The 66,333-nt window shown below is 38.9% G+C and overlaps 2 protein-coding genes across 2 annotated transcripts in view; one reads left to right on the forward strand and one right to left on the reverse strand.

Moving 5' to 3' along the window:
* Positions 1 to 2,555: 2,555 nt before the first annotated feature.
* Positions 2,556 to 46,456, reverse strand: por.L (P450 (cytochrome) oxidoreductase L homeolog; the record flags this gene model as incomplete). Its single annotated transcript, NM_001085484.1, is given in 16 exon segments — positions 2,556 to 5,524; positions 6,167 to 6,252; positions 7,342 to 7,487; positions 7,639 to 7,906; positions 8,060 to 8,209; positions 10,160 to 10,341; positions 10,865 to 10,983; positions 12,173 to 12,289; positions 12,583 to 12,681; positions 14,157 to 14,246; positions 14,424 to 14,548; positions 15,159 to 15,308; positions 20,333 to 20,461; positions 20,770 to 20,818; positions 33,501 to 33,700; positions 46,427 to 46,456. Coding segments are annotated over 15 exon segments (2,043 nt in total). The 3' UTR covers positions 2,556 to 5,379.
* An 18,634-nt stretch (positions 46,457 to 65,090) lies between these two features.
* The window catches only part of LOC121400002 (zinc finger BED domain-containing protein 5-like), a 3,062-nt gene continuing 1,819 nt past the window's right edge, over positions 65,091 to 66,333 (forward strand). The window contains exon 1 of the mRNA XM_041582233.1: positions 65,091 to 66,333. This exon is cut by the window's right edge and continues 16 nt beyond it. Within this exon, the coding sequence (XP_041438167.1) occupies positions 65,927 to 66,333 (407 nt within the window). The 5' untranslated portion in view covers positions 65,091 to 65,926.

Consider the following 66,333-nt stretch of genomic DNA (forward strand, 5'->3'; position numbering starts at 1 on the left):
AATACAAGATTGAGTCCCCACTAAAAGATTCTTTATAAAAAAGATTGGTATTGGATTGACAAAATGTTGCTCCTCAAAATGGGGGTGAAACAGAAAACAACCCACTAGACAAGTCAGGCCTCTCAGACCTGTGGCTGCGGCCTCCCCTTTCCTTGTCCACTTCTTGGGGAATTTTTTCAAAACACTCCAGGTCCACCAAAAATTCCAACAGCAAAATTACTAAAAGTTGAAATGAAGTAACAAGTCCAGTCTAGTGCTCCTGACAGTACACCCTCAACCGCTAATCTACAGAATGCAGCAATACGATGTTGCCCGGAAATAGAAATCATGATCAAAGTTTCTATGATGATGGCTAGAGAAAACACCCCCTTGTCATACCACACAACCCCCTCCAGCTGTCGCCCTACAAGAAATCCACTGACAAGCAGGGCACAGTAAACAAAAAAGGGGCCTAAAGCTGGCCATACATGAAGAGATCCGCTCGTCTGGTGACATTGACAAACAAGCAGATCTTTCCCTGATATGCCCACCAATGGCAAAGCTATATCAGGGTAATCCAAACATGTGGCCCAAGGGCCGAACAATCAGATTACAACGAGGAGCAACGGGCTCCGACGGGTAGGTCGGCATAAAAATGAAACCTTCCTGATAGATATCGTGGCCAGATATCTATCGGGAAGACCCATCGGATGCCCCCATACAGGGGCAGATAAATTGCAGAATTGGTCTAAAGGACCAATACCGGCAGCTTTATCCGCGTGTATTGCCACCTTTAGGTGAATGTGAAAGTTTGGGGTCCAAAAAAATGCAGAGCATGGTGCCACTCCTGCTTTGCACTACTTTTAGTTATAATCATCAAGACATGCCAGTATTATCATTACAGAAAATGGTTAAAGAGAAAGTAAAGTCTAAAACAGAATAATGCTAGAAATGCTGTATTTTGTATACTAAACATAAACTTGCTGCACCACAAGTCTAATCAAACAAATGATTTATGCTTTCAAAGTTGGCCACAGGGGGTCACCATCTTGGAACTTTGTTAAACATCTTTGCAAGACCAAGACTGTGCACATGTTCAGTGTGGTCTGTGCGGTTTAGGGATTGTCATAGCATCAAAACAGCACAAGTCAAATAATATCTGCCAGAAGCCAATACATCAAGACTGATTAATAATCAGAATATACAGACTGCACTGGGTCCTGTGTTGTCATATTATCTAATGTGGAATTTATAGTTTTGGTATGGTTTAATACTACACTCTGGTGCGCTCAAATCCTACATCAGGGGTGCCCAAACTTTTTGCAACGAGGGCCAGATTTGGTGAGGTGAAAATGTGTGGGGGCCAACCATTCAGCCCGACATTCTTTGAACCATTAACATTAAATTACAGGAATCTAGTAATTGTAGCAGTAATATTTGGGCACAATATTGAAATGATCTGCCACTTGGTCTATACTGCTGCCTGTGTGCTGAAGGTGTTGGTAATAGACACGTACTGGCACGTAGTGAAGCGCTGCTCTCGTATACTTCTGTAGTTTACTATACTGGCACGTCAGTACGTCTATTGACACCTTCAGCCCTAAAGAAGTATGTGAAAACAGCGCGTCTCTATGTGCCAGATCATTTCACCAATGTGCCTTAATATTACTGCTATGGGATTCCTGATCGGAATGTGCTGGCAGGCCTCATTATTATTAATTTCATGATGGAGGCTGAGGGCCGGTGTAAATTTGAATGCCTTTACAAACCCTATAATGGGCATATAACCATAGACATGCCAGTATAATCACTGCAGATAATGGCAATATAAACCTCCGACATGCCAGCTAATCACTACAAAAAAATAGTTTATCAGTGCATTAACCCTCGACATACTAGTAATATCACTTCATGAATAGATAGATTGAAAACATTACCTCCCCTACACAAGTAGATTATCAAAAATGTTTATATTTTTCTCAGATCTCCTATGCTGCTTTTGGGGGCTCCCCAGAAACCAGGCCCACCAGGATTATTCCTGGTATACTGGTGGGCCAGTCCAACCATGGAGAGACATTTAGACAGCATTCAACCATAGCCCTATCCAGAGATGCTGATAAAGTGGGCTTTGAGTTCAAGAATGTGCAACATATTACAGAAAAACAGCATTACAGTGCAAAGTTGGAAGTGTCAAGCTGTTGTACATAGTCCATAATCTTCATTCAGTGAGGCACTATGGATTTAAGACCCCAGAAGTTGGTAATATAATTTTATATCCCCTTGCACTAACACAAGAGTAGGATAAACAGAAGATCTCCCTGTGGAAGGATGCACAAAAAAATGTGTAAATCCTTGCTTTTCCTCCTCTCATTCTACTTAAAATGCTAAAGAAGAAGAGTTTCCATCTTATGCACTGGAGAAAGACACCTGGCTAGACTCCTCTGGCAGTACTTAACATTGGTGTGCAGGGATCAGTTGAGATGCTAAAAGCCAGGATCATCAAATATCAAACAATGGCAGCCGCTGCCCAACAGAAATACAGAAAAGGGGAAAAAAAAAAAAAAAATACAAAATGGTTTGAAAATGTACATCATTTTATTTCAAGGGTTAATGCATATTTTAAAATTATTTACAATCACTGGATGCTAGAATGACAATGCATTTTCTTAAAATTCTAAATTCAAAATAGAAATATTAAAACCAATTTCAGTGGACTTTTGGGAAAACAGTCTTCTTACCAGTGACATCAGAATTACATATAAGCATGAGGCATTTCAGTCTGGTCTTAACCACAGATGATTCCAGCTCACATAACTAATATCTACATCCTAATAACCATTGCAGATTTCTATTCATGTCTTCAGTCGAATTACAGACTTCTTATTCCTTCTTGTAGAATGTTAGATATACCTCAAGAAAGTTGGATGATAATTTGTGCAGATACGATGACAGATCTGCATTGGTTGCTACACGCAATATAGAAATACAGTCTACAGGATTTGTTTAATAGCAAACCTATAGTAACGACATTTCTGTAAAGCCTTACAATTAAGCAGAGGCATCTAAAATCAGGTGGTGCACGGCCTCCAACCACTAAAACACTGAGAAGCATGGGGCTCAGGGGCTATATAAGTGTTCAAGACCTATGGATCAATGTCAGCGTGGGATAATAAATAAATGTGCTAGGCATTAGTATCTACATAGGTTTGCATTTTCAAATAGGAGTATTATGAGAAAACTGTGCATGTACATAGGCAATGGAAGGTATGGCTTAATAAAGGTATCAGAATAGTCCACTGATATAGCAAGCTTCACAAGTCCTTTGTGGGTGCAGGGGAACATGGGTAAAACCGTACTATAGTCATTTTTATAGAACAAATTTAATTTGCTTGCATAAAAAGACAGAGGATCAGTTGTAGATTCAGGTGAAGGCACTATTGGCAGTTCACACCATTAAAGACATGTAAAGCCTCCATTTTCTTGCCATGTATATAAATCGGGCATAACTTCCCCACCCAAGCCACATTATTTGCACTGCATATACCCCCTCCATTTGCCAGGCCATAACATTTTCCTAAAACCTAGCAGCTTTCACCTGGCGTCCATTTTCCCTCTGACACATCATCAGTAACATTGAGATCTGTAAACAGGACATGTATGCTGTAAAGTTCATGCAATGCAGATTTACACAGGCACAACATGCTTTGATAAAAAGTTCTGCTGGGGTTAAGCACTCTAATGGTTAAAGGAACAGTTCAGTATAAAAATAAAAACTGTGTTAATAGATAGGCTATGCAATATAAAAAATGGTTCTAATATAGTTAGTTAGGCAAAAAATTAATCTATAAAGGAGAGACTGGATGTCTAACAGAACAGAACACTACTTCCTGCTTTTAAGCTCTCCAACTCTTGAGTTAGTCAGCGACTTGAAGGGGGACCACATGGGACATAACTATTCAGCGACTTTGCAATTGATCCTCAGCATTCAGCTCAGATTCAAAAGCAACACGTATGGCCCATGTGGCCACCCCTTCAGTCACTGATTGGTTACTGCTTGGTCACAGGGTAACCAGTAAATGAAAACCAAGAGAGCTGTAAAAGCAGGAAGTATTGTTCTGTTCGACATCCAGTCACTCCAGCCATTATACATAACTATATTAGAATTTTTTTTTATTTTGCACAGCCTATCCCTTTACCCAGTTTTTATTTTTATACTGAACAATTCCTTTAAGCTGAGCTCAGGAGAGGTGGTTAGGAGAAAAAAATAGGATCAGACAGCTAGAGTTTCTACAGGAATCAGCAATACTATCTCTTCATTGGCTGCTAGAGTGGAGGGTGTGTTTCTGAGCTGAGGAGAACTGAGCATGCTCAAGAGCCAAAAGCCAAAGTAAATTCCTGTGGGAGGGGGCAGAGTAGGTTAGAAGGGGAGTTCTAAGTGATTAAGTGAATGCTGCAGCCTTACTGTTAACCATTTAACAACCAGAGTGGAAGGTAAAGTTTTCAAAGAGGCTGTTCATGGATTACATTTATGTGGAGGGGGTTTATATGTCCTTTAAGCACATTGTGACCATTCACAGTATGTTGAATGCATTTGCCCAGATGTAAAGGGTAACATCACATGAATCCAGAGCCTACATGGCAGAAACAGTCACAAGCATGGCCCAGGAGTATGAGAAGGCATGCCTTAGAATTCTATCTGCAGCGTGGCTAAGCACCTAGTGGAAATGATCAACGTTTCATACTTAAGGCTTCAAATTATTTGGCTTACTTTTCCAAACATGCCCAGATACATATTCCTGAAATATTGAAAACTGCCCTGAACATACCAATGGATCCCTTTGTCTACTTATCAGCACAAAGTGTAACTTAGCATTATTAAATGACATGATAGCAGTTTACAGTATACCCATTATATATGGCCTCACATTCTGGGCCATTAACCGTAATACACCACATCCTTAATCCTACCGTACAGTTAGAGGCTTTGCTCTTATTGAGTATAAAGGGACTCCTTCACTTAAATGGCAATACCAGCCTGCCCAGTATTTTGTCATCATTTTTAAATTGATCTAACAAAAGTTGCTTACAAAAAAAGTAATTGATATGACATGATATCAAAATGGATTCTGCTTGTCAGTAAAACATACAAGATGAAAGTCCATTTGCAGCGATGGTACACACACTGAGGGTACAGTTCAAAGCTACACTGACACGCAACACCCTGTGCTGTAAAATAGTAATAGCTAAACAATACAAAAAAAAAAAAAGAGCAATCTCTTCTAAGAGATCAACATTTAACAGGGATTTAGTTTTCATTAGCATTGTCATGGACTGGCTCACATGGGTCTGAAATAATGCCAACTTGGTGCAATTTGCTCTATAATGGAGAGGCAGCCTTGATTAACTCCACACATCCTGGGAATAGCGGCCTTTGGTCATTAGTTTCTTGATGTAATCCACAGCCTGAGCATGGTCAATTTTGCCATATTCTGCCACAATGTCATAGAAAGTGTTCTGCACATCCCGAGCCATGTTGCGGGCATCACTGTATGGAGGGAAAAGCAACATCACTTATCATGCATTAAAGATATATAGCAGCTCTCTGTATCCATTTAATTTGCATCAGGAACTAAAGGTAGTCTGGGAAATAGTTGGCAATTGTTTATGGGTGGATAAAATAGTGCATTCATTGCAAAGATGCGGCTGTTCTAGTAGAGATTACTGATGTCACTCTACCACAGACTAAAGTTTTGGAGATTTCAGGTGAATGATTATTGGTAGTTCTGGAATAAGAGCAGTGGTTGCTGGAACCACACTGGTTTATTTTTTCTTGCTAGATATTATACTTAGTGGTAAACAGTGGGCAAATTTGCACATGGGCAGTAACCCATAGCGACCAATCAGCGAGTAGCTTTTTTCAGGCAGCTTCAGTTTCAACAGTGAAAGCAATCTGATTGGTTGCCATGGGTTACTGCCCAGGTGCAAATTTGCCCAGTAAATGTAAAAGATGTAGGCATTACAAATCCATGCCTAGGCTAACATTTCCACACAGATTATTGCCCAAGGAAACCACTGTGTCATTAAATACAGTATTAGTCACTGCCTATTTAATCTTTAGTACCCAAGAATATATGGCATTTTACTATGTGGTCAGCAGTCAGAGGAAAGTCAGGATGTCAGCACTCACCCGCAGACATAAATGTGGGCATTATCTTCATGGATTAGTTTCCATACCATCTCTTTGTTGTCCTTGAGAAGATGCTGCACATAAACCTGCAAGAAGGCACAGACTTTTTTCAATACAAGAACAGCTGTTTTATTCTGCATCAGTGTATATATATATATACGCACGCACGCACGCACGCACGCACCTCATAAATATAAAACAATATATGGGCCGTCAAAGGCTAGACAGTCATGTTTCCTGGAGCTGGACCAGTTAATTCAATGGACAAGCTGGATTGTTTAATGCATGAATATTAAACATGAAAGTCATGAACATAGTAGGATTCTTTATCTGGTGAACGTTAACAAAGAACACTTTGGGGATTATCTATGAACACAGGCCACATTTTCAACATGGAAGAAAAGCCATAGCAACCAAACTGCGAGGAGAAGTTGAACTATATTAATAAACAGATTATTTTGTTAGTCTCTAAATAGAAGCTTATAGAGGCCTACAGGACATGACAGAATTGTAGCTTAGCCATACTGTTATTTACAGCTAAAAGTATGCAGTCATCGTTGCTTTTCATAAACCTTGTAATTTTTTTACATCTAAAAAGGGATCATATCAGCCACTAATAGGTCTGGAATAATCTAGAATGTGTGATCACCGAAGACCAAGCAGACCCAATGTATGTCAAAGGAGATGAACGGATATAAACAAGAACCAAGAGCATGGATTGAACAGAATATTAGAAAACCCAAGAACACTGGACAATAATTGGTTAAAATATTGGGCTGGGAGGTATGTTTTGGACTGAGGGTGGGGGGCATGGGTGGTTATAAAAATAAGCTGGAAATTAAGTAGTGTTTGGAAGACTTATGTACATTGTCCCATGTACATCTGTGTTCACTGCTTGGCTTCTTGCAATTTGGAGTCCTGTGGTATTTTATCTGGAGACAATTTTCTCCTCCAGTATGACAAAGCCAAGTTTTGCTTTCATGAAGCTTTTCATAACCCAAGATAAATACGCCTCATTTAGGTTTTACATATCCAGGTTGTCTACTATAGGCCTCTAAAAAGATATTCTTCAATATGGACAACTTAAGTGGTAGTATTTTGAGGTGACAATGCTCACACAGCAGTGCTAAGACAATGTAGACAGCACATGCAATACACAATCCAAGCAGCTGTACCTTTCGGTCTTGGTCTCGTGAGAAGGCAACGTTCAATTGGGTCAGAACGCCATCCTTGTGATACCGTTTTAATTCATCTTTGTAAAGGAAATCTTCATGTTCATGACGGCAGCCATAGTACAGCACAGTTTCCCCAACATCCTTGCCTATAAATCACATGAAATGCATGGTTACACATGGTAATTAAGAGGAAGATAATGAAGGATCATTTTAGATAGACACGGGTATGGCTGTCCACCCCAGTAAATGGAGACAGCATTGTCTGTATCTGTGCATAAAAACATAAATTGCATTTACCTTGCTGCTTCAGCCACTCTCTTTCTTGGATGAAACCAATGAATGGGGCAATGCCTGTCCCAGGACCAATCATGATGACTGGTGTGCTGGGCTTGAATGGAAGGCGGAACTGGGATTTGCGCACATACATGGGAACTGACGACTTGTGTCCATTGTCACTGGGCTGTTTATTTTTGAGCCAATTTGTAGCCACTCCTTTATTTTCTCTGCCTGTTTTGGTTTCATATTCAACAAGCACGGCACACACGTGGATGGAACTGGGATGAACCTGTATTAGATCAGAGGTATTTATTCTAATCAGATATATTTAAGTTTTTCCTGTTTCACCAATAAGCAAAAGTGAATGTTCTGGGAAAAGACATTGTCTTTTCAGTTATTTTGTTAGTCAGATTGCACGGAACAGAAGAGAAAGGCAACTTACTTTTGAGGATGATGCAATGGAGTAATATCGGGCTTGTAGTCGTGGCAGTAGCTCACAAAGGTGATCCAATGGAGGGCGCAGTGAAGGTACATCTTCTAGTATGGCCAGAATATTTCTTCTTGATTCAACAACCCAACTGAGATAGAGACCCTGCAATCAAGTAAAATAAAAGGGAATCATTACATAGCAGCATGGAAGGTTGATTTGGGTTCTTCCATTTCAACCCGAAACCTGAGCAAAAATATGGTTATCCATCAGGAAACGTCATATAAGGTGGTTCAGTTAGAATCTTACTCCCATTCATAAGCACGCTATTAATCCCATTTTTCCATTTACATGTTTTTAGGGGCTGGTAGGTTAGAGAAGGCCTCTCAGATTATTAAGGTAACCATTGAACCTACTATTGAGTCTAAATGTACTATCCTTACCCTGTCCTAAACTTGCTTTACAGCCACGCAAACTTGTTTCTAAAATCCTGGCAGCTACACGCTGGGTTATCATGCTACAAAGCATGGGCCTACCTTGTCATAATATAGGTGTGTATGTATATATGTGTATGTATATATATTATATATATATATATATATATATAATATATATATATATATATATATATATATATATATATATATATATATATATATATATATATATATATATATATATATATATATATATATATATATATATATATATATATATATATATATATTTATGTGTATAATTTATAGCCACATGTGCTTGCAGCACTGTAAAGGAAAACAATACTTTAATAGAACAATACAAGTTTAATACAAATTCATAAAATACAATAGTAATAATACTGAATATAACCATGTTAGACAAGAGCCACAAAACTTTGTCACATTAGTCATTGATCGGCTTAAATTTATTCAATCTATGCATTACCTTTTAGCCCTCCTAGATAATAAACTAGAATTCCATTTTGCCATTTGGTCATCATGGGAAAGTTTCCTTGTCGATAAACCGTAGCAACTGAAATGCCCATAATAAGATTGGGGTCTAGATACGCCTTTGTATTGTTACACTATTATGTCATTTTTTATTTGTTTTTTTTGTCCTTTTTCTTTAAATGTTTTACTTGAATTTGGTTTATTTTGTTTACTAATTGTATGATGTAACTTCAGTACTGCCTACACATGGAGTATTTTTTCGAATTTTCTTTCTACACTACCTCTGGAACTTACTACTCCACGATTTTCTTTTGTTTGTAATAAAAATGTCTTTAAATAAAAATTAAAAAAAAAAAGCAAATCAAGCAGCACATATTAGTGTTGTACAGTATAAAATGCATTCAAGCACACCAAGATGAAGTCTGACTAGCAAAGGCTGAAGCTTTTTAATTACCTATTCGTAAGCTTTTATTAAAAATGTGTACTCCAGTATGACTCTTCTGGCACCACTGCTGTTACTTCATCTACACAAACTCAGATACTATCTACTATTGATTAAGAATAGCTACAGAATGCTTTAGTAGCATGTCAATCTTTTATGTAATGAAGTGCCACCAGAAATCACAGCAGGTGAAAACTGGATTAAAAAAAATCCCAACATTTGGATCATATACAAAACGTGGTGTTCTATAGCTGCTTTCCCCCCACCCCCAGATATCCTGTTTTACTTCTGATGAGAAAAAGCTGCCCTATTGTTGAATACTTTCAGCTACAATGCAGTTTATAAAGGATTGAGCTCCTACTCCTCTAAAGCACACTCTTTGCTCTACAAAAAGCATAAAAAGGACCTACATACAGACAGGCATTCCTTAGGGTAAAATTACATGGCAGTAGGTCATCTTTGGTAAATGTAACAAGTAATCATTACACTTTATTGGATCCCATGGAACCCTGCCTCCTTCTGTGGTACCTGGGTACCTTTTCTACAGCACATAGCTACTGCCTTATGATGTACAGCAGATTTATTGCTGTACTTGTATAAGGGAATCATGGCTTTAAGTTTCTTTTGGGGTGGGGGTTGACTTGAATTAATTTTTGACGTTATGACCAATAGTGTACAGTTTGTTGTTTTTGCCACAGCCATATAGGATCTCCCCAAATCTTTTTATCAAGTTTTATTGCTCACCTTGCCATCTTGTGCTGAGGAGGCCATCTTGCGCAGGTTTTCTTGCTCCTTGGAGTCTGTGGCATATTGAGCTAGCTCATAAAGCACATTGGTCCTGGGTGGATTGGTAATGTCCAAGTAATAAGTGAGGGCAGTACGATATGTGGTAGGACAGGGGAAAGGATGCTTTTTGTTAGACTCCTCTGAAAAAAGGGCATAGAAATTTTTAATCAAAACATTTTTTTTTGCAGATTTAGAATACACAAACTTTGCTTCAGTCCTGAAACAGTGAACTGCTTGTGACTCCCCTGAGCCACTTATTTGTTACCCTTTCTTCTGACTACAATTTGGAATCAGATTGACTTGCTTGTTTTGTAGATGTGCCATGGAAATGTCTCCACAAGATGAAAGCTCTGAGCCATTTATATTGCAACTATATCACCACGATGCAGAGTCTTTGGCTACAGAATAATTTTCATAGTATTTGGCTGTACAATAGTTTGAAAGCAGAGTTGAAGTAGTAGAAGTAGAAACTAAAATGACTCTGCCTGGGTTTGTAAATGTAAAATGTTGCAGCTCCTCCACTATGTCATGACATTAAGATAAATGTATATTTCTACTGCAATGCCATCTTTCAAGTCAGCCTCTAGTTTAGTGTTATATGTGTCAGCTTGGGTAACACAATGCCAGTTATGCCATAATACACAAACAGTTGATAGAACTCACCATCCAAGTTGTTTAGAGAAATAACTGTGTCCAGGTCAGCGCCCAGAATCTCTCCCAACTTGTTTACGAGTGCAGTATCATTTGCTGGGTACACAGCCACATGATCTCCAGACTCGTATCTAAGGTTTAGGAAGTACACATCTTGTGTAAATTATTTTCAAGAGAGACAGTCCTTTGTCACCTTTTTCAAGTGACACGTTTATGTTTTTTAAGAGAATGTATCAAAACTTTTCTGGTACATATATAACTTATATAAGCCTTTAAAAGAACATGACACAACTGAGAGAATGTACTGTAGTCTGTACTACAAGCAGTAATTTACACTAGAATACACTAAGCAGGTGCACTTTCTGCTTGTACGCACAATACAGGGGCACTACTCTCATTCTGCCAGTATTTGCTGATATAACCTCAAGAGCCAAAGTCTTTATTAGCTGGTTGCTGCTTAACAGTGCGGGACACACATTCCAGTGAAATTGTACATATTGTTCCCCAACGGAGAAAATCTACATATTTACAATATTCAGGGAATCACAAGTCACTTTGTGTGTCAAAAAAATGCATAATAGAGCCCAAAGTGTTGTGCATTTTTGGGGAAAATTATCCAGAACACCTTCAAGGTTAGTGCCTCACAATGAGATCCAGCCACCCATCATGCTTGCTGGCACTATAATAAATATCTATAATACTAGAATAAATACATGTGCATTTCTGGCTCAAAAACTGCATGTCTGTTCTGTGCTGTTGAACACCATTAATGCAGCCTGATTTTGTAAATATGTCCCTAATATGTCCCTAATTTTTCACATGATCTATTAACTTCTAAATGAGAACTGTGAGAAAACCGTTTCCTAGCTAAATCCTAACTGTCATTAGTAAGTAAACATTTCTGGGTTATCTGAAGATACCAAGCTGTGGTACAATTCACATTTCAATGTATAACAGTACAGAACAAAACAGGCAAAGAATTTTGCAAGATAAAACAAAATACATCTTGTAAAAGCATGTTCACTCGACAGAGTGAGAATTAATGAAATAATAATGAAATTGCTTCCCTTTACAAAAGAGCTCACGAGTATGGAACACATGCATGATTTACCCCCAAAAAACACAGGTAGGAGAGTTTTAGTTTAGGTCACATTCGCACTTTGTGCCAACTTTAATTTCAATGGCAAGTGAACATAGACAGCTCCTCACTTTATGGCAAAAGAGATTTTTTGGAGAAAAAATGACATAGCCCGGGTGGATTGCTTGGTACAGATATAAACATTTGTAGAAATACAGAAACTCCTTTCAGGCCCCCATTACCTTATCTTTGAGCCAGTGACATCTAGTTCCAAATGCATCAAATGTCGGTCTCCACCCTCATTTAGTTTGCGGTTGACTGTTACGTTAGCCAAGAAAGGGTTTTTAGCATCAAATGGTCTGCAAAATGGATAAAAAAAAAGAAAGTTTAAGACAAGCTGCAGAATGCGTTTACTGCCGTTGCATAAGGTCAGATTCTAGTATCATCTCTTTTCAGAAGTATGATATGAATTAAGACATGTTCAAAAATGGATTTTAGAAACATTTTGGCTTGAAAAGATGGCACCTTGTTTGACATCAAAGCAGCAAGGCGTCTTATAATACATAGTATCTTGCAATTAAAACATTTGCTTAGGGAGTTGTAATTCATCAAGAGATGGAAGCAGCGAGTCTAGACTGATTAGACTACTTACGGTTTTTGAGTTTCATAACTCTTTAGTCGGCCCATCTCTCCTGTGTAGACCTTGTTCATGTTCTCATCTGTGTGCACCACAAGTTCATACTGACGAATGCTATAGGTCAAACAAATATTAGAGTTTAATGTTTTGCTTAAATGTATAAATGAAACAAAGCAAACACATGGCATACAGGATCATTTAACTCTGGTTAGTTTTTCTGCTGCAGTTTAATTCCATTTAGCACTATCATCATCTATTAAAACTAAGCTTATCTCTATTAGGACCATAACTATATGGTGCAGAGAGAGATAGAGAGAGAGTTTATGAGATTTCTCTACTTTTTTTTTCTTTAACTCATTCCTCACATGTATATCACAGTTGGTAACAGGGCCTCAGACATTTAAAATCACTACCAAAATTATAATTCCATCCACAGTTGTCTACAAACACTGCATGGTGAGGATTTTTCAACTACCTGTAATTGCTGTATTATGCAATTACACAAAAGCTCTTCATCCATGGCCAATGTGCTGCTGATCACATGCAACCTTGTGTATCAATCACAAAGAAACATGCTGGTGCTAAATTTACCAGAATATGCCAAACTCCTGGTATTACTTGTGACTTCCTGATGTATACACCCCAAAAACTTTAGAAGCAACCTCCTCATTGGCCAAGTCCAGAGTGTAGCAGAGATCAGGGTGGATTTCAAGTTGACCTGCAGAAATCAGGTGACTTGCTTGCCATTAACTGTTAAACACTTAGAACTGTGCGTGATTTTACACCAATTTCAGTTCAGTTCCCTTTTTATAGTACAGGTATGGGACCTGTTATCCAGAATGCTCGGGACCTGGGGTTTTCTGGATAATGGATCTTTCCGTAATATGGGTCTTCATGCCTTAAGTCTACTAGAAATTCATTTAAACATTAAATAACCCCAATAGGCTGCTTTTGCTTCCAATAAGGATTAATTATATCTTAGTTGGGATCAAGTACAAGCTTCTGTTTTATTATTAAAGAGAAAAAGGAAATCATTTTTAAAAATTTGGATTATTTGGATAAAATTAAGTCAATGGGAGGCAGCCATTCCGTAATTCGGATATCTGGTTTCTGGATAAGGGATCCTATACCTGTACAGCATAATCTATACTTTAAGCAAAGGACCCATTTACTATAGCACAATGTTTTAAGCCAAGAGCATGTTAATTATATGATCATTGTCTAGCCCATATGTTTCTACTACTGTACCGGAAATTATGTGGTTACATAAAAAGCAATCACAATAGTATTGGCTGTGCCAACACACTTGGTTTTAAAATCAATGTTTTATTGCAGTTTTAGTAATTATTTTATACTTTTCAGCTTACAGCTCTGCCTTATAAGGGGCCACTATTACTTTATTTACAAATAAGTAAGAGTGTTGCAAAATTATAAGCAGAAATTATAAGCAGCTGACACTTAGAATTTCTAATGCTTAAGATACACATTTAATTGCAGTTATAATTACTTGAGCCATGGATGTTGTGAATAAGTAATTTTCAAAACACACAGCACAACATTTCTGAAGGCTGGTACAGATAGCTGCGTACCTGGAATCTTCTCCAGTTGCCTCAACTCCAAAGTGTTCACAAACTGCAGGCCAGAACTGCTCCCTCCATGTGATAAAGTCTTCCTCCAGACTAAGTAACATTCAGAAGTAAATATTATTGTTAGTTTTAAAAAAAGAAAGCACAAATTAAGGAAAATACGCACAGTATAGTATAGCATAGTATATAATCCAGAAATTATATTTCAACAGTACTACAGAGGTTCTACGAGGTAGTAATGTTTCATGCCCCTGGTTCTGTCCTACTCACTTGCCATCGTCGTCTCCCATTCCCAGCTCAAAAATGCGCTCAGCTCCTAATTCTTCAAGTCTTTTGTCAACATATTTTCCCATGGCATTAAAGTGCTCATATGTCTTGTTGCCAAGGCCAAAAACCTACAAAACATTAAAAAAAAAAAAAACATATCCCAAAGTTTAACACCTATCTATAATTATGTGTATACCCATAAATACTGGAAATTATTGCAGAAGATGCCCTGATATAAACAAACTAAAATCACTACTAATGAAATGAACCAACACCGTTCATTAATAATTAATACATGCACTTTTTGTTGAACAGTTAAACTTTCAGGGGTCCCCAACCTTTTTGATCCGTGAGCAACATTCAGATGTAAAGAGAGTTGGGGAGCAACACAGGCATGAAACAAGTTCCTGGGTGAAGTGAAGCCAAATAAGGGCTATTATTGGCTATCTATGGCTCCTATGTGGACTGGCAATCTACAGGAGCCTCTGTTTTGCAGTACATCTGGGTTTTATGCAACCAAAACTTGCCTCCAAGCCAGGAATTTAAAAATAAGCACCTGATTTGAGGCCACTGAGAGCAACATCCAAGGAGCTGGGGAGCAACATGTTGCTTACAAGCTACTGGTTGGGGATCACGGAGTTAAAGGAACAAATGCATTGAGAGACTGCCAAATGCTAATCTACTATTGACGTTTTAAAAGAACCGCTGTGCTTGCCTGAGAGTTCTAACAGTACTTACTGCATACTTAAGCCCTGTAAGGTCAATGTCTGTTTCCTGAAGCCAGTCATAGAAATCCTGAGCATTATCTGTAGGATCACCTTCCCCATAAGTGGCCATGCAAAAAACAGCAAGAGCGTTCTCGATTTCTGTAAGACGACTGAGATCTGCCTGCAGAGAGAAAAAAAAAAGATTCTATTATACAGACCTCATGTGTAGACTCTCCCTCTCGTGTTTGAATTAGGGATGCACCGAATCCAATATTTTGGATTCAGCCGAACCCTTTGCGAAAGATTCGTCCAAATACCGAAATTAGGGGTGGGAAGGGGAGAAAATCTTTTACTTTCTTGTTTTGTGACAAAAAGTCACACGATTTCCCTCCCCGACACCTATTTTGCATATGCAAATTAGGATTTGGTTCGGCCAGAAGGATTCAGCCGAATCCTGTTGGAAAAGGCCGAATCCCGAACCGAATCCTGGATTCGGTGCACCCCTTGTTTGAATGTTATGCCTTCAATCCTCCAATATGTTTGAAATGTGGCAAACACATACATATACACCAGAGTGGATGGGCATCCATATATAAATGAATGAACAAATCAATGACTATAATGGTTGAGGACTTTGCTACATAGAATTAACAAAGAGAAAGTTGCATTTAAAGGATTACAAAATCCTAAGAATAAATATGGCTAGAAATGCCACATTTTATATATTGGACTTATTGAACCAGCCTAAATGTTGTCACAAGCCTTTTAAAGTTGTCACAGGTGTTTCCCATCTTGTAAATTTGAGCTTTGAGCAGCTGTTCTAATCTTAGGGGTCATCACAAATGATCAAGCAGAAAATGAGGTTAATTTGTAATATAGGCTGATGCTATAGGGCTGATTATTATATTCTGATGCTAATTGTGCTGGTTTCTGAGCTGCCACGTGCCATTTAAATACTAAACAGCCTCAACCTTATATTGTCACATTTACATTATATATATCCAGTATTTTGTGCTTGGTCCCTAAAATCAGTAACGGACAGCAGCACAAAGCACATGCAGTGAATCTGCAAAAAGGAACATGGGGAACTACATGGGCATCATTGGGGCACAGATCTTAACTGCCAAAAGGCAGAAGTTACCTTGGGCTGGTATAGAAGCCCTACTTCTTTAGTTAAGCATTAGCTCTCCTTTAAAGCTAGCAATGTACTGACTTCTGTACAGACATTAGAAGTTAAAAGCAGATAGTTAGGACTCCACTTTACAAATCTTTAGAGAAACCACCAGTATTATGTTCAGCTATGGAGAAAACACATCTCCAAGAGGACACCAACAATCAACGCTGAAAAGACTCTACACTCTACAGGAGGGGTGTGTGTATGGATGCTGGGTTTTCATTTGGAGGGGTTGAACTTGATGGACTTTGTCTTTTTTCAACCTATTTTAACTATGTAACTATGTAAGCTGCTGGAAGTATAAGGGAAATACGAACTAAAGTCTGCTGTGAATAAGGCATACAATGCAGATGTTCTTTTCAGCAACATATATAAACGATAGACATCTATGCTAGCCCTTTGATATAATTACAAAACAAGACTTACATTTTCCAGCATTAGTGCCTTTAGACGAGAACAATAAAATCCTTAAGAAGCTTTCATACAGCCTTCCTGGTTAGCACTGCACGCTACTGCCCATATGCCCTCAAATCAATTTGTCACAAACTCATCAGGCTTTTCACTAGTTAAATGGTTGCTATGAATGCATCTTGGGAATGCAGCTCCAGTCAATGACTGTGCATCTAAGTGACTCTTTCTCACAGCAAAGAATAGCAAAGCCTAATGACTGGCTGCAAGGGCTGTTTTCAATCAGCTCTGCACATACATAGCTCTGATGCTTTGGGTTATGAGGAATGTACTAATTGGTTTAAGATGCAGTAAGAGAGACAGCAAACAAGATCAGGCTGCTGAGACACATAAGGGCTAGTCCACACGGGGAGATAGCCCTGCGTTTGCGGTCGCGGCGACAAAGCGCCGCGCCAGTCGCCGCGACCGGCGCAGGCGACAGTTTTGTATGGGCGCCTATGTAAAAACGCCTGTGCTAACCACACGAGGCGATGCGCTTTTCAACAGTCGCCTGAAAATGCCTCGCCAGGCTTTTTTCAGCGACTGTTGAAAAAGCGCATCGCCTCGTGTGGTTAGCATAGGCGTTTTTACATAGGCGCCCATACAAAACTGTCGCCTGCGCCGTCGCGGCGCTTTGTCGCCGCGACCGCAAACGCAAGGCTATCTCCCCGTGTGGAATAGCCCTTAGTGTAACAGACTTGCAAGTACAAAGGAATGTGCCGAGACAAAATATTGTAGTCAGTAAAAATTAGAACACCAATAATAAAGATATAAGAAGGCTATGTATTCTATTTGAAAAAAGAAAAATACTGCAGTTTATATCCACAGTTAAAAAGTGAACGGAGGTCATTCTGCAGTTATTCTTATGTTAAAGGGGTGGTTCAGCTTAAAGTTAATGTTTAGTATGTTGGCCAATTCTAAGCAACTTTTCAAATGGTCCATTTTTTTCTTTTTTTTTTTATAGTTTTTTGTTTTTTAAAAAGTTATTTGCCTTCTTACTTTGACTCTTTCAAATGGGGGTCACTGACCGCATCTAAAAACAAATGCTCCGTAAGGCTACAAATTTGCAGTTATTGGTACTTTTTATTGCCCATCTTTCTATTTAGGCCTCTTCTATTCATATTCCAGACTCTTATGCAAATAAGAGCATGGTTGCTAGAGATTTGCACTCTAGCAACCAGATTGCTGAAATTGCAAACTGGAGAGCTGCTGAATAAAAAAGATAAATAACTCAAAAAACACACATAATACAAAATATAAACCAATTGCAAATTGTCTCAGAATATCACTCTCTCCGAATCATACCGAGTTAATTTAAAGGTGAAAAATCCCTTTAAGGGTAGGGTCACACTGAGCGATTTGTGGAGATTTAGTCGCCTGGCGACTAATCGCCTCGTCTTTGCGGCGACAAATCTCCCGGAACGTCTTCCCACTGTCTTGCGCCGGCCATAACGAAAAGTCACCTGCGGCATGGCACACGCGGCGCTTTGTATTCCGAAGTTGCCTCACGAGGAAACTTCAAGCGACTTCGGAATACGAAGCACTGCGTGTGCCAAGCGCAGGCGACTTTTCATTATAGCCGGCGCAAGACAGGGAAGGCGTTCGGGGAGATTGGTTGCTGCAAAGACGAGGCGATTAAATCTCCCCGAATCACCCAGTGTACCCCTACCCTAAAGCATTGCAAAAATAGCCATTTACTGTGTTTTGCTCTTTTAGAGTTGATGCAACATGTCACCAGCATTCACTCAATTACATGACATGGGCAGAAAGACAGACAGACCAACATGTGTTTCCATAACAAATGAGTGAAAATGCAAAATGATTGTAGCCTAGAAGTCCACTTCTAAACAATCTTTTGTTTAGAAGTGCTCACTTTAGTTGTCCTTACACCCTATAGCAGTGCTGTCCAACTTCTGTGGTACCGAGGGCCAAAATTTTACTGGCCTATGTGGTGGAGGGCAGATAATGGAAGTCAGTGTTGGCCACTCCCCCTTTTAAACAACACCCACTGAAACCACATTAACGGTGGTAGCACACCAAAAAACCAAATGGTTGGTGCTCACTGCAGGGAAATCCCTCATCACTCATATGTGAAAAATTGAAGTCATATTAAAATATACCATTAAATCCACATGCCTCATCCTCCCCTGTGGATAATACAACAACCCCCCCCCCCCCCAACACATGATTAAACACCTTAGGGGCCCTTAACAACAATTTCCAAATGCTAATAACCTCAAGAACAAACCCCTAACAGGCTTACATTCCACAGGTAGCATAGGGCAAGCAGAGAATGGCACACACAAGCAGCACTGGGCAACCAGAGAATGGCACACACAGGAAGGGAAGGCAGAAAAGAGCAGGAGACAGGGAAAGCTATCATTCTAATGAGTACTACATACAGTGACACAGTGCTGGTGCCCCAGGCAGGCGGCCTTCTTTCGCCGCCCCCACCCCTCCCCATGGCACTAACCTTTATAGCGCCGGAGAGGGCAGGGGCGGTCCGCGACGCTTAGTGCAGAGAGCGCAATAGCGCTCTCTGCACTAGAAGAGCCGAATTTCCGGTTTGAAAACCGGAAATTCGGCTCTTAGTTACCAGGAGCGGTATTTTTGCCGCCCCTGGCAACCAGGGGGCGCTGCCGCCTGAGGCGAGTGTCTCAACTCGCCTCATTGGTGGAGCGCCCCTGGCCCCAATAGCATTTTGAATAAGGTGTGAACAGGTTTTTGAACAAGGTGTGAACAGGTGAACAATGTGGGCAGTTTCAGTCTGGGTCTCAGGTGTGAACAGTACAGGCCTTTAGGATATAAACTAGGGAATCCACTATTTTGGATTCGGCGAAACACCAAACCGAATCCGAATTTGCATATGCAAATTAGGGCTGGGAAGGGGAAAACATTGTTTACTTCCTTGTTTTGTGACAAAAAGTTGCACAATTTCCCTTTCCACACCTAATTTGCATATGCAGATTCGGTTCGCCCGGGTAGAAGGATTCGGCCGAATCCAAATCGAATCCTGGATTCGGTGCATCCTAATATAAACAATAGAGGTGTCACAAGTGTGAACAATACAGGGGGGGTCACAGGTGTGAACAATACAGGGGATTACAGTCTGAATTTGAGGTTTAAACAATGCAGGGGCCAGTTTATCTCTGGAATGATACCTTTTAAATCTTACATATGGTAAGCAGACACAGCATGTGGGGGGCCATGCGGCCCGCAAGTTGGACAGCCCTGCCCTATAGGAAAGGTTTCTAGAAAATCTCAATAAAATCGAAGCCCCAAATCAACAGTATTAAACTTGCCACACAGGGACCTAAATTTAAATACAGACAGAGGCAGCAGCTTCTAGGCAATCATGTGTTTTGAAATAATGGCCTGCCCAACAGATATCTGGTTACAGATGAGTCAGCTCCCTATCATGCAGATTTGAAGGACTGTATGTTAGGCTTCAAGAAAAGGCAGTGTTTTCCAAACTTTTGAACATAAATAGTAAAACATACTCACGTGAAAATCATTTTGGCGTAAACAGCCAAATTTTGCTTAATGTGGCTTTTAATTACAATAGGAAAGCACTATGAACTCACCATTTCAAATTCTTCTGGGTCAGCAGCCATCCCACGCACGCCATATCGGTGAGCATCCTTGGCCAGTCGATTGGCAAATTCTTCTCCTGTTCCAGTCTGAGAACCATAGAATACTACAATGTTTTTTCCCTGGAAAGAAAAAATAAATAAATACGAATAATATAGATCACCTATCTCTCTACAAACACATCCACTTTGCTGAAGTGTTTACGAGCAACTGAATGTCTTGGTAGAGAGGACTTTACTTTCTGCAAGATAATTTAATAAACATTTCTCCCACCCTGAATTTTCATGACTAGTGTAAAAGCATCTTTATCCCATATGCACAGTTTAATATACAACAAAAACACACCAACATTTTGCTATGTGACTTGTGAATACAGTGTCTTTCATTTTATGCCTGTAAAATCAGCAATAATTTTAAGAGCAAGACTTACGGTCTTTTTCATCTTTTCGATAAAACTGCTTTCTCGAACAGAGTTATTCCTGTAAAAACATATAACAATATGACTTGGCAATTTTACCCAATGATCTACCCCCAAGTCGTACATTTACAGTTATTAAAAAAAAAAAAAAAAAAAAGAATGTGGTCAATTTTTATTTATTTTTTTTGCATTTTCGCGATCCTGATAATGAAAACCAATGTGGCAGTTTCTCCTAATCGCTGAATCCCCTGGACAACAAAGCAGTGACCAAATAATCTTGCCTGACTCAAAAGGGTCTGCTCAAAAGGTGAAAAACCCTGTACTTAACTACAGCAAACAGGAGAAATGCTTGGGGACCTGGTGTTAACCGGATTAGGGGTCTTTTCGTTTTTTGACCACCATACCTCAAGTCCTCAAAAGCACGTAAACAATTAGCTAGACCAAGTACAAGGTATGTGTTTTTATTATTACAGGTAAAAATGAAAATTTCAAAAATTTTAATAACTTGCTAAAAATAGACTCTATTGGAGATAATCTTTCCATAATTAGGAGCATTCTGGATTTCAGGTTGCATAACTCTACAGGCCTGAAAAGAATCAAAAAAATGTATTTGGGAAACATTATTATAAGGTTCATAAGGTAATGATATATGCACCTAACTGTATTATGCAACTTTTTATTTGTTTCATTACTCAGTTCAGTTCTAATTTTTGGTAATATGGGAGATATAGGAATATAGCCTTCCCACAGTGTGGGAAAATGTGCCCGTTGTCCTGGACACTGCTTTGGCCATGGACATACTTCAACTCTAAAATCACATGAAGTCACTATAGGTACAATATTTTTTTTTTTATAAAGCTCTATAGCGATGAGCGAAATTTTTCGCTAAGTTTCGCAGCAAAAATGACGTCCAGAGTCCAATGGGTAAAAAATAAAAAAAAATTGTCGCCCATACATTTTAAAGCATTTCAGCGATGCAGAACGGGTCAGATTCACCAATCACTAGAGCCTCTAACATATTACATAGCACTTAAAGGAGTGGTTCACCTTTAGGGTAACTTTTAGTATGTTATACAATAGTTAATTTGAAGTAACCTTTCAATTGGCCTTCATTTTTTTCTTTCTTATAGTTTTCAAAGTATTTGCATTTTATTTCGGACTCTTTTCAGTTTTCAAATGGGGCGACAACCCATATAAAAACAAATGCCCTGTAAGGCTACAAATAGATTGTTTTTGCTACAGGCACTCCCCGAATCATATTCCAGACTTTTATTCAAATCAATGCATGGTTGCTAGGGTAATTTGGACCCTAGCAATCAGATTGCTGAAATTGCAAACTGGAGAGCTGTTGAATAAAAAGCTAAATAACTCCACAAATAGTAAAAAATGAAAACCCATTGCAAATTGTCTCAGAATACCACTCTCTACATCATACTAAAAGTTAATATAAACATGAACAACCTTTAACAGAGAACATAAACTGCACACCCACCCTTACCTCAATGTATCTTATAATCCAAATTTCCAACAGCAGATACCCAAATGCATACACATCAGGGTGAGTTTTATTAGGAGACCAATTAAGTTTTCAATACGTTTTTGGATTGTGTAAGGAAACCAAACGTGTCTGGGGAAAACTCATAAGACAAGCAGAACACGATTCAGACAGTCTGAATCAAACCCAAGGCCTCCACCATTGCAAGTCAATAATGTTAACCACTGTGTGGTTAACAGTGTGGCTCAGTAATCTACCCTGGTTAAGTAGAGTAACCAAACAAAGTTTTAAATGCATGAAAGCATTAACGGTGAACCACAAAATTGCATAGGACAGTGATGGGCATTATGCAAAAAAAAAAAAAATAAAAACAAAAAGTGTGACACGTTTCTAACCACTCAAAACAGCCAAATAATAAAATAAACTATTTTTTAGACTAAATAACGCAATAAAGCATCCCTGTATTGAGGTATCAGAATTTGTTTTACAATACGTCTGCATACAAATACTTTTGAGCTCTAAATAAAATCCATGCAGTCACATGACAAAGGCAAGGTTCTTGGTAGGGCCTCAAGCATGAAGGGGGGGTGCTATACAGAAGCACACAGAGGGGTCTCATTGGGACCTACGGCTGCCATTTGGGGATCACTGGCACATGTAAATGTACAAGTTGAACAATGTGCACAGCAGAACTGACAAGTATTGAAATAATATGAACATATTGAACAAAACTGTGCTCTACTTTGTTCTCATCTCCTGTGCGTGGAGCCAGCTTACCCCATCAAGTTTACAGAGGACAGCAAGAGATAATATGTTCCATGTGTAGTTTGAGGGTCATGAATGCCAAACAGGAACTTTTCTCAAAGCAATTACAGATCAGAACAGCAGCATAAGTTTTACTTAAAACTTTTGTATTATGCGGGAAAGGGAAGCGGGGTTGGGGGGGACAGTTTTCGACAACTATTTCTTTTTTTAAAGGCAAAGATGAAATGGAATGCTGCTGCCTAGCTTTGTACAAAATTCAGCTGGATGTATGAAGACAAACAGAAGAATTATAAATATGCCTTATTCTTGAATTCGCTTCTGTAATCTCTTACATGCTAGGGGCAATTAGCCCAGACCACCAGCCTCACAGAGGTACTGTTGGCTCCAAAATGCCCCTGTTAAAAGGGATACCTTAGCAATAGATTATCTAATTGAAAACAACTGTGAAGTTTAACAAATGTAGTCCTTTAGCCATGTCTAAACTACAACTTTCAACCTCTACCCTGTAAGTGGAAATCTGTACAGAAATTCAAATGTGTGAGAACTACAGACTAGAGATAACTGGATTAAGTACCTCTGATCTCTTTTGCCCTGGGACCCTCTGTTCTTATTCAGCCACCAGGGATACGTTTTATTAAAAAGAAAGAAGCAAACGCAGCCTAGGGTGTATACATAAGAAGTAGCAGAAACACAAGGGAAAAATGTACATAATAATAGTGCTACAGAAAACATGTCTGAGCCAGACATCCCAAGAGAAGAAACATGAGCTTCAAGTTCTCACGAGCAAGTTCAAACAGCTTTAGACACAAAAACCAAGAAACTGCCTCCGTCCAACTTTCCTCAAAGTGTTCTTCGCCTCCCTCGCGCTGCTGCTCTTACATGTACAGATAGCTGAATGGACCAAAACTGCACAAAAATTGCCTTCTGGCCCTTTCACAGTGTTCTACTGACCTTCCCAAGCTGAGGTCTTCTTGAGGGACTGAGCCGAGACATCCCATCTTCGCCCTCTTCTTCAGAAAAAAAAAAGGAATGATCTTTACAGCTACCCTAAAAACTTTACGACACAAGTTGGCGGCAATTTCCAAAAAAAGTTTTCATCCTGTCATTTTGTCATGTTCCAGTGCTCCCGGCAGGAGAGAGTAGCAGTGTGCAACAGGCTAATAGCAGGCACTGTTACAGTCATTGAGGCAGCTACTTCCAAGTCTGCTTTCTCAATGCACCCCTCGTGGGGATTCATTGACTTCTTAATAGCAGCTCACACACAGCAAGAGAGGAACACAGGCAAAGTAAGAGGGAGAGAGAGGAAACAAATAATAAAATGTAAAATAATCCTTTGCATCTGGCAAGAAAGAATTGGAATGGAGAGTAAATGATCACAGGGTCCAGTGCTTCACAGCACCCACCCCCTTTCTCCTTTCTTCCTCTTCTTGCTCTTTATCTGTGTGGAACAAGCAAATCCACACTCCCCTTCCTTCCGCCACCATCTGGTTTCCCGGGAAACTGTTTTGTATCACAGACGGGATCCCCCTTTTGCCTCCCACACACATTGACTTTTGCTGTAATTTTTATAGCCTCTAGGAATTGTTGAGGTTGGTTGAGCCAGGGGCTGCTGGGCTCCATGTTGCAATTTAGTGTCTGACTTAAAAATTTCACTAATAAAGCACCCAGCATTTTCCATAGCACCAAGATTGTCTAAAAATTACCGACTTGTATCATCAATTAGACTCACAAGGAATCTATAGTAAAATGTCACAGACCAAATTGTGATTGTGAAACCAATAAAACTTTTAATTTTTTTGTTGGATCACTAGAACATGCTGAATTGTTTTGGAGACTTTTTTTTTGGTTCACATGATCTTGGTAGGCAACACCAACCAAATGTTATCATTAGGTGACAACTAAGGACCCTGTCGGCAGAACGGACGAGTTTCTATTATATTTCACCATTATTATGTATATTACCAACCATTTATTTTATAAGTGTGATTTAGTCACATTTGGAAATATCTGCAACCTCTTTCATGTAGTCCTTCAAGGTGGACACATTTGGTGGGAGCTGCAATCAAACACTTATACCTCGACTACAGCGCTGATCGGACTTTTTTTGCTTTTAATTCTTACATGTTGTTCCTGTAAAGCCAATTTCCCATTCACTTAATTGTTATACAATACACAAAAGCCATGAATATCCTGTAAATTATAACCTTATAAACAAAGCTTAATGATGTCATTGGTTATGATTGGAGCTTCAGGAGGTCATTTCTGTCACATGACTCACTGAATCTTGTGTATTATAATAAATAAAGTTGCAAAATATTAATATATTAGAAATCACCTCAGAGAACTGCTACAAGACCTTTCAAATCTTCCACAGACTACTAAAAACCTTCTAGAACCTTCCATAAGGGTATAAGGGCACTATTGAGGTCTAACTGCCTTATAAATGTACTTTGCTGCTCCCCAGTCAGATCAGTCAGACAGACAGGATACAGCCCACATGTGGCCTAATAAACTACCAACTACAGCATTCCTGTAAAGGAGCTACAGAGTTCAGGAGTGGAGATGGGAGAAAGAGTGTACCAGTAAACAACTCATTGAAAAAAAAAGGGTGCAAAACACAGGTAAATGCTGCAAGAGGATCTTTTTGAATTTGGTTTAAAAATAATAGTTTTCTAAACTTGCCTAAACAAACAGGCTGAATGTTCCCAAACACAAGGCCAAATAACATTGAATTGACTCAAGAACATAAAAGCTGAATGTCCTGCAATGGCCCCGTCACAGCAGTCACCTCAAACCAATTTAGAATATTTGATGCTATTATAACAATGAAGCGCACAGATTTCTACCGCAGATTGTTCAGAATAGTCATCTGGAAGAATGAGCTACAGTAGAGTCCTGCAGCGGGTCAGGTACCCGTGGGTTACCCACAAACAGAGTGGGCACCCTGTGGAATGAGGGGAGGATTTTAAGGTGCGGGTATAGATTCGGGTTTGCAGGTCTCATCTAAAATTCTTATCTTATGTATTATTGTCTATATTTTACTCCTTTTAAAGTTTTACAAAATGTTTGGCCCACTTTTGATGATGTCACTTCCTGTTTGCAGCAACATCACTTCCTGTTTGATGGTGGTCGGCAGGTTGCGGATAAGGCAGTTGCGGGTCGGACAGGGGAGCGAAGTGGGTAAATATGTAGGTTGCGGTCCGGGTCGCGGGTTTGGGTCTTACAAATTGGTTCCATGCAGGACTTTAGGCTACAGTCACCCCCCAAATGGAGTGCAAACATTTACAGTTAGGAAACCAATTATTCCAAAAGCCTGCGACCTGGGTTTCGGTCATTTGGATCACCATATTGAATTAAAGGAAAATGTTACCGTTAAATAAAACTGTTTTGCCACCAATATGGATTTATGCAGGTGAAGGCATTTTCCCTAGATTATGTGGTTCTAATGTTTGAGAACTGGAGAGTCATGCTAAATGTTATGCAAAGGTATTTTTGGACACTTTGCTGCCCTCACAGAAGACTGAGCATGTGTGACAAAATGTACAGTGTATATAATAAACACAAGCGCATACCAAGTATAATAAAATTCTCAGGTCTCCAGTTGTAAAAACTCACCAAATGTAGAAAGACGTCCAGGTGCACCACCCTGAACCTTCAGCTGAAGGAGCGGATAACCGTATTAGGAAAGAGCAGGCACTTTGAAAAAATAAAAAAACAACAATCTTCCAGACTGACTTGTAAAATGATGGGTAGTTTATTAGGATACAGCCTTATGCGTTTCGTATGTTTCAGACACAAGTGTCTAAAAGATACGAAATGAGTAAGGCTGTATTCTTATGTACCCTAATAAATGACCCATCATTTTACAAGTCAGTCTGGCAGATTGGTCTTTTGAAATGCCTGCTCTTTCTTGATACGGTAAAATGTACAGTGTGCCATTGCCCAGCATAAAAAGGCTAGAGTATTCTCTGGATATTGCTGGAAGCGAGCAGACAAGCCACCAGTGCACCACCGAGACCTATAAATGCATTGGTCTGCATGTGAACTAATGAGAGTCAACCTGCTTCAAACACTTATCTAGTAGAATGGTTTTAATATTTTGGTTTTTAAACAGTATAATTAAATACTAAAATGTAAACTGCAATGACAGAATTCTGAAAACCATTTCGGTTTGGCTTTACAGATGTGGTGTTTTAAAATCCTGACTGAAGTTGGAGAAAATAAGTATATACTAAAGGAGATTGTTAATTGTACATAAAGGGAGGGCCGATTACATTCAGAAATGCAAATAAATTCCCGAGGGCCTAGTTTATAGTTTTCCAACATCCTGTAACGTGAGCTTTGCATTGTAAGACAGCTCTGTCCCTTTCCACTTAGGAGTTAATATCAGAGCCCTGCTCACGGGGCCTCTTACTCAGAAGGAATCCCATATAAAAACATCTTACGTTTAGTTGTTGCATCCTGTCGCTTATAAAACAGTTCTGTGGACATCTGTCAACAGCAACAGTCCTCTAACAAGGAGAGGCCATACAGGTTACTAAATGGGTCACCTTTCAAGTTAACTTTTTTAATGTGTTTTAGAATGGCTAATTCTAAGCAACTTTCAATTGTTTGTTTTTGTTTTTTTTCATAGTTTTTGAATTATTTGCTTTCTTCTTCTAACTCTTTCCAGCTTTCAAAAGGGAGTCACTGCCCCTTCTAAAAACAAATGCTCTCTGCAAGCTACAAATGTATTCTTATTGCCACTTTTAAATTACTCTAAGTCTATTAGTCTTTTTTATGCAGATTCATTTTTTAGTCTCTTAGTCAAATCAATGCATGTATGTTAGGGTAATTTGAACCCAGCAACAAGGCTGGTGCAAACTGGGGAGCTGCTGAATAAAAAGGTAAATCAACCAAAAAATACAAATGATAAAAAATGAAAACAAATGGCAAATTGTCTCACAACATCATACTAAAAGTTAATTTAAAGGTGAACGACCCTTTAAATCCTTGTGGTTGGTACACCATAAGAAACATCATGAGCATATTAAATCAGCATATTGCCAGATAAGTTATGAACATGTGTTGGGTAACTGGTCAAGCCAAACTGTAGTGTGCAACACTTTTACTAACTAAGCTGAAAAAACTGTACTGGGTAATTCAGAGCATGTCCCAGAACACCCTTTAGGGTAAGGGCACATGGGAAATTTAGTTGCCTGAGGCGAACTCGCAAACCGAAAAGCGCGATTTAGATTCTAGCCGGCAGGAAGGCTTTTCAAGGGAGATTAGTTGCCAGAAGAGGCGAATAGTCGCTGGGTAACGAAATCTCACTGAATCTTTCCTTGTGTCTCTGCCCCTATGGACTCTTAAAGAGATACTGACAGAAATAAAACCATTTTTACATCTATCATAGTATTGGCTTTGTTTGCTACTTATAATTTTGCCATAAAGTATTTGCTCAAAGCTTTTACATTACCCATTTGACTCCCTGTGTTCCTCTATGAGGTGGCTACCATATTTGTGCATCAGAAGTCCGTTAGCATTAGAAACTTTAACTCACAGGCTGAGATGGGGCAGTCAGGTTTAGAAACTTCAACTAACAATTACTTACAAAAACAAACCTCTCAGCAAAAAACGATCAACATGACCTATAGGTAACTTTTCATGTACATTCATATTTTAAAAAGTCATTTTTTAGCATCAGTATCACTTTAAGCCCAACTGTAAACCTAGGTAGAATCAAGTCCTTGCAAGTCAAAAGATAACCAGAGTATAGCCCTAAACATCTCAATCCCCCAGGCAGACTATACTGCGTTCTCCCACTCTTTCCCAATTACAACATCTAGTCACTTCCTCACATACTTAGGCCTGAAAATCTATCCAAACACGCAACAGACCATCACCAGAAACTATGCGGATTTTTTAAAAGCCGTCAAATCGGATCTTTGTGATTGGTCAAACAAAACGCTATCCTGGTTAGGCCGAATCAACACCTTAAAGATGAATGTATTGCCCCGCTTTTTATACATTTCACAAACCATACCATATCCACCTCCCAAGGGAACATTCCAAACTTTATATTCGGCTACAAAGAGATACATCTGGGCAGCTAAAAACCCCAGAATCTCTAGAAACACATTAAGTTCAGCCAAAATGCAGGGAGGTTTAGGCCTCCCAGATTGGAAAAGCTACCACCAAGCCACAATCATAACCAGATGCCTAGATTGGGCTTTCCATAGAAAAACTAAACTTTGGACACGCATAGAGCAAGAATCTTTGGTGACCCCTCTATGGGCTGCTCAGTGGCTACAGCACCCACAAAGAACTTATCGAGACACATCAGATTCTAAATTAAGATACACGTTAGACACCTGGGACAATCTCTCTAAATCAGGAAAATGGATAAATTCCCCAACGCCCCTCTTCCCGGTCATAGGCAACCCAGCCTTTACACCAGGTCTGAATTTAGATAATTACAAAGGATGGAGACTTCAATTACACTCAGGAGCTAACTATTTTTACACTCAACATAAGTTGAAAGATTTGGAGGACATACTAGACAATAAAGAACCGTCGGACCTGGACAGGTTCAAATACCGACAAATCCGGCACTTTATCCACACCACCTTCCCCCCTCACAAAGGTAAACCAACTCTCACAAGCATAGAAAGAATTTGGGCCCAAAAGGACCCCCCCCAGAAAGCGATATCACTACTATATAAAACAAATTATAGACCTTAAACCCAGCCCACTGAACACTCTCAAAGAGAGATGGCAAGCTGAAGTTCCTGTCGCCATAACAGACAAACAATGGACCAAAGTTATTCAAAGATCCCACCAATCATCACGATGTGCAAAGTTACAGGAGCTAAACTACAAATTAATCACAAAATGGTACAGATATCCCACGAAATTAAACAAAATATATAGCGCAGTCTCACCAAATTGCTGGAGGTGTGGTAAACATCCAGGTACCCTTACTCACATTTTTTTGAACTGCCCGGTTCTAAATATATTCTGGGACACAATCCGCCAGATTATCAAGAGAGTGACAGATATAGAGATTGCAGATGATCCCCTAACAATACTCTTACATGATGTCCCACTTTCTAACAAATCATATAAGAAGTCACTCATTCCCATCATGTTAGACACAGCTAAAGCTCTCATCCCAATGAAATGGAGACAAACTACCAGCCCTACTGTGAGCGACTGGATACAAAAAATGGGGGAAATTCAAAGATTTGAGGAATTGAAAATAGACTCTTCAACTGATTTTCAGAGCTACACTCAAAAGTGGCTCTATTGGTTACAGTTCCTTGATTCAGACTCATGCAAACAATTATGTCCCGTGTGAGCATAGCTCGCTTTCTGGTTTAGATATTACAGGCCTGACCGGCTTGTCTATGCCATGCAGTATTTAAAATTAATACACACACTCTAGGAGCCTTGGGAGTGTACGTACCACACGACTGCCGCAAACCAGATAAAGTTGACTATACCCAGGTTAGTAGTTTGACTCTCGCGTAGCACCCAGTTGGGCTAGGCAATCCCTCTACCCCCCCCTTCTTCTCACCTCTCAGAGCTTGCTCTTTAACCCCCTAATTCCCTACCCCCCTTCCTTACTTCTATTCCTTATCAGCTTCCCCTCTCTACACTTTATGTTCATTTTCTCTTTTCTATCCTCTATCCATCTTCCCCATTATGCATACTATGGAATGCAACTACGAATGGAACAAGGCCTCACAATACAAGAGCAAGAATGGTGGAAACAGAGCATATTCTCGAAATGTGACATGTCACGTGTATTTCAGAACCTACAGTTTTGTTACTAGTCCCAAACACTGTACCCCTATTGCATATCTGGCCTGGTCCGGCGGTATTCACTGTATCATGATCAGCATTCCTGTTATGCATACTTGAAAATGAATAAAAATATTATTTAAAAAAAAAAAAAAAAAAAAGATAACCAGAGTATAATGTTCCCCAGGATGCCATCTGTTGGTTCTGGGCCTTTAAACTGATTTAATAATGTTTGGGACTTATACCTAAAAACGTCTTTTTATTTTTTAAGTCCCATGGAGAAAAGGGATACAATTCTGTTTTACATTACTCTCTCTCTCTCTCTCTCTCTCTCTCTCTCTCTCTCTTTTTTTTTTTTTTTTTTTTTTAAAAGCACCACCTAGATATATAGCATTAAAGATCCTTGCATTGAATTTATAATGTAGGGAGAAAATTTGCTGAAATGTATAAGCCTGAAGATATAGGTGCTCCATGCAACAGAAATATCATAAGCTCAATGGGTTAGAAAGAATGTACAGGAGTGTGCCAAATGCTGTCCTTCTCATTTGGAGGAGAATACTGGAACAGGAATGTAAAATAATATCGCATACACATGCCAATACTCCCATATCTAGCTATACAGATAATTTTATTTATTTCATGTATTTATTTTTTCACAGGCATTACAGATTGAAAAAAAAAAAGCAGGACAGTCAGTGTTCAAAGAGACCAGTTCCTGCAGTGCCATTAAGTGAACAGCAAGCCCTCCGAAACGTGATGTCCCTCTGCTTTCCAGTGAATCAACCATTATTGAAAGCAATGGGGCTTCAAGTCCTACAATTTATCACTTCATGGTGGAAAAAGGAGGAGTTGCACTACATTGTGAGCCTACAGGGTGGGGAACTGGTCACAAAAGGCACAGACAAAACCATCATGTTATGGCTGTGATTAAAAAAAAAAAAAAAAAAAAAAAAAACACATTTCTAAAAGTTCCTATAGTGATTATGCACCTATTTTATATAACCCCAACTAAATTAGCTAATGGGGGCATCGGAGTTGAGACATCGTGAAATATGAAAATATACATGGTTGTATGGCAGAGGGATACATTTGAAATGTTGAGCCGAGGTAAGTAGTAGGTTGAATGGGTAAGTTTAGCTACTCCTTTCCATCCAAGCGTGTTTGCCTGCTTCAGATCTGAACATCTGTGCCCAATTACCTTACAAACTGGGTCTTCTGAAGTAGCCTATTAAGAGATCCTCCATTGACAAGAAGGGTTCATTACATCAATAAGAGCATTGACTAATGAGCCTACAAGTATCAGTAGGAGGGGTTAATTGAAATATTACACAAACATTTAATTAACAAGCCTCTGGGATAACAATATACTTGAGACAAAAGGAGTCACCCATGATTGGATAATGTGTTTGGTTTTTTTTTGAAAAATGATCATATTCTTTTATCAGTGCTCGATCTAGATGAACAAACTTCTAGACGAGGAAAAAAAAAATATACAAAGATATTAAAAATTCCAGCAACGAATCATGAAGACAGAAAGGGCAATCAGAGGCCCACGGTAAATAAAAATGCCATTTGAAATGCCCGATACCAGAAAAAGGGCAGACACAGAACTAGAAAATTCTTAAACCATGCACATATCCAATATCATATATTATTATTATTATTAATAATAATAATAATAAAAGCCACAACATTTATAGAGCACCAATATATTCTGTAGAACTGTACAGTAACGACTGAACATAAAGATTTACTGTAAATACAAAAAACAACCATTAATCTGTAACGAGGGCCCTGCCATACAGAAGCATCACCCACTGTTGTTGCTATATCCGTGATACATAAATTTAAAGTGAAAATTTCCTTTATCAGTGCAAAATTCAAACCACTCATAGAATCCAGTATAAAACAGACAGGAAGTATTTGGATTAATACTTGAACATAATTGCCTAACTTTCAGATAATTTGCAAGTACAGATCTCAAATGTCAATCAATTGTATTTTGAAGTGATTCCAGGAATTTTGGTAAGGAAAGATGAGAGATGTTTCCATGGTTTCTCCTAACCAGAACAGCATCAGACCATCCTTCTTTCTCCTGACAACTTCCTCAACTACTTCATTGTCTGTAACTAACAGTAAATATATCCCTTATTGGAATTAAAAAATGAATGTCATTTGCAAAAGTGCTTAGAATAGAATTATAATTCATTTTAAATTCACTTATTTTAAAGGTTAATTTATCCTAAGGGGTAGTGTTTTCCTATTCAGCTCACCTTTCACTAAATAAATGCTGCTGTACTACTGCCTACTTTGGCATTCACCTTTGGGGTAATGATCTTTAAATTCAATTACCCTGTTATACATGTATATACTGTACATACATACATATAGGAGACCGGTTATCCAGAATGCTCTGGACCTGGGTTTTTTCGAAAAATGGATCTTTCCGTAATTTGGATCTTCATCCCTTAACTCTAGAAAATCATGTAAACATTAAATAAACACAATAGCTTGGTTTTGATTCAGATAAGGATTATTTATATTTTAGTTTGGATCAAGTACAAGGTACTGTTATTATTACAGAGAAAAATTAAATAATTTTTAAAAATTTGGATTATTTGGATAAAATGGAGTCTATGGGAGACTGGCATTCCATAATTTAGAGCTTTCTAGTAGAAAATCAAAGAAAGATACTTACACAGTGGGTTGAATTTTGGTGAATTCAATGGTCTCTTCTTTCTTTTTCCGAAAAAAGAACCAGTAAGTCAGCAGGCCAACTATGAGAGACAAAAGAAACATATCTGCCATACTGAAAAATGCTTCTTCAGGAGAGCCATTCCCCTGCTCGGATGTACACATATCTTGTTCCGTGCAAGACTCCCCCATCTTTCTCAGGCACTAAAAAACAAAATACAACAAAAAGCTCAGCTACAGAAAATAATACTATACAAGCACGAAGATAATACATTAATAAACCAGGCACAAAAAATAAATTTGATACATATTAACTTGAGTTTTATCATTAATCTTCTAGATAAAATGATATTTGCAGCATTATAACATCACAAATTTAAAATATGACATATGTATGTGTGTGTGTGTGACACAAAGTGCTGACTGCTGAGAGTAATACAAAGCTGAAGCGCACATGGATTCTGCAATCACATACGGCATGTCCTTGGAAGCCCTGAGCAGCAATAAAAGTTCATATAAAACAAGAACACTGTGCCCAAAGTCAAGGTAACACATTTCAAGCAAACAAATTGTACTGCAGAAAGTCAAGGAACTAAGGTCATAGCAAGGACCAAAGTACAAAGCAAACATGTAATGTAGCACATCACAGACAGAACAAAGAGGAAAGCACTCTCTACTGTCTTACTTATTCCATAAATGTATTTTAGTTATGGTGACTTTAAAATCAAAATTAAATCAATTAAATCAAAAATAAAGTGTCTGAATCATAGATTCAAATTTCTCTCCATAACTTTAACAAATAAAAAAAGGATTACAGTCCGCAGGCATTGCATTAGTTTGCCAAAAAGGCAGCCCACTGACCTCCAATGGTAACAGTTTCCAACCTAGACCATAAGTTTACTGGTAAATATGGGCCAGGGAGCCACCTAGTGGCCATTCAATGCTGCAGCTAGTAACAGCAAACAGTAGCAAGATCACATTTCTGAAAACATAAGTAGAGATTAAAGCTGGCCATAGACAACGATCTGATCGTACGAATCGTGGATTCATACGATTTTCGGACTGTGTGTGGCGAGTCCCAACATTTTTCGTCTGGCGGAGATCGGTCGTTTGGTCGATCGGACAGGTTCGAAAATTTCTGTCGCCTGCTGATAATATCTCTGCATGTATTGCCGATCGTATGATTTTCAGTGGGAGACTGTCACTAGCTTGGTCAGACATAACTATCATACGATTGCTGTCAGAGGCAGAACATCAGCTGATCTGTTCTTTTACTACTTTATTTGATCGGAATGGTAAGACTTTGATCCGAATGGTTAGTGGCGGGTCGGGAGATGGGAAAGTCCGATCATACGTTAATTCGTACGATCGGAACTTTGCTTCTATGGCCATCTTAAGGGTTTAGGGTCATGCAACAAATATAAACAATAGTAATTGATGTGTTAATGTGGCCATACACAGGCAGAATTTAGCCATTGACTTGGTCCCTTCAGTCTGAGACAGCAGCTAATAAATGGGCCACTGCCAAGTGGCCTAGCCGAAAATTGGCCAGATATTGATCGGAAAAGTTCAACATTCTTGTCAGTGTGAGGACTGCATTGGCTTGTTGGTGCAGTCCTCACTCAGATGGCCTGTATCTCTAATGTTGTAATCGGATTGTTGGGCCCTAGGGCCCAATGTGGCCAACCTCAAGGTGGGCATATCAGTGAAAAAGCTGCTTGTTTGGCAACCATACCAAATGAGCGGGACTTATAATGTACGGCCAGTTAAAGTCAGCAAGTTCTCTGTATGAAATACATATAAACCACACCGTTAGCAGAAGCAGTTTTCCTTTATTACATTATTCCTTTATTATTCACACACATAAAAGCACCAAAGACAAATGCAAAAGTAAAAAGCATGGTACCTTGGATGCCAAATTTTGACTATTAATTTACCAATTCAGTATGCATTTTTACAGAAGATGCCCTGCCAAGCACTTTTACAAAAAATACTTACTCATGCTACGTCAAACATGCACAAAAAAAGAAAAAGGGAAGGAAACCACATGATCACGCTATTGTGATTTATCATTCCTTCAACCACCACCAGCTTCTTTCCATATTCAAACCCTAATCGTTACTCAGCAAAATGAAGACATGATCACATCAAAGTAACCACTGTAACACTGCAGTTCTGTTTATTTGTAAACTTTGCCACCAAGAAGCAGAAACTGATCCCAATAGAAGATGGGATTGCCCAGTCCCATAGAGCAACTGCAGTAGCATCCGACCACCACTGCACAGAAGCAAATCTGAAGAATGCACAAAGCCATTTTCAAACAACATACTTGATGGTCTTTCATAGCCACTGATCTAGCCAGGTTGTCATATGTGCAGATCTTTGCCCAATTTGATCACGTATACAGTAGACAATTCAGCATGGAACTTGAGTTGCAAAGCATATATTTATAGATTGCATTTTTTCTTTAAAAGGCAAAGGAAAGGTTAAAACTAAGTAAGCTTGATCAGAAAGGTCTATATAAATACACCAGTAAATCCTCAAATGAATGCTGCTCTGAGTCCTCTGTTAAGAGAAACACAGCATTTCTTTCCTTCTATTGTGTACACATGGGCTTCTGTATCAGACTTTCTGTTTTCAGCATAAACCTACAGGGCTGGGGCTTGAGCATGCTCAGTTTGCTCCTCTCTCCCCCTCCCTTCTCCTCTCCCTGCTGTAATCTGAGCCCAAAGTTATGAGTGAGCAGGGAGAGGCTTTAGGCAGATGTCACACCAAGCTACTATGCCAGATGTCATACTAAAAAAACAGAATTTCTAGAGCCGTTTACTCAGGTATGGTAAAGCATTCTGCAGAATAAATATAGTCTTATAGCTTGCACCACTGTGGCTAATCTATTGACAATAAACTGTCTTTGTAGCTTTCGTTCTTTAAAGTCATATATTCACAAAACAGTATTGCTCTTGTTTACTAGCCAATCTCCACTTGACACTAACTAGCCCTAGCTCGACCTGCACCTAACCCATCGCAGTCTCATTTATATACTCATGCCCTGGCATCTGATGCCACAATAGGTGCTATGGCAGGCAGACAAGTATATAAATAAGCCGTCGGTAGATGTGGAATAGTAACATTGCGGCAAAGCTTAGCCTGCCACCCACTAAATGTGCTTTGCTGGCCTGGACATGGTCCCATGCATAACTTTTGCTCACATATATTGACTACCTGTGACATTGTTGCATGGAATTAATGTTAAAAAAATAAATTAATTAATTAAAAAAAAGGGTTACCGTATATAATCGAGTATAAGCCGACCCGAGTATAAGCCGAGGTACCTATTTTACCTACGAAAACTGGGAAAACTTATTGACTCTATTATAAGCCTAGACACAACTACAGCCCTGAATCCCAGCAGCGCACATTCTGCCAAAGCGACCCCCCAGACTTCTTTGCAAAGTTGATGGTGACAGAGAATTGCCAAACGGATTACGGTGTGCATTGTCCCACTGTCCCACTACCATGTGCAGAGGGTGCGGTTTGATATTGCCATCACTGTTAATCTTTCGTATAACCAACAGAGGGCGCTGTGTGATATTGCAGTCACTGTTATTCTTTCATATAACCAACAGAGGGCGCTGTGTGATATTGCAGTCACTGTTAATCTTTCATATAACCAACAGAGGGCACTGTGTGATATTGCAGTCACTGTTATTCTTTAATATAACCAACCGAGGGCACACTGTTTTTCTTTCATACAACCAACAGATGGCGCTGTGTGATATTGCAGTCACTGTTAATCTTTCATATAACCAACAGATGGCGCTGTGTGATATTGCAGTCACTGTTATTCTTTAATATAACCAACAGAGGGCGCACTGTTATTCTTTCCTATAACCAACAGATGGAGCTGTGTGATATTGCAGTCACTGTTAATCTTTCATATAACCAACAGAGGGCGCACTTTTATTTTTTCATACAACCAACAGATGGCGCTGTGTGATATTGCAGTCACTTATTCTTTCATATAACCAACAGAGGGCGCACTGTAATTCTTTGATATAACCAACAGATGGCGCTGTGTGATATTGCAGTCACTGTTATTCTTTCATATAACCAACAGATGGCGCTGTGTGATATTGCAGTCACTGTTATTCTTTCATATAACCAACAGAGGGCATTGTGGGATATTGCAGTCTCTCCCCAAGTGTACTGTTGGTCTGGTAATGCTGACCCGAGTATAAGCCAAGGTAGACTTTTTAAGCACATTTTGGATGCTGAAAAACTCGGCTTATACTCGGGTATATGAAAAAAGTATTTTCTCTTACCAAAATTTCAGTGTTCCAGCACACACACAGTTAACTGTGCAGAAAATAAAAGTGTGTATACTGTACATAGGTAAATTAATTTTAAAGGAACAGTTCAGTGTAAAAATAAAAACTGGGAAAATAGGCTGTAAAAATAAAATAATAAAAATGTTTCTAATATAATTAGCCAAAAATGTAATGTATAAAGGCTGGAGTGAGCAGATTTCTAACATAACAGAATACAACTTCCTGCTTTGCAGCTATCTAACTCGGAGTTAGTCAGTGACTTTAAGGGTAGGACTACGATTCCGGCGCGATCCAACGCGCTGCGACAAAACGCAGCATGCAGCGTCTGCATCGGACAGTCGTGTCGCGTTGGATAAACGCTGCAACACCATGCGTCAATTCTATCTTTTACCTTATTTTTGTCACAGCACATCGGAATCGTTTGTATAGTCCTACCCTTAAGGGGGGGCCACATGGGACATAACTGTTCAGTGAGTTTGCAATTGATCCTCAACATACAGCTCTGATTCAAAAGCAAAAAGTTATGTCCCACGTGCCCCCCCTCAAGTCACTGATTGGTTACTGCCTGGTAACCAATCAGTGGAAACCAAGAGAGCAGCAAAGCAGGAAGTAGTGTTCTGGCTATTATGTTACACATCCAGTCACTCCAGTCTTTATACATTACATTTTTGGCTAACTCTATTAGAAACATTTTTATTTTACACTGCCTATCTATTTACCCAATATTTATTTTTAATACTGAACAATTCCTTTAAATGTTCCAACACGCAAATGGTTAAAAGAAAGTGTGTCTTTTAAACCACCAGGTCAGTATAATACACCCTAGGGAAACTGCATGGAAGGGAATCTGGGTGGAGTCTCTTAATTTTTGGTTGTGCAGCAAAAATGACTACTTACAGGCCCCCTAGCAACAGGAAAACATAGGTCAATCCTGAGCAGCAGATGCCAAAGCTGCTCTTCTATAAAACAATTAAACAGCAGGGACAGCGCCCACAGAGTAATTTGCATTATTATCATAAAAAGTAAAAACGTATTGTACTCGCATATAAAAAGAGTCTTCGGCACATTAAAAAGTCACTTAGCTGCGAGGTTTAATCCATGGTGCAGTGCAGTTTCTTTAGTTTTAGAGTAATGTTACCAGCATCACTACTCACATCTCATATATTCCACCCACTCACAACCAGAATTGATGTCACAAGTTTATCCAAACTAAGGGAGTTAGTAATTAAGGTTCGAGTAGTGTTTTCCACGAAAATTTGATTTTTTGAGGTGTTTTATTTGTTATGGTTAAAAAAAAATCTTTTTCAAGATTTATTAAACCCCCACCCTGGAAATACGAAAATCTAAAACCGGTAGAGGTCATGTAGCAGTCTATGGCAAAGGTCCATTTGAAGATGTTAATAGCCTTCATGATGTTTGAGGTCTTTTTGGAGGATTTTGCATGAAAACTTGATTAACTCGACTGGCCAAAAACTTGGATTAATTAGAGATTTAAGGTACCGTTCGAATTGTGAGTTCATTCAAGGTATATAAAAAAAAACAAAAAACATTCGACCTTTGATAATAACCCCCTAAGCAATGTTAACTTATGTTATGTTAACTGAATATTGGTTGTGTGAAACTGAACAACCCCTTTAACAAATGATCCAAAAGTATCCCTCAAACAATTGCTTTCCTTTTTATTTTATTTACTTTTCTAATTCTTGTTTCTCCCTGAAATTTAAAACAAGAACTAAAGCTTAAAGAGCACCTGTCACCCTAAAATTGTTTCCCCTAACAGAGGTGCAGGCTAAGAGAGCCAGCTCTCTGGTTGGGTGAAACAATTGCTTGCGACCCACCCAAAAAATGCCCCACCCCCTGAAGCAGTAAGGCAACTGCACCGAAGGGAGCTCTTGGTGAGGTTTTTTTTTGGAGGATAAAACCTATTGTTCCACCCAACCAGAGGGCAGACTGTACTGGCTGGAACCTCCTGTGAAGAAGACATTTTTGGGTGATAGGTGCTTTTTAACAAAGACATAGCATTGAAATGCCATACGTTGCATTTTGGGGTTTTATACCAGCCCAAGGCCACCACAGCCTTAGAGCAGTGAAAAACTCTAAATCTGAAGATGCCTGAGCACCAGAAGTCATTCTCTATAGAAGCAACTCGACTTTCGGTGTGCAGTTAAGGTTGTTGGCAGACTGGGCACTTTATCACCCTTGAGTAATCATCTCTCCTGAGGGCCGAAGTGCCTGAAAATACCTTTTCATGGAGTAAAGGTAAATAATCACGGGTATAGCATATAAGTTACGTGAAGTTGCCTTCAAAGGGCAAGCGCTAACTTCTGGATATTAGCCAGTACTAACACGCAACATATTTATGAGTGTTAAACTTTCTGAAAAATACACAAATAAATGATTACAAAATAGCAGCACTTATTGTGCAGACCGAGATGTTCCAAATTCTTTAAAAGGAATACAGCCAACAGCAGGAAGATGCCAAAATATATTACATATAAAGACGTGTCAGTAAAGTATTTAAACTCAGCAGCCCCTTTACCTATTACACAACATACCAATCTGCTTCCAAATGTTGCCACTCAAATTTGCTTAGATTCAATACACGTTATCCAAAGTACATATACTTTGTTCTGCAGCTAGTTGAGGCACACATTAAAATAAACAATAATTTAAAGGGGTTGTTCACCTTTGAGGTAACTTTTAGTATGATGTAGAGAGTGATATTCTGAGGCAATTTGCAATTGGTTTTAATGTTTTATTATTTGTGTTTTTTGAGTTATTTAGCTTTTTATTCAGTAGTAGTGATGGGCGAATTCTCAAATTTACAGAAAAATTTGCGAAACATCGAAAAATTTGCCAAATGCATTGAAGTCAATGGGAGTCAAAATAATTGTAGACAAATACAAGAGTCCTCTGCACTCAACCCATTATCAATATATTTTAGACAGAAACATTTTGTGCATACTGCTACTGAAAAATGCCTTACCCTTTAAACAAAACAGGGATTGTGTGTCCATATATTGCAATATATTTAAGCTGGCCAACTACGTCAAAGTCATCCCATATCTGTCCAGTCCTACGCTCAATTTTCATCTGATTCATTGAGAATTCTATTACTTCATTATGGGATGACTGACGTAGTTGGCCAGCTTAAATATATTGCAATATATGGACAAACAATCCCTGTTTTGTTTAAAGGGTAAGGCATTTTTCAGTAGCAGTATGCACAAAATGTCTCTGTCTTAAATATATTGATAATGGGTTGAGTGCAGAGGACTCTTGTATTTGTCTATATGTATTTTGTGGTCACACCCTCATTGCACCCCCGCCTAATGGTTTTAAAAATTAGTGGTGAGCACAACTTTCCCTTGTTTGTTATAGTTATATATATATGCACAAAATGTTGATAATGGGTAGAGTGCAGAGGACTCTTGTATTTGTCTATATGTATTTTGTGGTCACAGCGGATTTTTCGCTGGCAAATTTTCCTCGCAGTTTCGCAAATTTACTTGCTGACGCGAAGCACGGAATCAATGCCTGGCGAATTTATTCACTCATCAGTATTCACCAGCTCTCCAGTTTACAATTTCAGTGATTGCAATCAATTACCCAATACCCTGAACTAGATCTCCTGTTTGCTAAAAAGTGTGCTGACCCAGAGCACTACTGCAGGATCTTCATTCCGCTGCCATCTCTTTTTCCATTGTTCTGGTCCGAGTGAGCATACACATTAGAGTGAAAATATGAACTTGATTTACAGAGGCGGCTTTTCTCACTACTGTGCATGCTCACTGGCTCAGGGCCGAGGAAAAGATCTACAAAGGGGAAGAAGTCCTATTAATGGTGCAGTTTTATTCTAACAGGAGCAACAGCTTTAAAACTTAAAAGGGAACTAAAAATGTAACTGATGCAAACTTACTCAGTATAAGTATAACGTAATGTAAACCTGCACTGGTAAAACTGCTGGGTTTGCTTCAGAAACACTACTATTGTTTGCATAATAAACTCTGTAGAACATAATGGTGTCATCTGTTCTCCAATATTTAACCTGTGCCATATAGCCTTTTTTCAATGCCCGCTATTGCTACACAGCAGTTTGTTTATATGAACTAATATGAAGCAAACAGGTCAGTTTTACCAGTGCAGGGCAACAGTACATGATATTTTCATTACTTTAAAACACTTTCATTTTTTGATGTTACTGTTCCTTTAAGTGGTTTGAGATATATGCAGTTTGTCAACTTATAGGCCTAACCTCTAGGTCATGCTAGGTCAGACTTTTTTCTGCTTCACAATAGTTTCTATCACAAAAATACATGCAGAATCAAGTACAAATTCCATACAATATGTGCCCAACAAGAGATGACCAGACAGGAGACTTCCATGTCGCGATTAAAGTAGTGGTTCACCTTTAAGTTAACTTTTAGTATGTTATAGAATTGCTTATTCTAAACAACTTTTCAAATGGCTTTCGTTTATTTTTATTATAGTTTTTGAATTATTTGACTTCTTCTCCTGACTTGTTCCAACTTTCAAATGGGGGTCACTGACTCTGTCTAAAAAACAAATGCTCTGTAAGGCTATAAATGTATTGTTATTGCTACTTTTTACTACTCATTTTTCTATTAAGGCCCCTATTCATATTCCAGTCTCTTAGTCAAGTCAATTAATGGTTGCTGAGGTATTTTGGACCATAGCAAACAGATTATTGAGACTGCAAAGTAGAGAATATCACTCTCTACACCATACTAAAAGTTAATTTAAAGGTGAACAAGCCCTTTAAGAAATACTTGAAAGTCTGAAAAAGTGCATCACAGCTCTATCTTAACCACAACCAGATAGGCGAGTATAACCACCATTGACAAAGTAGCTCTGCATGCAGCATGTCACGAGTACTACTCAGCAGTCAAAATGCATCTTGACGTACAGTCCTGGATAAGGGGGTTTCCTGTAATTTGGATCACCATATATTTACGTCTACTAAAACATAATTTTAACATTAACTAAATCAAAGAATTACATTAAAGATAGTTTTGCCTGCAATAAGGATTAATTACATCATAGTTGGGATCAAGTACAAGGTATTGTTTTATTATTACAGAGAAAAAAAAAACACGATGATTTAAAAATGTTTTAATTATTTTATTATAATGTAGTCTATGGGAGATGGACAGAGCTTTCTGGATGATGGGTTTCCAGATAACAGGTCCTGTACTTGTATTTGTAAGATATGCCAGAGGTCTTTAAGATCTCCTTTTTCAACTGTTATTAACCTACAGAAAAATGTAGGGCTACATTGCTCTCTAGACTCTAACCTTAACAGAAAAAGTGTAGAATGAATACAAGTGGAAAATTGGCTAAAAATGAATGGAATGCAACATGATGTGCTCCACCTGTGTTCGGCACTTGGATGCGCTTGTGTGATAATACCACCAATAACATGAATATTAAAATGAGGCCCCTTCTGTAAATGAATACATGGCTGACACAGGAGCCCACCAGAACTAGATAAAAAAAAATACTGCCATGTATTATTAACTTAACATTGATGTCTTGTAATATATCTGCATATAGAAAAACTGGCAAATTCTGCTTTTGGCATTGTTTTGTTGTATTGAAAATGTAAAGTGTTTTTACATTTACAATTCCAGTTCGCTACTGAAATAGTATCATGCACTATCATTGGTGTGTATGGGAGAGTGGGGTGGGAACTATTTTAGGTAGTTCTATTTGCTTGCAGTCTACACACAAGCATTTGTAATATGGTTAAACCATAGGCGACCTTTGGTACAAAAGTTGCAAAAGTACAATTCCAAGAAATTATTCAGTTTCTCAAGAGATAAAGGGAAGTTGGAAGATTCTATTGTGTAGCATCTGGACTGCCAAAGGTTGCCAATGCCTGACCTAGTCAGGATAACAATACACAGAAGTGAAAGAAAGTCATGCCATTTGTGTCGGGGGGCTCAGGGGTTTAAAGATCTGCTTCTGTCAGTAATGCCTTGGCAGTGTGTTTTAAATGTTTAAAATATTTGTAAAATATGCCAGAGATCCTTAACATCATCTTCCCCAACAGTTATTTAACTAGAAATACATTTTGAATACTCTGGGCCTGAACTGGGCAAATTTCACCAATAATCATGGGGCAAGGATGCCAGAGTCAATACCCAGTGCCAGATATTGTACCTCTTAAAGGGGTGGTTCGCCTTTAAAGGAAAACTATACCCCCCCAAAATGAATACTTAAGAAACAGATTAATATCAAATTAAGTGGCATATGAAAGAATCTTACCGAACTAGAATATATATTTATTTTGTATTTATTTTTTTTATAATTCTTTATTTTTTCAGAAAGAAAAAAAAAAGAAAAGTTTTAGGAAAGGAATACAAAAAACAAAAATGGGATAGGGGAAGGGGAGGTGTATACGAAAAAGAAAAGCATAAGCCAAACATTGGCTTCATAATAATATCTTCATATTCATTATTATTTCATATATACATTCACTGTGTTGCTTACTCTGTCTTAAAGGGATACTGTCATGGGGAAAAAACATTTTTTTCAAAATGAATCAGTTAATAGTGCTGCTCCAGCAGAATTCTGCACTGAAATCCATTTCTCAAAAGAGCAAAAAGATTTTTTTATATTCAATTTTGAAATCTGACAAGGGGCGCTAGACATATTGTCAATTTCCCAGCTGCCCCAAGTCATGTGACTTGTGCTCTGATAAACTTCAATCACTCTTTACTGCTGTACTGCAAGTTAGAGTGATATCACCCCCTCCCTTTTTCCCCCCAGCAGCCAAACAAAAGAACAATGGGAAGGTAACCAGATAACAGCTCCCTAACACAAGATAACAGCTGCCTGGTAGATCTAAGAACACCACTCAATAGTAAAAACTGAGACACATTCAGTTACATTGAGAAGGAAAAACAGCAGCCTGCCAGAAAGCATTTCTCTCCTAAAGTGCAGGCACAAGTCACATGACTGGGGGCATCTGGGAAATTGACAAAATGTCTAGCCCCATGTCAGATTTCAAAATTGAATATAAAAAAAATCTGTTTGCTCTTTTGAGAAATGGATTTTAGTGCAGAATTCTGCTGGAGTAGCACTATTAACTGATGTGTTTTACAAAAAACATGTTTTCCGATGACAGTATCCCTTTAACCTCTGGAATATATATTTAAGTAAATATTACACTTTTAGATCTCTTGCCTTCAACCACCATTTCATGATGGTCTGGGTACTGTGTCAGAGATCACCTGACCAGAAATACTACAACTCTAACTGTAACAGGAAGAAGTGTGGAAGCAAAAGACACAACTCCGTCTGTTAATTGGCTCATGTAACCTAACATGTAAGATTTATTTGGTGCGTTTGTGTGCACTGTGAATCGTACAATCCCAGGGGATGGCCATTATTTTTTAAAATGGCAATTTTTTATTTATGATTACCCAATGGTACATACTACTAAAAAAGTATATTATTATGAAAATAGTTTATTAACATGAAGCAGGATTTTACATATGGGTAAAATATCTGCAATATCTTTTTAGAGAGACCTACATTGTTTGGGGGGTATAGTTTTCCTTTAAGGCAACTTTAAGTATGTTATAGAATGGCCAATGCTAAGCAACTTTTCAATTGGTTTTCATTATTTTTTAATGTTTTATATAGTTATTTGCGTTTTTCTTCTGACTCTTTGCAGCTTTCAAATGGGCATTGCCGGCTCCCTTCTAAAAAAACAAATGCTCTGCAAGGCTTCAAATCTATTGGAAATGGATATTCCTGATCTTTCTATTCAGCTCCTTTACTATAAATATTCCAGTCTCTTATTCAAATCAGTGCACTGTTGCTAGGGTGGACCCTAGCAGCCCGATTGCCGACACTGTAAACTAGAGAGCTGCTGACTAAAAAGCAAAATAATTCAGAAACCAAAAAAAAAAAAACTGAAAAAGAATATCACTCTATACATCATACGAAACGTTATCTCAAAGGTGAACCAGCCCTTTAAAACACTGCCACATGAGCAGGTTTTTTTTCCCACAAAGTTCTGTCATCTGAAAGCTTCAGGCCAGGTAAAATAGGTAAAACTGATAATAGCCATGAAGCAAAGTTACACTTGCATTATCACACAGGCAAGAATGCCCCACAACAGGATTAAATGTGCATTTCAATTAGCAACCCCCCAATCACATTAGGCCTGTCATTATGAAAGTGACAATGACACGATTAACCTGAAAAGCCACTTTCTGATTGGTGGCCAATAGACACCTTTGCATCTGGACAGTAACTCATGGCAACAGCATTTTTTAACCAACACATTTAAAACAGATCAAATATATGTTGGTGTGTAGTTGAAACAGTGTTAGCAAGTGAATCACACGTCAGATTCAGCCAAATGGCTGAAACATTCCAAAGACATGTGGTTACAAATATTCAGACGGAAGCCTACATGGTACTAGGGGCCAGGGCAAGCCATGAGCTCAGTGCAGAAAGGGACAGGTCTCCATGACAGCGAAGAAAGGGCCTCAGCCAGTCGGAAGCAAAATAATACAAAGAATACAAAGCGTTAAACAAACAAAAGAACTAGAACACTCTCACTTACCGCTGTATTCTACGGCGAACGCCACCGAATGAGAACAAGTTAATAGTACAGCCCCCGGCTTAGCAGCTGGGCTAAGTCAGGTGACAGAAGGCCGCTGCCAATCTAAGGGGGGCGACTATGATTGCATCTAAAACTAAAATACACGTCTGTTTAAGATGGAGAGCAACAATTGTGTTGCTGAACAACAGTATATTTAGTATAACGAGCTCTCTTGATATTATTACATTTCATTCAGTCAAAAACTAAAATAAATGTCACACCCCCCCCTTCTCGTTCTTCATATGGTACAGTCCGTGACGAAGCTAACGCGCCCCATTACTTAGCCTAGTACTGCGCCTATTAGAGAATGGTGAGGAACGTGGGAGGGGGTGTAGCCAAGCCTGGCACGTAATGAGCAGAAAAGTTGGTCAGAGGTGAAGGGGGAGGGAAGGTGATTCAATCTGAGGGCAATGTCAGAAGTCTTTTTAACTAACCGTATTAAAAGCAAGCAAAGCAGTTACAGTACATACACCATATTATGTCTGTCTGTCTGATTAGGAAAATGGTGTAAATAAAATCTTAGTCTTTAGGTACTCAAAGGATATAAACGAAGAGGCAATTTTACCTTAAAGTAAACTGGTAAATTAGTTACTGTTACACTATGGGGGGCATTGCTAGACCTCTCTGATGGTTACAATGAGAAAAAAAGATTTAGGCCAGAGACACATGAGGAAACTTCGAGCGCTCGGAGTGCAGTTTGGGGAGATTAGTCGCCCGAAGAAGAGGTGATTTGTTGCCGGGAGACTAAATCTCCCCGAATTTCAACGTGTGTCTCTGCCCTTATCAACTAATCTCCCCGAGTAATATGCAGATTAGTAATATGCAACTAATCTCCCCTGAATGCCTTCCCATCGATATGGATGTTAATTGCCGCGGGAATGGCATACGCGTTGCTTCGGCTTTTCGAAACTGCCTCACAAGGAAACTTTGGGTGACTTCTGAATACCGAAGCGACACGTATGCCATCCTGTTGGCGATTCACATTCTTGCCGGTGGGAAAGCATTTCTGGGAGATTAGTCGCCCGCAGTAGCAAAGATTTATTGCAGGCGACTAAATCTCCCTGTGTGCCACCACCCTAAGCATGCTAGAGTTCTAGTAAAAAAAGTTGGTAGGTTTTGATGATTTTTTTCACATTTTTTTCTCAACCTCAGTAATTAGTAAAAAGGTCTCTTAATTTCACTAATAATATTCACAGAGAGAAAACAGCAATTTTTGCGAACATCAAGATGAAATTTTGGTGTAAATTCCAGGGAACCCTGATGTAAAATCTGGGAAAAGAACCTGATAAAAGGTATTATAAATTGGTGGCACCACAATAAAAAGTTGTAAAATGCTGGAAAAGTCAAAATCAGGGGTGTGAAAAATTGAGGTTACACTGTATCTTTTCCAGGCTACTTCTGTGAAACAACTTTAAGTGATATTTCGTTTTACTATTCTATAGAACGTTACAGAACGTCCTATTAGCAACTTCTTAGGTTTTTTTTAAAAATGATTTTCTTTCCTATATTGCTATAGAGTATTAAATGCTATCTGATTTTATTGCTGGTTTCTTTAACTTATCTTCCTATTTATCTCCTATTAATCTTCATCTAAATTGGGCCCCTGTTGTGGTTCCTGCCGACCAAGGCACACTCCCCACTGCCAGGAACTTCCCGCACTCCATTGCCACCCACCCCCTGTCATGGCCATGGCTTTAATTATAAGTGAAAGGTACAGTGCAGGTGGGGGACCCCTTAGGTGGCAGCCCCAGTAAGCTCCAGACACCCCAGTCCAACCAGGTAGCCACTTCCAAATTAAAGAGCTGGTGAACAAATATTTATAAATATGTAAATTGCTGTTTAAAATCATTGACATACAAAAACTTAACTTAGAAGAGAACTACCCCTTTAAGGGATGAATCTAAAGAAGTAAGTGTAGGGTTAACTGTTTTGCTGGCCTCCAAATCCCTCCAGTATCCATACAGGACATTGTTAAGACACATCATGCATGTCTGGAACAGTTTCCACCTGCTTATCTACATTGCCTTACAAATGCACCTTTACAGCCCATGCTGAGTTGTAGTATGATGACCCACATAGAGTTTTGATCACATGGTGCCCTCAGTGAAAACTGCAGCAATAAAAATGCCCATATTTGCTGACAGAATTCTTCATAACTTGAATGAGAGACAGTATACCTGTGTCAACCATTAGCTGTTAGGTGGCTTTAACCTGTGAACATTAACTTTAATGTTTGTCATAGACAGTATGCTGACGTCAATTAACCCCTTGCTAATAGAGTGATAATTAACCAGTGCTAGAATTTTTTTTAAACAAATTCGCCTTCAAGTTGTAAAATGAAATAAGATCTCAAAAATAGCTGGAGTGGATTATTATCACCCTAATGACGTGTGATTTGTTGACAGATCCTGTGAGTATGTTTCCAATTCAACTGAATGGAAAGCTTAAGGCAAGGGAGTTTTGACGACTACAGGTTTTTTTGAGGTGGCCATTATGGTCAAAATACCCCATGTCAAGCAGGACCGGACTGGTGGAGAGGGCACCAAGGCCCGGGCCTAGGGTGGCAGGATTTTAGGGGGCGGCATGATCCCCAACCACACCCACATTGGTTCACAAACACTGGGGATGTGCAGGAGATACAATAGTTTTTTACATTTCCCATGCGCCAATCCCCATTGCTCTGGTCCCAACGAAAATTTGAGCGAATAAAAAGGAGGGGACCAGGGCAATGAACAACAGCGTGTCTAGGGGCGCCAGCTATGTAAATCCGGCCCTGGTGTCAAGTCAGAGGCTATAGGGGCAAATGGAGAAGTGTGAAAGTGCTTAGGACATTATAGCCATAGCCATTCTACCCTCAGGAATCAAATCTCATTAAAGGGGTTATTCACCTTCCAACATAACTTTTTTTAGTTCAGTTGTTTTCCGATTCTCCAGAAATAAACACTTTTTTCAATTTCCATGTTTTATTTTTTACTGTTTTTCCAGATTTGAAGTTTAAAGTTGAATGTTCCTGTCTCTGGTGTTTGAGTCTGGCAGCTCAGTAATCCAGGGGAAGATATTGAACTGTTACAATTTGCTACAATTAGCAACTATTATACAAATGAAACCAGCTGCCTTTTATAAAACTCAGGGATGGCTCAGGTAAAAAATTAAATTTATACTTCAGTATTAGAAAAAGGATCACAATTTTTCTGGTCAGGCTTTTAAAGGGGAGACCTCGACTTTTTCAAGGAAAAAAAAAACTAACATTTTTCGAGATTTATTATACCCCGAAGTTGCTAATAGTCCGAATCGGAAAATACCCCATCTCAAACCTTTTGGAGGTTCTGTTGGGTTTTGTACGATAATCCAAAAATTTGGGGATTTCAGGCAATAACTCGAAAAAAATCAAGCGATTTGGGAGTCAAATCGGAAAAATGAATATGATACAAGTTCTCAATTTTATCAAGACTTTTCCCAAACGTAATTTTTTGATTTATTCTATTAATAAATAATGTAAAATCGTGGATGGGAGTTTGGTTGGATTTGTTTTATTGAAATTGAGAGAAAAAATAGATGTTTTAGTAAATAACCCCTTCATGTTGGGCTGCAAGATCATTTTATTTCTTTAAAATTACCAGAAGTATGTGAGATATACAAGGAAAACAGAATAATACTAACTTAACATATAATTCTCCACTAAGTAATGCAAATTTCAAAAGTAAAAGTAGTAACCTCCGCTGTATGCTGGCAAATGCACAGAGTTTGTCAGGCAAAATGGGAGACCTAGAATTAATTGCATGCTCTAAAAATTATCATATAAGTATCACTCAGACCTGGTGGGATGAAACATGTGACTGGAATGTGAATTTAAATGGTTACACCCTTTTTAGGAGGGACAGAGGGATTAAAAAGGGTGGAGGAGTGTGTTTGTATGTAAAGCCTGAATTAAAGCCATGCGCTAAATAAATAACAATAGCTGGCACTGGTGAGGGTGTAGAATCCCTCTGGGTAGAGATTTTGACTGGGCAAAAGGTAACAAAAAGAATTATCATTGGTGTATGATATAAACCACCTTGTATAAGTGTAGAGTATGAAGCCCAGCTACTCTTGCAGAAACAAGCGGCTTCACAGCAGGGTCAAGTTGTTGCTATGGGTGACTTCAATTATCCAGACATTGACTGGGGTAATGGGGTTGCTAAGACAGAAAAGGCTAGTACGTTTGTAAATATGCTGAATGACAACTTTTTATTCCAGCTCGTTCAAGAACCTACTAGGAATAACTCTCTTTTGGACCTTGTAATAACTAACAATACTGAACTCATCTCTAACATTTGTGTGGGTGAGCATTTAGGGAATAGTGATCATAACATGGTCTCCTTTGAGATTCTGTTGTAGAAGCAATTCTATAAGGGAGTAACTAAAACACTAAATTTCAGACGTGCAAACTTTGACAGTATAAGGGCATCTCTGCAACATATTAAGTGGGAAATGCTTTTCACAGGGTTAAACACAGAACAAAAATGGGAAGTCTTTCAAATGCTGCTTAATAAATATACTTGTCAGTATATTCCACTTGTAAGCAAGGAACGTCGTTGCAAAGCAAAACCTTTTTGGTTCAATAGAAGCGTTGGTGTTGAGGTGGGTAGGAAAAGACGTGCTCTTAAGGCTTTCAAGTTAGCTGGTACAGCCGAAACATTTATAAGGTAAAAGGAGGCCAATAAATCATGCAAAGAAACTATAAGGCAAGCTAAAATTGATATAGAAAAGGATATTGCAGCAAGCAGTAAAAAAAATCCAAAATTAATTTAATTATGTTAATAGTAAAAAAATGAAGCAGGAAGGGGTGGGACCCTTACTATCAGAGGGGGGTCAGCTGGTTGATGAAAACAAAATAAAAGCGCAGATTCTGAACTCATATTTTTCATCTGTCTACACAAATGAGGAACCAGTAAGGAGCATGTTAAGATTAACAAAGGTCCAGGGCCAGATGGTATTCATCCCAGGGTAATTAGCGAGCTTAGCTCTGTGATTGCCAAACCTCTTTACTTAATTTTTCAGGATTCATTGAGATCTGGCATAGTGCCTAGAGACTGGTGAATTGCTAATGTGGTGCCTCTATTCAAAAAAGGATCCCGTTCTCAGCCTCAAAACTATAGGCCAGTCTGACGTCAGTGGTAGGAAAGCTTTTCGAAGGCTTAATAAAGGATAAGATACTGGACTTCATAGCAAATCATAATACTATTAGTTTGTGCCAGCATGGTTTTATGCATAATAGATCTTGCCAGACTAACTTAATTTCTTTTTATGAGAAGGTAAGTAGAGACCTCGATTCTGGGATGGCAGTGGATGTGATTTACTTAGACTTTGCTAAAGCATTTGATACAGAGCCACACAAAAGGTTACTGGTTAAATTAAGGAACGTTGGCCTGGAACATAGTATTTGTGCCTGGATAGAGAACTGGCTAAAAGATAGACTACAAAGAGTGGTGGTAAATGGAACATTTTCTAATTGGACCAGTGTTGTTAGTAGAGTATCGCAGCGCTCTATACTAGGTCCCTTGCTTTTCAACTTGTTTATTAATGACCCGGAGGTGGGCATTGAAAGTACTATTTCTATTTTTGCAGATGATACTAAATTGTGCAGAACTATAGGTTCCATGCAGGATGCTGCCACTTTGCAGAGTGATTTGTCTAAATTGGAAAACTGGGCAGCAAACTGGAAAATGAGGTTAAATGTTGATAAATGCAAGGTTATGCACTTTGGCAAAAATAATATAAATGCAAGTTATACACTAAATGGCAGTGTGTTGGGAGTTTCCTTAAATGAGAAGAATCTAGGGGTCTTTGTAGATAACACGTTGTCTAATTCTGGGCAGTGTCATTCTGTGGCTACTAAAGCAAATAAAGTTCTGTCTTGCATAAAAAAAGGATATTAACGCAAGGGATGAAAACATAATTATGCCTCTTTATAGGTCCCTGGTAAGGCATCATCTGGAGTATGCAGTTTTGGACTCCAGTCCTTAAGAAGGATATAAATGGGCTGGAGAGAGTGCAGAGACGTGCAACTAAACTGGTTAGAGGGATGGAAGACTTAAATTATGAGGGTAGACTGTCAAGGTTGGGGTTGTTTTCTCTGGAAAAAAGGCGCTTGCGAGGGGACATGATTACACTTTACAAGTACATTAGAGGACATTATAGACAAATAGCAGGGGACCTTTTTACCCATAAAGTGGATCACCGTACCAGAGGCCACCCCTTTAGACTAGAAGAAAAGAACTTTCATTTGAAGCAACGTAGGGGGTTCTTCACAGTCAGGACAGTGAGGTTGTGGAATGCACTGCTGGGTGATGTTGTGATGGCTGATTCAGTTAATGCCTTTAAGAATGGCTTGGATGATTTTTTTGGACAGACAGAATATCAAAGGCTACTGTGATACTAAGCTCTATAGTAAGTATAGAAATGGGTATATAGAATTTGTGTGTGTATGGATGCTGGGTTTTCATTTGGAGGGGTTGAACTTGATGGGCTTTGTCTTTTTTCAACAAGATTTAACTATGTAACTATATTGGCACCTTTGTGGCAGAATTAGATAATGCAGTATATCTTGAAAACTTTTAATATTTAAAATATTATCAAGACCCTCTCACTCACTTATACAATGTGTATGTGCATTTGTAGCAATATTTTTTATTTATTCTCTAATCTTGAGGGAATGATTATGACTCAGCAGGCAGAGAAGCATGATAAAATCCTCTTGCAATTAGTCACATTTACTAATATTACAGGTATGTATTTCTTTGTGTTAGTACAATACTTGCTCACATGACTCTGAGGGAATACATCTTATTTGGTATAAGATCTGTGAACTTGTGTACCAGCACCTGTAAAATAAACACTGCAATCTACTGGTTTTAGATAATTTATTTTATGGGTTGTCTGTTTTGTTTGCTCATCACTTTTACCCAGTACTGATGACCTTAATAATATATTACAATAGATTATGTCATCCTGTAATTTTTTACCATAAAAAAGTGTCTCGGGGATATACAGTACAGGTATGGGAACTGTTATCCAGAATGCTGAGGACCAGGGGGTTTTCCAAATAAGGGTTCTTTCTGTAATTTGGATCACCTTACCTTCAAGGGGTGGCTCACCTTTAAGTTACAAACAAATACTCTGTAAGGCTACAAATGTAGTGTTATTCAAACCATAAATAATAACATATGAAAACCAATTGCAAATTGTCTCACAATATCACTCTCTACATAAAATTAAACCTTAATTTAAAGGAAAAGTTCAATGTAAAAATAAAAACTGGGTAAATAGATAGGCTGTGCAAAATAAAATATGCTTCTACTATAGTTAGTTAGCCAGAAATGTAATATATAAAGGCTGGAGTGAGCAGATGTCTTACATAACAGAACAGAACCCAACTTCCTGCTTTTCAGCTCTCTAACTCTGAGTTAGTCAGTGACTCTAAGGGCTCTTACAGAACACTACTTCCTGCTTTTCAGCTATCTTGGTTTCCACTGATTGGTTACCAGGCAGTAACCAATTAGTGACTTGAGGGGGGGGCCACATGGGACATAACTTTTCAGTAAGTTTGCAATTGACGCAGGTCAGATTCAAAAGAAGTTATGACCCATGTGCCCCCCCCTCAAGTCACTAATTGGTTACTGCCTGGTAACCAATCAGTGGAAACCAAGATAGCTGAAAAGCAGGAAGTAGTGTTCTGGCTATTATATTACACATCCAGTCACTCCAGCCTTTATAGATTACATTTAACTAACTAACTACATTGATTTTTTTTTTTATTTTGCATAGCTTATTACTCTTTTTACGTATTTTATTATTACACTGAACAGCTCATTTAAAGGCGAACAACCCCTATAATTCTACTAAAAAATAATTTAATTAGTAATTAAACCCTACATGCACACAAGAGAGTCAGAAGGCCCACCTAGTAGGATCACATTTGCTCTTATTTAGGGGCCTATTTATCAAAATTCGAGTTTGCGTTTTTTTCACAATTCAAGAACAAAATGCTGTGAATATACAGTACTTGATAATATTCTTCAGAATCTCATATAGTCAGTATTTACTAAAGAGAAAACCTATGAAAAGTAACCAGAAATAACTAAGCTAAAAGCAGGCAAGTTCAATAGTTGTCAATTTTGTTTATTTTTTTTTTTTTTTTTTCTATAAGCGATCAAGTTTTTCTGCTACAGGAATAATCAGTCAAACTAAATACTTGCAGGCATGTAAGCTATTAAATTATAAATATATTCAAACCACCACTAGTTAAATGCAACTATAAGCTGTCTATTCCAGAACTACAACTTTTAGTATTTAGTTAGCAACTGTTAAAAATCCTGCTATGGCCAGTTAACACAGAAATGTGACAACATATTTATATAAGCTAATGCACCAAATTAAAGAAGGGTGGCATTTTCTTTCCTTTTTCTATATTTTAATTCAGTTAACAATTGGCTTTTGTTATTCAAAGAATCACATTTCTTTACATGTCTTTATTTAAGTCATGTAAGGGGAAGCAACTGATGAAGGGAACAATAGGTTGTCAAAAATGTTTGGGTGTTTCCCTAGAAGCAATTTTTTTTAAATAAGCATCTCCTAGTTGAGCACAGGTGCACCCACTTTTTTTCATTTATTTTATTTTAAATCCCTGTTAGGTAAATAAAATGTCATTTTAAATTATCGTTTAAATATTGCAAAATCTTTATCACTTTAACATATTAAAAGAAAAATATATGTATATGTCTGTTAGATGGACATAAGCATTTGCATAATTAAAAGTTGGTGTATATGCAGTACCTGATACTTAAAAATAATTAAAAGTTAATGCATATACAGTAATGTCAAGAATTCATTGTTCCTGATACTTGCACATCATTTTGATATGTCTTAAAGACATAAATATATTATTGTTAACAAAAAGACATACAAATCCACCATTAATTGCAGCATGTGAGCAAAACTGAGCAAAAAACAGAAATGGTCCCTCCAACTAACACCATTAACATCCCGGAAGTATGCATCATAGCTAACAATTCCACTATCATCCCATCTCCCCAGTGCCTTGGGGTTATCCTAGATTCTGCCCTGTCCTTCACTCCTCATATCCAGTCACTTATTAAATCATGTCACTTCTACCTCAGGAACATATCCAAAATACAATCATTTATCACCAAAGATGCTGCCAAAATTATTATTCACTCAATCGTCATATCACGTCTAGACTGCTGTAACTCTCTTTTAATTGGCCTTCCCCTCCAGAGACTGTCACCTCTCCTGTCCATAATGAACACTGCTGCGAGGCTCATGAACCTCAGCAAACCCCTCCTCTGCCATGCCACTCTGCCAATCCCTACACTGGCTTCCGCTACATTTCAGAATAAAATTCAAATTAATGACACTGACATTCAAAGCACTTCATAACTCTGCCCACCTTACATCTCTGAACTCATCTCTATATACTCACCCAACCGCTTACTACACTCCTCTACTGACCTGCTACTCAACTCTTCTCTCATTACCTCCTCACATGCTCGCATTCAAGACTTTGCAAGGGCTGCACCCCTCCTCTGGAATGCTCTCCCACGGTCTGTCCGACTTTCTCCCAACCTATCTGCTTTAGAGAAGCCTACCCTCACTCTGCTTAACTACCAAATGCAATGCCACATAAAGTGCTATATCTCTTACTCACTTAATTCTGATCTTGCCCACTCCCATACCTTGTGTCTTATTCCCTTCCCTTTAGATTGTAAGCTCTTTTACACAGGGACTTCCTCACCTTTTTTTCCGGTATTGGTTGTGATATATGTAAACTCCATATGTTCTATGTATTTAATTAATGTGATTTAGTTGAATAAACACATTTACTTTACAGTGAAATATGCTGATGCTATATAAATAAATGTTAATAATAATAAAAACTGTAATAACAATGTGAAGCAGAAACCAAAAAAGGGGGTTTACTGTTTCACAGATTTCTTTGGCATGGAGACAGCACCCTACAGGTACTGGTTTCTGACTTATTGTGGCTGCAGGCTTTTTTCAATAGCACCTTCAGAAACTCAACCCTGCTCGGAAAACCAGACCAGCGAAACTGCTCAGTCAGAAGAGAATGAAAGGTCAGAGTTCTAGCCAGTTACAGCTGAAGAAAAGCAAATGTCACACCCAAGAGTTAAAGCAGAATCATAGTCAGGGCAGGCAGTTAACAGGCTGAATCCAAAGAAGAGACTAAGGTGAATAGCCAGGAAATGCAGCAACAATAATAAGGATTGCAGAGAAAGCAGACCCCAGCTTGGGTAATGTTATCCAGGAGCTGCATCTATTTATATGGGGTTTGCTACCATTGTGACCAAACTGCTCACTGAAATTAACTCAATACCTGTGTTATGGTGCCAGGACACACGGTGACATAGTAAACCTGGCTGTAGTGCCAATCCACATTAGCTTGAGCTTGCTTTAGATGCAGTGCACAGAGAAAGACATCCTTGAACACATAGGTTGTGAAGATAATAAAAATTGTTCTTACATTATCTAACAAGGTGACAACATGTAATTGGCATGCATGTTATCACAGCATATAATATATGAGGTTGAGAAAGACACACACCTATCTGATTAAACCCCTGGTTAGGGAAAAACATTTGAACCAGAACTATTTCATTTTATTTCTCAGTGAATTATTATAGAGAGTGAATTCAAGTACTTTTTCTTTGTGTTTTTAAATATCTATTGGTAAAGAAAAAAGCCAGAGAGATTGTTGTATGGTTCCCTATATATTAAAACATAGTGGCTTTTTCTCCTGCTTACATGATTTTGACCTGTGTATTTTCACAATAAACATCCTTTATTCTTGATGACCTCCTGCCAGCTAGCATTTGGTGCTATACATTTATGTTGTATACAGTACAAGTACTCTTGGAACATTTGTCGTAAAATATTTGCCTTAGTCCCATTTAGTGCATAAATAGCCAATTCTTTAGCCACCCCCAGGGATCTCATGCACTTTAGTCAGACTTGCAGCTTGTACAGTACATAGGTTTTCTAAAGAGTTCTATGCTGTGTATTTGCCAAGCCTAACAAGGCTCAGAGAACACTTGGAAAGCTGGGGAAAGATCACAATCTTTGGGGTATATTTATCAAAGAGTGAAGTTAATAGTGAAGTTCGGCCACTAGAGTGAAATTCCGCCACTCTCCATTAATTTCGATGGGATTTTTATAGGCGTATTTATCAAAGGGTGAACTTTCACTTTCACCCATTGATAAATACGCCTTTCAAAATCCCATAGAAATGAATTGAGAGCTGCGGAATTTCACTCTAGTGGCGGAAATTCACTCTTTGATAAATTTACCCCTATGCCTCTATGGTGTCCCACCCTGCAAAAAACTACCCTGAAACAGTACACTTTGTAAAAATGAGGAGCTTTTTAAAAATGAGCAGCGCTAGTAAGGGATAAGTGATTGTAGCTAGTATCTACCAAATTGCCATGCCCCCACTGACAAAGACTTTTTAATTTTTTTCGATATTATGGTATCTATACAGCGCTGATACATTTTCACAGTGCTTTACAGACATACATCATTCACATCAGTACCTGCCCCAGAGGAGTTTATAATCTAAAGGTTCCTATGACGTACTATGGTCAATTTAGTTAGAAGCCACTTAACCTTTAAGGAGGTATCCTATATTTTATATTGGAAATGTAAACAGGCAACATTACAGTTAAGCAATGTTGACCTGTAGGCAAATTCCCCAACTATATGATCCTTTAGCCAGTTATATCCATATGCAAAACTAACAGACCTTTGTTTAACATGTAACTATAAAAAGAATCAATAACACCTTATGGGATTATGTAAGACACTTGGGGGCTAATTTATTAATAATTATGGCTAGGGTACCAGCAATAAAGATGTAAGAAATTATTAAAGACTTAATTCTTATTCAGTTTTTCTTGCATTAAATGCTTTTTTATTCCATTATTCTTTTTTTTTTTAACCACGACTGGATATTAAAAAAAAAAACAAAAAAAAAACTCCCAGATTTCATTTGCTGAAAAAACCTAGTTTTTGTTTTTTTAAAAAAATAAAAAAGGAAAACAATAAATGCAAGGAAGATGCAGGAAAGAGATTAAGCTCTCTCATGTTTTCATATTTTGCCTTTCCCAAACCCAAGCTATGATCATTAATATATCAGCCCCTATATTTTCCCAGGTGCTGTAACCCATAACAACTAATCAGCAGGTGGCATTTAAGGGCTACCTGTTTAAAAAAAAAACTTATTGGCTTAGTGGTTGCTGTGGGTTAATTCAACTGGGCCAAATTTGTGCCTTTATTACATAAAGTAATAAGTGTATAATATCTTCAATACTGTTGTAGTAGATGTTGCTACCGCATTATAAGTCTGTATTCTACTGCCCTTTGTAGTGCAGCATTTGACTTTGTTTTATCCTCTTCACCTGTATCTATGATAAAAATTCACTTGGAAAAAGTAAGCAAATGCCGTATCATCTATATTCCCATGAAAATGTAGTTCATAAAATAAAATGAGCTTAAATGCCCTTGAATTGATAAGACAAGTTTCTTTCAGTATTGAGAACATGGAATTTTCCCCAGATCAAGTCTTCCAACTGGGCTGTTCAGAGCAGCCCCATAGTTTGGGAAACATGGCTCCAAAGCCATCCACAGTAGGAAAGAAGGTTCCCACAAGGCATTTTTAACAATCAGCCTGGGGTTTATATACTATGCCTACAATAAAGCAGAGCTGTGCTGTGTTATAGCACTGCATTGTACTTACTTCTAACTGCCTGTAATAATGAGAGTGGCAGTGGCTCTGCACAATGTACAGTGCTATGTAGTAGTATTAAAATAAGAATTTACTAAATGGCACAAGTACCCAATCCAGAGTCCTACGCATTTTAATTCAGCATGCTTACCGTAATGTTGTCTGTTGAGCTGCTGTTTTTGTTCTATGGGATATAACTGAATCAACCCCTTTATGTAACTTTGTGATTAGCTCATGCATGGTAAAAGGATTACCATTAGATGCTGTTTCTTATGAAATCATAGAGGCACTGCCTTATGAAGGGAAGGTATTTTTCAGGGAGGGATCACAGATTAGATAGATAATATGTGGGCTAAGTAGATTTGAATGATTGTACAAGAGTAACTGGTGGATCAACATTGCCACCCGCTGCTTAGTCTGCCTCTGCTCCTACCTGGCCCCCCCAGACCCCCGCCTGCCACTGCCCAGCTGCAGTTCCGCTAATCCCATAGCTCCCAACATTTTGGAAATAGAAAGAGGGACAAAAATATTTGCTGTGAAAATGTGTTGACCACGCCCATTTTTGTGGCTACACCCCTGATTACCATGTTAATTTTACAAAATTTGTCAGGTTATGAAAGTTTGACCATATTTCTTTGGTTTTTATGTGTTTTTACAGTTTTTTGCTAATGAAGGTGAATTTGCACCTTAAGCTGCAAGTCACAATTTCCCCAAAAGACCTGCTTATCTTAGAGTTTAACTCCACGAGGCGATCAGGACCGATACGTCGCCAGGTGATGACACGCTTGCAATGGGTTGGAAGTGTAGAATATAATGGAACTGATCGAGGAAATCGCAGGTACAAACTACATGTATCCGACTGTCAGATTGTCAGGGAGCCGGGAGGTCCCTCCAGGGAGGTAGTCGGGATCGAGGAGGAAGCCCTCTTGAGGGAGCAAGGTCGCGGTGTCCAAAGGGTTAATCAAAAGAGTAGTCAGGATCCAGGCAAGAGTTCAAAGGCAGGCAGAATATAAGCAAAGTCCAAAAGTCCAGGCAAGAGGTCAGCAACAAACAGGAACAAGATATATCTTCAACAAAGCAGACAGGAAACCCAGGAAACTTCGCAGGAATGAATCCTATACTTGGGCGCCATTCTGGCGTCTTGGTAAGGCTTTTATATTTGAATTTGGCGCCATTCTGACGTCATCGGCGTCCTTGCGCCGACGTCGACGCGCTGACGTCATCGCGCCGGCGCCGCTACCCACGTGGCGGCCATGGGCGCCGCCATTTTGGAAGCGACGCCAGCAGGGAAGGACGCGCCGCCCGGAGCTCCTGGACCTGCTCCGGGCGGCGATCGTGACACAGATGAAGTGCAGCGTGCGGCGTTCACATCCGACAGTCGGATAAATGTAGTTTGTACCTGCGATTTCTCGGTCAGTTCCATTATATTCTACACTTCCGACACGTCGCATGCATGCCATCACCTGGCGACGAATCGGCCTGATCGGAGTTCGGCCCTTAAATTGTTACAACTGTTTTTTTTGCTTGTTTTAAATTGTTACCAACGTATTGAAGTATCTATTCTGGGCTCTCTGCTAAAAGCCAATTAAGTTAGAAACTCTGTATCTTTTTCTAACTGTCCAATGCAGGAGATCAAAGAGAAAGTCAGGACATTTCAATAACAATCCAGGACTGCGGGTTGAGCTGTCAAAATCGGGACCGTCCCGTGAAAAACAGGAGAGTTGGGACATATGTAATAATACCCCTCAAAGGCTACCACTACTAACACTAAATAGCTCGTTTCTCTTTTGTTGTCCCATCTGGCAGCAGAGCAGAGCAAAATTATGTCTCTCCAGACATTTTATCTGGTTGCAAAATAATTGTAAGGGTTCACATAAATGTATGTCTGACTCTTTGACTCGGTGTGGGACTTGGCTAGGCCTGGAAGGGAGTAATAAGGCAGCACAGTCTGCAGAAATACCAATGCTACTGCTGAGCTGAGCAAACACAGTCTTTACATTGCAAAATAAAAGGTAAAGGTACTGGACTGTCTGACTGGGTTTGGGAGGGTGCAAGACATCAGGCTGCAGGACCAAGGCTACAGCTGAGCTGATCAAAATCCAAATTGCTATTTATTATCCAAACATGGGGTCAACTTTAAAAACGCTTGTATTCCACACTTCCCCAAAGCTTTCTTTTTAAATAGTAATACTTTATCACTTCCAAGACTGTCTCCTTTGACTTTTGGAATACACTTTGTAAACTGTTGTACTGCATTCCTCAACTGGTACAATACATTCTGTTGTTGGTTACATAACTTTTTGTCAAGGTTTAATTTCCCTTTTATACATGTGTTTTTCTTTTTTTACTGAATGCCTCTGGTGTCTGGTGCATAACTATTTAGCAGATTTTTATTAAGGAAATAACTAACTGTAAGTACATAGTATGTGTCAACAGTGATTAGATTGCAGACAACTCTAGGAAAGATAACTTGATAATTTTAGCTTAATTTCTTTTAATAAGTTGACTATCCTCAAAGAAACTAACTAGTTGGCATCACCTTTACGATACCTCTGTTTATTGCCACTGTGCATGGTTTGTAATAACTTTTAATGCCCATGCCATATCCATTTCTAAACCTGACATTGTCCGTTTATCCTCTAGTTTATGCTTAAGGGCTCTTACAGACGAGCGTTTTTAGCTGTGCTCCCCTGTGTTCCAGTTGCATGTGTTCAGCCGCAGGGGAGTGCAGTAGTAGACGCACTGAATTCTTTTCAATGGGGCTGTACTCACACAGACGCAAGTGCCGAACGCAGGAAAAATGTAACCTGCTGCGTCCCAACCTGCATTCGGCGCTTACATGTGTCTGTGTGAGTACAGCCCAATTGAAAAGAATTCATTGCGTCTACTCCTGCGCTCCCCTGCGGCTGAACGCATGCAACTGGAACACAGGGGATTACAGCTAAAAACGCTCATCTGTATGAGCCCTTAATAGCAAAACTTTAATTCTAGAATATTAATCAGGTTTGCATTAGTACAAGAACAGCTGGTCATTCCCAGCTTAAGATAAAGAGTTAACCCATTAAACTCAGTTGCATGAAATTACTACCTTCAGACTACAGGTGTCCTCTATCTTGCAATTTCTTTTAATAATTTAAGAGAATTAAGAGAGTAATCAATGAATTAATTACTAAATGTTGGTACCTGTACTTTAATTAAAAGCACCAAGCTGTTCGTTTGCTGTTTTGTTTCAAATCATAAGCTGTTTTGGGCAAGGTTCTCTTTATCTCTTGTTACTGACTGTATTTGTATTCCACAGTGTATTTTACCTGGCATAAAAATACCTGCAGCCAATTATTGGGAGGTAGTTTGGGCAGTTTTGCCTGTTTACCCACTTCTAAAATTCAATGCAGTACAAGCAGTGCTATTGACCGGTGCTGCTCCTAATTCAGGCAGCTGAATCCTTCAGCAAAGCTGTCAGGGAGCCGATATCTTGTTACCTTTCCATTGTTCTGTTGATGGTCTGCTGGAGGGGAAATGGGAGGGGTGATATCACTCCAACTTGCAGTGCAGCAGTAACAGGGGCAGGCCGCGCCGCACAGGCACCCAAGGCAAGCCGGCGGACGCGGCGCTGGCTTAGCCCGAGTGCGCATGTGCAAGAAAGGCGGTGGTTTTTACTTCACTTGCGCTTCTGCGCATGCGCAAATAGGTGCGAACGTGAATTGCCAAGTAAATGCATTTGCGCGCATGCGCAGGAGCGCAAGAAGAAGTAAAAACCACAGAGAGTCGGGCACCGGACTGGGGGTACATACCTCCTCTGTCGCCCCCCCCAGCTTTGCGCCCTAGGCACGTGCCTACTCTGCCTACCCCTTGGCATGACCTGAGCAGTAAAGAGTGACTGAAGATTATCAGAGCATAAGGCACATGACTGGGGGCACCTGGAAAACTGACAATATGCCAAAAAATATCTGTTCTTTTGAGAAACGATTTCAGTGCAGAATTCTGCTGGAGCAGCACTATTCATTTTTCTTTGACAGAATTCCTTTAAGCTTTAGTTCTCCTTTAGGGTTATGCAAACACTGAAAATACATTGAGTTTATTCATTTGTTTTAAAATGAAAATGTCTGTTGTTGATCCCATTCACAATTTTCAAGCTGCATGTACTCCACGTGCCTCTGGGGCCAGATGTATTTTTGGCATCCTTACCACCTGAGTTAGCAGTTCTGATGTTGCCTATGCATTCACCTTGCCTCGTGGCAGGAGCAGCACTGTCTGCAACAATTATTTAAGCTTTCTAATTAGATACTTGACAAACAAGATCTGTTTTACTTATGGCTAATTACCATATATGAGAATTACAAGTAAATACAAATGTGTGTGCAAATATTTTGTGAATATTGAGGGAATGTGATCTTCTAATAGGCACACAACATTTTTCATGTCAATTGTTTAATTGCCTCCCTTAGGATAAAAATGTAACAATAGCTCCAAACTATATCAACATATAGGGGGTTATTTACTAAAATCCAAATGTATCTAATTGTCCCAATAAAAAAAGCTCGACCAAACTCCCATGCTTGATTTTGCCTTATTTATGAGTAAATTCATTCAATTTAATCAGATCGGAAAAAGCTAGAAAAAAAACGTGTGATTCATGTGATTTGTTTTTAGGCGTTTCTCTCAAAAAGCTAGATTTTTCCCGAAAACCCCAAAACAGTTGGATTAACTAATGCAGTCATCGCTGTGTTCTAGAGAGGAGAATATGGAGAAAATGGTGTACAGAGGCTTCTGGCAATTTACACAATGCAGAACACAGTTTGCAATGTGTAACCAAATGGCCGATTGCACTGTTCTGTGAACATAGGTACCATAGGTAATGTGTTTGTGGTGGAGGGGTGTGGTGGAAGCTGAATGAGAATAGTTTATATGCTACTCTTTTAGGGGAGCAGCCATAATCCAGCTATATACAAGTGGATTAAAATAACAAAAAAAGCAAATACTTTATTATCTCTTAGCTGGATTTATGACATATTGTGTAATGCGTCAGTATTTCTCAATCCTGTCCTGAAATGCCCCTAACAGGCCTTATGTTGGCCAAGCATAGCTTCATCCTCATAGGCTTATTGTTTATATATTGAGCACAAACTCATAACAAAGCAGTGTACAATCATATTTCATTATTTACCTTTTTTGGGAACCCATAATCACCTCTTCTTTATTCTTCTACTTTAGTGAGACTCTTGTGTTGAGTAACACTATCTAGATTGGCTTGGTTGTGGAACACATTAGTACCAATGGCAGTGAAGGGGGGAGGCGCTCAAGAATAGTTTCAGACAAGTTAAAGGCAAGGCACTGAATCGCTGAACACACATGAGATGCTGCATGTTGCATCTCATCCATGTTCAGCGCTTTAGCACCGCCCTGACGGTACATGCCCTGTAGGGAAGAATTAGGTCTGTAGACATGTTCATGTTCATAAGTAAAGTCCAGCATCAGATCCTTTGAGTGTGATACAAGATGTTTACAAAGTATTATCATTTCTATTCTACCTCTTTTTTAGCCTGTAAAATAAAAATGCTATCTGGTTGTCTGGGTCAATGACCCTGGTAACCAAAAAATCCCATTGACTGCACACGTTGACCTTTTTCATAATAGGTCCTCCCCTATTCAAATTCCATTACAAATTGCTAAGCTTCTCTTGATTGCTAAGGTAGTCCCAGCAACCAGATAGTCTGAGAATTTTAAAACACCAGGAGAGATAAAGTCATGTAACTTTAGCCTTAAATAAAGATGTTTTTATTCAATGTATAATTGATTACTCCAATTTGTAAGACTCTTTAGGGCAGCGTTTTTCAACCTGTGTGCCGCGGCACACTGGTGTGCCGCAAACTAATGTTAGGTGTGCCGCCTCACCGCCTCACCTCTGGAGTCGGCTTTGCTGCGCGCATGCGAAGGCCGAAGTGCGCGGACCTGACGTGACGTCATGTGACCTGCGCGTGCCTGGGCTGGTCAGGGAAGTCGCTGGCTGCACTGCGCGCAGCTTCGATGTGTGACTGTGCATAGCAGAGCCTGGCAGAAGCTGGTAGGTTATTCAATTGAAACTTGCTACCATCTGTTTAAGCAGGAGCCAGAACCCAGAGGGAGGTACAATGTACTTATCTGCTGGTTATAAGACTTATAACAGAAGATAATCTGGGATGAGTAAACAACAATCAAACATTTGTTTCTGCATCCATTCCCACATGATAGTCTCGTTAGACCCATGCATCGGCATCACTAGATCCCCTCTACCCAGCATGCCCAGGGACACTGCAGTCTGGGGTCTCCAATGCTGCCAGTTTTAATGTCTTTGGGGATGCTATTAGTATTAGTCTGCACACTATTAGTCTGCACACATCCCTGCCTCTGTGTCTGGGCTACTCACTGGGCTACTTCCAATTTCTTTGTAAAACATTTGATTTATTATTTTTTTTTATTGATTATTTTATTTATTTAGTACTTACACCTTACTTAAAATTTAGAAAGAAGGAAAATGTACATGGCACACCATGGGAGGCAGATTATCTCCTGCTGTATACAGGAGAAACATAAACATGATTAAAATGTGCCTAATGTTTCCCCCCTGCAGAACTGTGTTTGAAAACTCATTGTAAAAATTATCCAATTTGTGAACGACAGTGAAAGTGATGGATAAGTTTTTGAAGAGGAAAAATGCTGACTCTGAACTGGACCCAGATGAAGGCCCTAGTATGAGTGGAGGTCAAAAGAAAGCAAAGACGGTGACGTCAAGCAAAGTTTCTGGCACGAGGCAATACAACGAAAGCTATCTTTCATTTGGATTTACTTTTACAGGAGATGCAACGACACCGATTCCGTTGTGCTTGGTATGTGGTGAAAAGCTCTCCAACAGTGCTATGGTCCCAAGTAAACTTAAACGCCATCTCCAAACTAAACACCCTTCACTTCAAAACAAAAATGTGGAGTATTTTGATCGCCTGCGTGAACACACGGAGAAACAGGCAACTTTCATGAGAAAAACCGCAAAGGTAAATGAGAGAGCCCTTAAAGCTAGCTACCACGTCGCTGAACTTGT

The sequence above is a fragment of the Xenopus laevis genome, chromosome 2L (genome assembly GCF_017654675.1).
Source record: "Xenopus laevis strain J_2021 chromosome 2L, Xenopus_laevis_v10.1, whole genome shotgun sequence".
NCBI lineage: Eukaryota > Metazoa > Chordata > Amphibia > Anura > Pipidae > Xenopus > Xenopus laevis.